Source organism: Diadema antillarum, unplaced genomic scaffold (assembly GCF_040938485.1).
Source record: "Diadema antillarum isolate AM-2024a unplaced genomic scaffold, OU_Dant_1.0 seq00001039_RagTag, whole genome shotgun sequence".
Classification (NCBI taxonomy): Eukaryota; Metazoa; Echinodermata; class Echinoidea; order Diadematoida; family Diadematidae; genus Diadema; species Diadema antillarum.
Window position 1 is genome coordinate 106,961 of NW_027271870.1, and position 72,089 is coordinate 179,049.

Below are 72,089 nucleotides of genomic sequence, written 5' to 3' on the forward strand. Positions count from 1 at the left end.
TTTCACAGGTTAACTTTTTTTTTTGGATGTTGTGAATATTTTTGCGCACTTGCCTTTGTCAGGGTTATGTCCTGATGTCGACGAGAACTTTACTCGTGAATGTTTCAAAGTTGATCCTTGAACTTTAAAGATTGTCTTCCCCATATGTAGGCTAAAATTTTGAAGTTGCTTTTTGATCAGTCACGAATAAGAGAAAAGTGATAAATTTCAAAGCTTCTTTAAGAAAAAATAGGTATAAGTGAGTTTTAATTGCGAAATTATAGTGATCTTTAAGTAAAATGGAATAAGATCCATTTATTATCCTCTGCCAAGAAGTGGTGCCTGAATTGTTATGGTTTTGAGTAGTCCATCCCTCCGTGTGTGTGATAGCTTGAAATCTGTTAAAATAATCATAAATGTGAATAAAATGTGTTAAGCCTATGTATGACTGAGTCTATCAAATTGCATTATGGAATCGAAATAAAGGTCACAGTCAAATTTGTCTAGTTTTTATTTGTAATAGATTCATACAATGTCTGTTTGTTTTTCATTGTTTCCTTACATTTTCAGCCTGATGCTAGTTTTGATCACCACTTGAAGAGGGAAAGCAGAAGATGATGCAGCTCTTGATGCAGCTTGCTTGCTTGAAGATCAGAAGATGCAGCTTGCTTGACAGAGGACGTCAGAAGGATAACATACATGTGTACCAATATTACTTCATTGTTGACCACTTGGTATTACCCTGCCCTGGTGATATCATTCAGAGTGCCTTCGACACATTGTTCAAAGCACATTAAATATGTGTTTTGTCTACGGTATGCAAAACCTCTCATCAACCTTTGGACATTTGGAATTACCCCGAGTTCGTGAACCGAGATCTAAACTTTCAAATAGATAATGAAGTGATGCATTCTTTAGGAGTTCCCACTGAAACTGCTTTTTGTTTTCACTGTTTGCCATACGAACATGGACTGAGTGATGAACAAACAATAAATTGCGCCCAGGGGGCCTGTGTACGGACATAATTTGATTCGTTCAATGGTTTTAGAAGACACTTGAAGAATCATCATTGTGACAATGAAACTAAAACAAGTCCAGTTCTATGGAGGAACCGAGATAGAGACTGATGATATACAGTTGATGAAGCAGTACTCTTCATTAGTCGAGGACAGTTTTTGATGAGAAGGTGATTACCTTTAGTCCAGGGGACATTGAACAACGACCTTGTAATATTTACATGTGCTAGTTTACATGTGTCAGTATGGAGTAATGCATTACCATGGTAACATCAAATTTTCATAAAGATTACAAATACAGAATGTGGATCAAGCTACTCAGTTTTAAATCAATTCTGTTGAAATTCGATTGTCCAGAAATCTGTTGCCATGGCAATTGCAGTTTTTAAACAAATCATACAAAATTGTGTGGATCACGCTGCTCTCTTAGTTTCTTTTTTTTTTAGCATTTAAATTTGAATTTGATACATATGGTCACTATGATAATATGTTATCGTGCAAGACACTTTTTGTGGGGGTCATAAATCCGTTTCCATGGCAACAGCATCTTCATACAAATCATCCACAAGTACGACGTGGATTCAGCTAACTTCCTCAGATTTTGAGCATTTGACTTTAAATTTGGCACATGTGACCACTGTATTATGTACCTGTGCAAATTTTATTTTTCGTCATTGTCAAATAGTATGTTGTCAAGTTAATGGTATTTTGTAATGAGAATCGTATAAACTACAAGTGGATTGAGCTTTCTCTCTCAATTTTTAGCAATAACCTTGAGATATGACACCTATATATTGTGACAAGATAAATTCTAGATGTGCAAAACACTTTTCTCGTCAATGTTAAACAATGCGTTGCCATGCTAACTTATTTTTTTTTTAATACAAAGCAATCAAAGATATTGTGATTGACTCATAACTCCCTCATGTTTTAGGCATTTGACTTGAAATTTGGCACGTGACCACTGTAGTGCGCTAATGTGCAAATGTCATCTTTTGTATCGGTCAAAGAAAGTGTTATCATGGCAGTGACATTTTCAAATTAAAATCTTACGCAACAGTTGATTATGCAATCTCCCTCAGTTTCTGAGCATCTGGCCTGAAATATTGCACAGAGTGCTAATGTAATGGCAACCATCTTTTAAAATGAAAATCAAACAAAAAATACTGTGAATTGGGTGAGCTCCCTCAGTTTTCTAGCATTTGACTTGAGGTTTCGCTCATGTAACCAGTGTAATCTTAAAATGAGTCGCACACTGATCTCACTGTTGAGTAATCTTGCTATGGTAACAACTTTTGTTACATTGTACTTTTTTTTCAACAAAAGGCATACAAGAATATCGTGAATTGAGCTAACTCTCTAAGTTTTAGGTGGGGGTATCAATTACATCCAGCTCGAGTTGAAAATATTGGCCCAAGAAGGCCTTATGTGTGTCATTTGAATATCTAAATGATCCGAATTTCACATGCTTGTATCGTCACTTGCAATAGCATTGATCAAAAGAAAGAGTATAATTTTTTTTTAATGTTAACATTTTACAACAAGACTGGATGATCTATGTTGAATATTTGAATTATACAGCTGAGTAGGCAATTCAATTTGAACATTTGAATGATAGAGCCAAGAAGATATAATACTAGTATCAATTTCATTTGAAAATTCAACTTGATAGTGCCAAGAAGGCCAAAGGTATTCAGAGTGAGTATTTAAATTTGATATTTTAGCCTACAATAGCCATAATGTATCTCATTTGCATAGATAATCAAACAACCAACTGAAAGGGTCAAAGGTATTCCATTTTGATACTTATATTGTAGAGATGAGGCTTTCATTACATGTAATAGAATTATTGTATTTTGTTGTGACAGACAGAATTTATTAAATATTTTGATCAACCTAGTAGCACGTGACTGTCTTTCACCTACTTACATTACTGTGTTATTTTGTGCGATTGAATGTGGAGAGTGTGAAATGATGTCGAGGTATCGACACTTCAAATTGTTAATAAGTTGGCATCACTTGGAATTTATTTCTCACTCTGAAGTGTTGAATCAACACTTCTATGGTGTCAAATAAACACCAAATAATGCAAACTTATAACACTTTGAAGTGTTAGAATAACACCATGACAGGTGTTGGGGTATAGATTCTAACAACAAATAGTGTTGAAGTTACACCGTCATTGGTGTTAAAGGGTGTCAAAAGAACACCAAAGTGGTGTCAACTTATCAATAATCTAAGCAACACCAAAGCTGGTGTTGGTATATTTTAACACCATGGGTGTTGAACTTACACCATAACTGGTGTTGGGATGTCAAATGAACACCATTATGGTGTCAACTTCTTAACACTCTCTTAAGTGTTGAAAAAACACCGAGGCTGGTGTTGGTATATTTTTACACCCTTTAACACCCATGGGTGTTGGATATTTTAACACCAGAGACGGTGTTACTTCAACACCAGATGGTGTGGTCCTTTATTGAAGTTTGGCCGGTGTTAGATTCAACACCAGTGGTGTTAAATCTAACACCACTGTTTTTGCAGTGCAGTAAAAAGACGCAAACGCAGAAATTTGATCTAGTCATTTATGTATCAATGGCTCGTTGGTTGTTTCTCAAGCGTTTAATTCGAAATCTACTTAATTTTTCTATTTTTCCCCAAATATGCTCTAGATCGCTGAATTTCAGTGCTAAAAATGGCAAAATCCCCATATTTCCATTTCCGTAGACCGAGTTATGACGCAGACGTGGAAAACGATGTGACAAATACCCTTCTAACTCTTAACGTTGTCTTGAATATTTCTTTTCTTACTTTTCGATTGATAATATTCAAAATGTTCCCCCAAAAGTGGGCAAAAATTGTTGAATTTCAGCTTTCAAAGTGCAAAAGCTCCACACTCTCCCCTTTGGACCACTTCCCATAGACTTTCATGAAAAAAAAAGACTCATACGCTGGTTGAGGATGCATGTACATGTACCACTAAGCCATGTCCTCAATTGAATATCAATTTTTCCTACTTTTTGATTAAAAGTTTTCCAAATCATCCTCCTAAAAGGATGCACCCGATCATTGAATTTCAAAGCTAAACGGGTTATTTCTATAAAATAGGGACCCACTTTGTGACATGCCTATTTTGCCGATAAAATCAGAAAATCAAATTTTTGTTCAACATAACTTTAAAAAAACATTCATATTGAGTAAGTCCCTTGAAAACTGACTGAAAATTAACATTCTAAACTGAAATTGAAGGAAGTCAGCATACCGAATTGCAGTATATGGGGGGGGGGGGGAAACTGGTTCACCATGTAAAGGGGACACCATTGGTGTCCCCCTTACACGGTGAACCATCCATTTTGGCATCTTACCACATATGTTTGTTTCAATAGAAGTGATTATTGAAGTAAGAAATTAACTATACTATTGAAAAAATGACACAACCCCTATTTTTGGCCAGGAAAAAGATTCTTCAATGTTTCTCGTGTAAGGGGGACACCAAGTATTATTTTTGTTTTGTTCTTTTTTTCAAATTAATAGAGTTGTCAATTTTTGATACCTGTTACAAAGAAACCACAGCTACATTGTAAAATATGCCAATGAGGAGCAATTATTGTTGTGATAAGACACAAAAAATTAGCTATCACTGTGCCCCGACGTAATATTTAGGGGGACACCAAGGCCACGTGTGTGAAAATTATAATTTGGTCTTTTTTCCAAATTTATTTATTTTACCCCAATTTTCTCTTGAAATCGTTTAAACTATGTGATTGCTACCAAAATAACAACGAACAGTTCAACACTGGTCCTTAATATGGATTCCACACTCATAAATTAAGGTTTCTCGTGTAAGCAATTATGGGGACACCAAAACTTACACGTGAAACGTCTTTCTTGGGATTTACGTGCGCAAATGAGTATCAATTAGTGCATGAATTATATTTATAGTGTTCAAAATTTGCTCGTCTTGTATCGTTTTTGACCTCTTAAAATAGAGTTTAATCCACAAACAAGCAGTAAATCTGTATAACTGGTGTTACAGTAAAATGTCACACAATTTTGCCCAAAAACGTTGTGATTTTGCACTTTTTGTCAAAATTCATGTGGAACTTTGAAGAAGCAATTTATATATTTTACTTTGAAAAGGAAGATACTTACCTGAATAAGAGTATTCAGAAGTAGATTGATTTAGGGTATGTAATTTTTAAGCAATGACAATATATAGAAGGGGCATTTAACTAGTGGGACCCTTTTTAATGGAATTACCCAAATATGAAAAATCTCCCTAGTCCGGGAGGGGGGATACACCCGCCTATCCCCGGCTCGGTCTTTTCGCTCCCTGGCTTGAGTGTTCCCCACATTTTGACCGTTAGATTATCCCCCCCCCCCCCCTCCCCAACTAGACCCTCACTTTTCCTATACATACGTATGGCCATTTGTGTGTGTGTCTGTTTGTGTGTGTTCGTGTGTGTCATGTCAAACATTCGAATAATTGGGCCGCAAATCACCCCCACCCCCCCCCCCCCCCCCACCCCCGGGCTGAGGACTTGTCTGCGCCGTTGACTTTATATCCACTGCGTCGCGCACACTGCCTTCTCTTCACCATTATGAGGAGAGTGAGAGGACGGGAGGCAGGAATCGTGGTCCAAATTGTGTCACTATCCTGACTATCGTTATTAGCCCTTCAAATACATGTATAGTAGGAGGAATTTAATGACAGAATTATCATTTCAATTTCCCTGAAATTGTCTTTTTTTTTTAAACCCAAGACCTGCTGGTTATGGTATATTGTTTTTTGTTTTTTTTTACGTTGACTTGGTGATTGGAGTAAGCCTGTACCAAAAAAAAAAAATAAAGACAAAGATCTATAGCATATCGGAGTTACCTATACGTCTTTACGGCACGGTGGTACAAGGTATTGATCGCAACTATATGCAATTTAGCGAATACACACACATACACACATACACACACACACACACACACACACACACACACACACACACACACACACACACACACACACAATGTAAAATACGTCGGGTTTAGGTGGTAATAAACAACTACATCCCTCTCAATCTGTCATTTTGACATCCCTGCGATAGGTTGATACAACTTTATCTCTTCTTCTTTTTTTTGACAAGGTAGAACATTGAGATTCATTTAACACAATGAAGTTTTTTATTTCTTATCTTTACATCATTTCTTTTGATGTCTGCATTTGCGGTTGGGACCACTATCGCTGTAATTTGAAAACCAGTAAAGATATGAAATCCCATATAATTTCCTAAAATACTTCCTATATTCTATGAAAGCTCCCATCGTTCTTTCTGTCTGCACGCATCTCTTTCGATCGCTGAAGTTATCAAACTCAGATATGGAGAGGAACTACGCTGCATGTGTCCATAATTTGCACAAGGAGTCCAATAAAAGTGAAGTGTGAATGCATCACCTTTGTGTACACTCTAAATATCTTCAAACCCGCAAACAAGCAAGTCGAGTATTCTGCTTCATGTGTATAATTACACAGTATTATTTCTTTCTTTGTGTTCAAGAGTCTACCCATCACTCGGAAAAGTAAACAATTCAAACCATGAGTCAACAACTCGATGGAGACCATGAAATGAACTTTGAGAACTCTTATGCCTTTATAAATTTGTTATATTATTATTACATTATCAACTGAGCAAAACACTTTGGAAAATTGTTTTAAATTTACTTTAATATTTTCTATAAGGAGAGGTATCCAACAAAGTTACTTTCAAGAAAACCGATACTTGAGATTCTGTCAAATGATTGATCCATGAAGCATAATGCAAAATATAACGGTGACACAATATCTGGTCATGTGAACAAAAAGGTTGGCTTAATGATTGACTAATGTCAAAATGTCAAACGCCCTCAAAAACGTTTGTACCATATAATAGTGCAATGTATGCTGAATAATAATAGGATTAAACGAGAACTTACCTGTTTGAAGTTTGATCCTTATTTTATGAATAAGAGGAGTGAGAGCTAATGTGAGATCCCATTCGCGCAGGCGCAGTCAGTCTTAATCGCCACATGCAGGACAGAGTGCACTTATACATCCAGTAGATGTACAATTTGTAGGCTTATTACCCTACGAGGCCATTGCCAATTGTTGTACTTCGAACGTTTTGTCTTCACAATTACCACAATTCACCCATATGTCCTAGTCTATGGGTGGGAGAGGAGGGCACATTAGCTCTCACTCCTCTTATTCATAAAATGGAGACTTTATTGCATCCGATGACTCGCTATTATCCGTTCCAGACTCATCACACCATTTTCTCACCGCGTATAAATATATTTCATGTAGTCACTGATAGTTGCATATGTTTCTTGTAACTATAGACACTCGAGAAGTGTCGTCCGGTTAAAGCTCTACAGCCTACAGGTCACTATTGAGAAATTACATCAAATTTAAAGAATATAAAAAAAAGAAATCATTAAAAAATTAACAAACTTAGTGTCTGTAAATGCTTTCAGTCATCCAGGTGTTCCTCGACGCTTCTTTCTGAAATTCCTCGACCCTTTCCGGTCAATAACCAATTGAGCCAGAAATCAGTAGGCCCGATGAAGCGTCCCCGAGTTCCAAAAATGCAAGTCAGTCCAGTTGACTAGATTTACTGATATAGTTCATGAACAAACTTGGTCTTAAATTTGCTCTCAAGCTAACAAGACTTTTTTTTTTCATAAGTTGGATATCAAGTGCAAGGAATAAACAAGAAGAAAGTGAATCTTTTTGCTCTTTCAGTCATGTAGTGTATTTATCTTGTATTTGACTGTGATTATTCTTACATAAGTTATGCAATGTTGTGAATATTCAATGTAGGCCTATCAACAATCAATGCATAGGGCCTAAGTGTGTACATTTCTATGCCTCCGGTACATGTACTGAATGGATTCAAGGCAGAATTTATGAATTCAATATTATGTACTTCATATTTACAGTATAAGATGAAAGTACGTGTAGAGAAAAGAAAGAAGTAGAAATGAGGTGAAACGCTGAGAGGTTTCTACATCTCATACCTCGAGATATACTCATTATGTTGTAGTGGTTTCATGATGTTCCAATGTCAGAGTATAATTCCACGTCACTGACTTTTTGACTTTCAGTGATATTAAAGGGATCGTATAGTTTTCATTGAGAGCTGACTTCAGGTTTCTAATATTTTGGGCGAGATAATGAGAAATTTTTAATGAAATATGAGAGTGGGTTATTCCAAGAGGAATTCAACGTTTGTTTCATGAAAATTGGTTTTGAAATGGCCGAGATATCCAAAACAGAGCAATCCTAATAAAAGGTGGGGCCCTCCTTTAATTACGATCGCTTTGTTTTACTTTTTTTTTCATGTCTCAGAAATCCCAAAACCGATTTTCATCAAATAAGCCATAAATTCCTCCCAGAATGGTATGCTCTGTACTATTTCATAAGTGGTTTCTTGATATCTTGCAACAAATAAAACAGCCTAATTCTCATCTCCACCAATACCATACATCTCTTTAACATCAACGGAATTGGAGAAGTTTATGTGAAATTTAACATGGACAAAGGGGTTGTGCAATCTTTAACTTCACGCTTTACCCAAATGCTGATGTCGCAAAAACATATCACACAATGAATACAATTGAAATGAGGTGTTGATGTTAACAAACACAGAGATATTGATGAAATTGGTTTTGAAGTGGCCAATATATCCTAAAACAAAGTACATGTAAAACAAAGTGGTCCTAATTAAAGACGGGTCTCACCTTTTATTAGGACCTCTTTGTTTTGGAATATCTCATACATTTCAAAACCAATTTTCATCAATAAACTTTGACTTCCTCTTTTAATAGAATTGTATGCTCCTCCATATCTCATAAGAGGTTTTTCATTATCTGACAAAAAGTTGGAAACCTGAAGCCCTAACTCAACCAAAACTATACTATCCCTTTAAGACTACGTTGATTCTAATCACCACCACCATCATCACCACAAAAATAAACTAGAAATGTCGCTATGGCGACTGGTATGCCTCCGCCATAAAGCATGATTCTCCTAATAGGTCTATAGTACATGTGGACAATGTGTGATTACATGTTCACAAAATTGGCAAAATATTAAAATGACATGTTTGTCACAAATGTATCGAATGTTCACCTTCCTTGACCTATGTTTAATTGGATGAATAGGAGAGCATGTATTTGGGGATTTAAGAACTTTGACTTTGACTTTGACCCTTTCATAAGTTTACGCACTTGAGTAATTTTCAAGGTATGGAGTAAAAGTGCAATTTCTGTATTGAACAGTAAATTGTTATCATCTTCATCTGGCCTTTGATTCATAAGAGAATCACTGTCAGGCAGAACATACATAAATATGTACTAAGTTTCAAGATAACTTGAGCCACTTCCGAGATATGGAGAAAGAAGTAAGTTCAGCACCTTCACTTGATCTTTGACCTTTTGACCTTTGACCTTCTTGGCAAAAAAAAAAAAAAAAAAAATCCCAGACAATATCTAGTGGGTTATACATGCATACATCAAGTTTAAAAAAATAATCCTGTTGGCATTGCATAAATATAAGGAAAATAGTAAAATTTTGAAGTATTGCCCTTGACCTTTGACCCCACGAACCCCAAATTCCCTAGATAACCACTGCCAGTCAGTACATGCATATATACTTTGTTCCATAAAGATACCTTGAACAATTTCCAAGATAGAGAGAAAAAAGTGAAATTCTAACATTTTACTTTGACCTTTGACCTTTTGACCTCATGACCCCAAACTTTTACCAGAGAATCTTAATTGGGTAATACATGTATACACTAAGTTTCAAGAAAATATCTTCAGGCATTGCATAGATATGGGGGAAATAGTGGAATTTTAAGCATTTGACCTTGACCTTTTGACCTTGAGCATGTGCACCCAAAAGTTGATAGGCGCAACTTCACCCCCTAATACACATACATGCCAAGTTCCATTAGGATACCTCAAAAGGTTTTGATAGTTACCCTGTCCACAAAATTCATTACGGACGGACGGAAGGACGGACGGAAGGACAGACGGACGGACAACCCGAAAACTTAATGCCTCCGGCACCACTTCGTGGCGGAGGCATAAAAAAATAATAAAAAATGAATGAATAAATAAAAATTATTTGAGACAAAATCATTGAGAAAAAAATGAGACGTTTTTGAGAATGAAGGCATATAAACACATTTTTTCCTTTGAGTAAGAACACAGGCCACATTTATTGTTCACATAAAGAACATAATGTTTTTAAAAACGTGCATGATTTTCCAGCAAATTTTGCAAGAGAAACTAATGGATTAAAATACATGTATTAATTACAACCATCACTCAACTCAATTTCATAAGGAAACCTGAGTCTTTTCACAGCTTTATACATAAGTGTGTATAAATGTAAAACTAAATAATAACTTGTATACACATTCTTAACACAACTGAACTTTTCACATGAATCTCTTATGTACAATCGCACAAATAATGGTGCTTCAGTACCTGAAAGGATCCAAGAGCACATAATTTATGGCGAGCAATGCATTCTTGTTTATAGATACATGTACTGATGTACAATGAACTCTAAATTTATACCATGCATAATTCTAGCGTTCGTTATCTTTCACACCTACATGTATTTCATTTCCACTCACTATTTGCAATCTCAAAATTTTGGCAGAGAAAATGGAAAAGTGACGTACAATGTACATGTATTATACTGTTGGAAACTCTAGACTCCCCTCCCATCCCCAACCCCCAAATGTTATCATGCTTTGAGAAATTTCCTTTCATATTTTATTACATTTTTCAATGGGTTAAGGCTCACAATCACTCAACAATTATACAGAATACACTTGTATTATGTACCAACAACAAATAATGGGGGAAAAAGAGAAGAAAACCCACTCTGCCCCTGTTGCCCATTTTTTTTTTTCTCACACCATAGGCACTACACTAGCCTGTCAGTGGTATAAAATTACACAGAAGGTGGATTCTCAGCTATCAGAATAAGCGTTAAGTTTGAAGTGCCCTAAGCAAGCTAGCATATGAGTAAAATCCAACTCATGTGGTATTAAAGACTGGCACGTGTATTGTAAAAAATGCAAGGATTAGAAAGACTACAAAAGAAACAAACACCCCTACCTGGAAACAGTAACAGACACTTGCATATGTTAACCCAACTTTTTCCACAAAATTAAAGCATTCTACTAAATCTGTCTTTCATTTATTGCCTAATATATACAAGTGTATACCAGGATGAAAATGAATAATATATTGGTAAATTGTAGTGTGCATTCTATCTAACTTCAGATTATAGTAAAATGTACAAGTGTTTGGGATATTATGTATCTTGGGGACACTGTTAATTCTTATACCATGTACAATGTATAGGGACACTAGTATATTTGTTAATACAAGTAATAGGTGTTTACATCCCACTCACCCGCAAGCTTTTTGTACAACGCACATGGACCAGACTGCTAATGCCATTATGCATACTCCTGCCCAAAGTAATAGACTTCATCTTTATCTTGAATGGCTACATGTAATCTTTGAAAGTCTTAGGTTATATTTGGTAGTATGTGTTCATAATTTGTATAAATTAGATTCAAACTTTTATGAGAGGTTAAAGATATTCTTGGTAATATGTTGTCATCAGTTAACCTGACAGAATGTTAGGCTCAATTTAACAACTAAAACTGATACTGTATTTGGTAAAACATAGGTTGTTTCACTATGAATGACTGTGTGCTCTACTGTAGATTTTATTAAAGAGCATACTCAATCCCAAAGCTGTAGCATCGGTCGGTACTGTTGCCTCAAGTTGTAACACATGTAACCGTAGGCCTCGATTTTGCTTTTCATCACTAAATTAAATTGAATGAAAATATTAGAACCTAAAGCGTAGTTTTGCAGTCTCATAAGTCCAGCTAACATTACCTAACATTAACTAGTGTACATGTGTAAGTATGATGTATTATTGTTAAAGCTAATGCTAATTTTAACATTACTGTCAGCTAACACTAACTTTACATAATGTTAGCCAAGAAAGTTTTCACATCACTAATGTTGGACGTTAGGTGAATTTTTTTTTTGTGACAGACACTGTATGTGTGAACAAAACAAATAAAATGCCAATGGACAACTTACTTGACATGAAAACGCACCACACATGGACAATTGGCGACAACAGGTTCACGCAGCCAGCTTTTTATGGATGGCAGCACAAGTCAGTACATGGTTGTATTTCCACAGTGATAGCGTATTCAACGAATGCTACCTTTCTAATGGGAATTTTGAAAGTGACCCTCCATATACAATGTACGGCAAATTCAATAAAGAAACCGCGAAATTCTGCTTCAGCTATTAAAAACAATAGAAGTAGCATAGGAAGCATTCATGTGAACTGAAGGACACTCAGGTCCCCTCTCAAGACCTTTCTGAACTAACAGAAAAAAAAAATTAATGAAAAATTTGATAGGGAGTAAGTTGTACATTACGGTTACCCAGCATCACTGCAAGCTTTATATAATATTTAACAATAATATACAAAATCAATTGTAACCTTTAAATACTGGGGTAGGTAACTGTTAAGTGGACATATCATTGTATAATTTTCTGACTAATTGCTGCAAAATGTAATACGTGTATACGAGATTAAAATAAACCCCAACAATACATTTAACCATTCCCCACAAGAACCTGGCAGCCTGTGTAGTAAATCTATGGGGATTTCAGACTTTAGTACAGAAGGGGTTAATAATATCACTAAGGCGTTGCATCAAAATTATGACCAGCAGGATCCTGGGGTATCATGCTGGTCATAATTTTGATGCAACATCTAAATATCTGTCTTTCAAAAGTAGATGACAGAAAGTGAGGGGAAAGAGAGGAAGAGATGGAGAGAAATTGTGAGAAAGAAAAAATGTAGGAAGGATATTAACCCATTGATGACAAGTCCAGAGTATACTCGAGAACTTGCCTACGAAAAATGTGTGTTGGAGCAAAATCAGCATGTCCTCAATGGGTTAAAGAAGGTTGATGAAAACCGGGTCTCTCACACTCTCACTTTGTTGGAACTCATTCCTAGATTAAGATTAGTTTGCGGCATTGGCTGAGCGTAGCGGCAATCGTGACTTGGGGGTCGAAGTGTTCTTGCTGCGATCACGGGCAGGTTTCTTGCCGCGGCTCATCGTGACTGACTTGGGCATCACAAAGTTCTCCTTGGTCTCCTCTCTCTCATTCTGCAAGGGGACAAACAAACAAACAAACAAACAAACTCAAAAAGGTTTGAAAAGGTTAATATGGGCTAATGAACAGAGAACTTTTCAGCTTTTGGACTGTTCTCTTGATCTTTTCTCTTGATGTACAAATATGTTTTTCAAATACTGTGTCTTCACAAAGCATTAACGATGCAAGTAACAGATTTATTGTGATTAAAATTCAAATTTTGCAATACATTTGTTGTCAAAGGATGTATAAACAAACAAAAATTTGATTCTAATAGAATAAATCCGACAAAAAAGTAAGTTTAACTTAAATTGAAGAACACTAAAAGTGTCATGGGAGATTGCAGTTTGAGGACATTGGGACATTGATTGGGATGAGGTGATGGGGTGGGTCACAGCCTGAGAAATTCAGCAATAAAGACTGGTGCATTGTGGGGTGATGACATCATGGTCTCATCAAATTTTCCATGCTTCATGATGCATCCATCATTTCATTTCTGTGATTTAATTGAGTAAATTTTTTTCAAATCAAAGGCCGGATGGAATTATTGACGAAGGCTTTTTCAAAAATGACATCAAATGTCTAATATATTTACATAACGTCAAAAGATTATTTATGTGTAAGACTACATGTATTTATAGTTTGTCTGTATTACCTTTTGTCACAAACTACTTTTATACAGCAGTTTAACCCTATTCTAACTAAGGGGGGGGTCAAATTGACCCCCCCTCCTCGACCTTTCGCGCCACGATTCCGCAACGCGCAAAGATTTTGCCGCGTCGTTTCATGACTTTTTTCATTGAAGTCTCCCGTATATTTTGAGACCAAATTTGCGACATCCGGGTACACCGCTCTGAAGTTACGCAATGTTTTGCATATGCATGTCAACCCGAAAACAGCTTAAATTCGTGATTTCGTGTGCAAATCCAATGTAGATTGTGTTCTTTTGTTTAATTGATATAAATTAGATTATTTAAACTTTTGAACGTCAAAATTAATCAATTCTAATGTAGATAAGCTTGAAATAGTGCCTGCACAAATTTTGGCCAAAAACAATAGAAAACAAAAGATCGATAAAACAATAAAAAACATAAGAAATTAACAAAACAATAAAAAACAAAAGAAACGGATTTTGATTGCGCTATTTTTTTACAAGAAAATTGTTTGATGTGTCTTGAGGAACTCTGACACAAAAATTTAGCAATCCTTCATTCTTTTAGATGGAGTTATAGGTGAAAATATGATTTCATGCATAAAATTGAATAATTAATTTATCAAAAAATATGAAATCAACATTTTTCTATTGTATGACCATTAAATCTTGTAGTTGACATCCGGCTCTATGTTCAGGCAAAATTTTGCGCGATCGCCGGCCGAGATCTGAAGGGGGGTCAAATTGACCCCCCCCCAGTAAACACTTGGTCTCAAATAGCCCAGTTAGAATAGGGTTAATAAAAAAAGAATTGCAAGTATTACTACATATAATGCAATTAATGCACATAAGCAGTTGTCTCACCTCCGATGTTATGGAGAGCTGGGACTGTGACCTTGACAGAGAGCTGTCCTCGGCACCTGTATCCACCTCGCTGGTGAAACCCTCCGACTGGTCAACTGCCTCGCTCTTCACAGAAGACCGTGAAATTTCTGCCTGATTCTGGAAAAAATCCAAAAGGTTGTAGGCGTATTGGTTAAGTACGTCCCTTGCAATTCCACAAGTGGTAGACAACTTTGACTTGCAGACCATAATTTGTCCACCAGTCTTTTGTATGTGCTTTTCTCATGGGTATGATGAACTTGCCCACAATGTGCTGATTAGTAAATAATTCTGTTGTTGTTGTCTTTTTAAAGTTACCCCTGTCATTGCCACATGCAAGAACACTTTGTAAATTGTGAATCAGACTTTGGAGTAATGACCATGTGTAAATTAATACAGTGGAGCCCCTTTATGAAGAGATTGGACATAATGCAATAGTAATGCCCATTACAGGGAAACCCTCATTATAAATGGCCCAGCATACTACAGGATACACTGCACAGTTTTCAACCAGGTGATTGCAGCTCTGATTTTCTGACTGTATTTAGGTGGTCTCTCTTTTAGTATGTTTACAACCAGGTATTACATGTACAGGGGAAACTCGGTATAACGAACACTGCTATAACGAGATATCGGTTATAACGAGGAAATTTTCCCGGTCCCAAATTTCCTTCCACACAAGTCTATGTAAAATGCTACTCTTATAGCGAGATCGGCTATAACGAAATAACTGCTATAACGAGATAAATTTTGTGACTTCCAAACAAAGAAAAACATAGTCAATCAAACCTGCTATAGCGAGGTAAAGCAAAATGCCTTCGGTAAAGCTTTACTTCGCCTGTGCTATCATCTTCCGAGATTGTAAAGCTTGATGCGCCAAAAACTGTCTTGTACACACATAATCATTTTCTTCAGTGCACTCCAGCTAGTGCGCGCGCACTGATACATGCAGAAAATGTGGTGGGACGGCCATATGTATACATGACATCATCATGACGTTTAGCAGGTGTGAGGCAATCTGATGCTGTGATTGGCCTTCTACGTAGGGAATTCCCCATCTTCACACACACGCAGTCATAATGTACACGTGGTATACAGAATGTGTCACATACACACACAGCATTGTGCAGACCATATTCAAGCTTTCCACGCAACACACACCCATACGATAACCACATACCAATCCACACAGACGATCTTGATACAATCGCAAGCTACAAATATAAATTTACAAATTCAAACATCTACAATTAATAAGAAACACATTCTTGATATTTGTATTGGATTTCCTTGGCGAAAAACATCTTCTTACCCATAAAGGTGAGTAATTCCCTCACACACAATATGAAGTTATCAGTATTGATTGAAATATGATGGGTAGTCCCACATGTGCAAATTAATGTCTTTATGTTATGCCTTCTTTTATGCCTACTGATATAACAAGATATCGGCTATAACGAGGATAATGACTCGGTCCCGACCATCTCGTTATATCGAGTTTCCACTGTACTACTTACAGCTTTAATGAGTTATAAATTGGCAGTCCATTAAACCTTGTTACAATGGTGTTTCCCCTGTATGACAAACTCATTATGCTGGACGAAACCCTGAATATTTTCATACTCATGTATCAAGGTAGTTGTCATGGTCAAGTAGTTCTTGGTATAATATGATTCTAGTGTAGCTACACTTTGTCTTGCTTACCACACTGCACAGGCTGTCATCTGGCAAAGGGAGGTCTGCCGCTTGGTTCAGCTCACAGTCCTGGCGGAACCGATGCAGAAGGATGTCATGGGGTTCTGTGCTGACCAGGTCACGAGGGTAGGTGAAAGGTCGCCGCTGGGGTGTGGTGCCTGTGTGAAAGTCATTTCGATATTGTGACTTTATAAGTTCTGTCTGAACTTTTCATTGCTATGAGAAACAAAACGGTGGCCCATCTTCAGCGTGACAAATAGGGAATGAGAACATACTTGTATTTCATTGTGGGTACTGTATCTGAAATCTGCCCCAGTTGTATCATAACAAGACGTGTTTTGCACATTCACCATTATCTAAAATGTTGCAGATCATGTAACATACATTGTAGTATTCATCGCTATCATAAGCTATCAAGCATTATCGATTTTGCACTCCCTAAAATGTTGACGTGAGCACACTTTTTGTAATCTTTCAGATTGTTTATTTGAACAGAGATTCATGCACCAACAGAGTGCATAACATGTGACATAATTTACATCATCACTAACTGTATACATTGCAAAATATCTCTGGTTCAATTATAATTTCCATATAATGAAAGAAGAATGCCAGTGTTAAGTACTCTATCATAATCGCAGTGCCCTGCACTCATATCGCATCACTTTGTGGTCGAGATACTCACCTGTGGGGACATCTTCTCGCAGATCCTCAGCCAGGAATTTTTCCACCCTCTGCAGTCCAGCGTTGGCCTGTCCCTCCATCTCAGCTGCCCAACTGCTCACGCCCTCGGCCCGAGTCTTGCTCTGGACGGTCCACTTGCTGACTGTTTGGTCAAATTCCTTCAGTTGGCGGTCAATGGTGGCACACACTGTTTCACTTGCCACTGCCTTCTCATCTATCATTGCCTGCATGAAGAGAACAGCAAAGAGAGATTCTAGTAAGTTGTGATTCCCCGCCCTTTCTTTCCTGTAAAACATAAGCCTTCTAATAACTGTTCAAGGTACTTAATCGTAATGGTCATTGTTGTTCAAACTAGTTCAGGACAAGCCAGAATTTGGAATAAGGGAAGATCTCAAAACGAAGCTTGATACAGGGAGAATCTACTCAAGACCTCAGTTATCAGGTTTATACATTTCTTCTATATTAGGCTGTGCTTTGTTGTTGGTTTTGTGATGAATGGTCACAGAATATATTGTTTAACTGATCCTCGCTAGTTTCTTTAGTGTCTATAAATGTTGCTCTTCAATACAGCATTGTCATTTGCATGATCCAAACATTGCCACTCGCCCATTTCCATACCCGAGTCTCATGAGAGGGTCATCATGGGTAAGACATCTCGTCAACGGATAATTATAAGAAGCGCTTGGCAAGTTAAGAGTTTACCCAGTTCGCCTTAGTGCCCCACATAATTGATGATGGGAAACAAAGGCTCCCTACATTTTTCTTCCCCATCACATGCCATCAACATCATTACCACCATCACCACATTATTCAGTAATAATGTGATGGTGATAATGATGATGGTACTAAATTACTACTATAAAGAATACTATATGTTATGTACCAGTGTCCTCTATTTTCCCGGAAGTCAAATGAATTTTAAGAATGCAAAATGTTAAATCATAACCGTGACTGGGCTGTTTGGACCTAAGTTTACCAGGTAATTCCAAGTTATCACTTTTAGAATCATGGGGAAGGTTTTCATTTGAATGCACTCAGTGCACAAGGCATCCACAAACTTTGGTATTTTATTTGAGCATGAAGAGTCAAATGCATTACTTTTATGCAAAGATTTGTACACTCCAAAGAATCATAATTTGGCAAACAAGTTGTGTAAGTATGGTACTCCATGAAACCTTATCAGTGTTTTCACTCCTTGAGATCAAGAGTGAGTTAGGCATGCAGGCAATTCACATGAAGAGTCCACACTTCACTGCAGCACAAGAAATGAACTTTGTGAACATTTAACGAGATCAGAAATTTGGTGTCTCTGCTCACGATACCCTAAACTTTTTTCCCCCCCTGGACAGAGAGAGGTTATCAAGTTTCTTGAGAACAACAGGGCATGGCTCTCTAATCCATGTAACCACCCTCCACCACCTTTAAATACGGATTGCCAATGGAAAGCAAAGTAAATCTTTGTCACAGAGAAATATCTTCACGCTGAAAAGGAAATAATGTGGAGAATTCCAAATCAATTTTCAGTTCACTTTTTTCTAATAAAATTGTCTTGTCATATCGGGATAAATGATCATCTCATCTCATCCAAACTTCAGTGCTCATCTTGCAAATTTATACCAAAAAGATATTTGATGGAATACTGGCCATTGACCAAAGCAAATGTGAGCACATGGAAGCAGACAACAGAGATAACCACATTAATATTGCCCAAAAATAAATAAATGAATAGATGAATAAATAAATAAATAAATAAATAAATAAAGAGATAAAAAAATAAATAAATAAATTGAGTCATCATGCAGTTGCCCTAAAGTAAATGCAATTGTCATTGTGATACTCTTATGTAGGAAGATTCAGTAGGACAAATACAAACTCTTCTTTTAACATCGATTGGGGAATAACTTTCTGATATTGGAAGATGTGAAGAGGCAAAGTAGCTATGAGACAGGATATCTTTTCCTGATTTTCCATCAATCTGTTGAATGGCCGTCGGCTCCAATTTGCGAAAATTTTATATCATGTTTTACAGTATACGAGGCAATACTGATGCTTTCCTCCTCACCTCAGTGTCGTCTTTCTGCTGAGATAGGTGTGTGTCGATGTCTCCCATGTGACCCCTGACGACCTCACATGCCTCCTGCTGGTAGCTGGCCAGTCTGTCCATCTGTTCGTTGGTGAAGGTGGTCACTGATTCCTCCAGCGAGGCATTGCGCTGCCTGATCTCAACAACTTGGGCAATGCTCTGCCGGGCAAGGCAGCAAAGGGGAGGAAAATGAGGCACTGATAATATACAGACCAGTACGTATTGTACCTTGAAACATAAAGCAAACCAATTACTGCAATACCTTCTCATCATCACACTCCAATGGATAACACATGCATGAACACATTTCTGCATATAAACCCTTTAAAGGACAAGTTCACCTTCATAGACATGAGGGTTGAGTGAATGCAGCATTATTAGTAGAACACATCTATGAGAGCTTGAGGAAAATCGGACAATCCGTTCAAAAGTTATGAATTTTTGAAGTTTCTGCTCAGTCACGGCTGGATGAGAAGACTACTATAGCTTGTGATGTCATATGAGTACAACTATATAAAGAAAGTATACAGAAAATTCAAGATATTCTCACTTTTCTCACATAATAAAAGAACACTCGACTTCTCTCTTTCCGAAGTCAGGGGGAATAATATTATCCCTAACATAAGTCAGTAACAAGTCGAGGAAATGTGCACTTTATTCAAAAAGTCAAGTTTTGTGAAATTCTCTTTTTATTTTCCTTATATCGTTGTACGCATGTGACATCATACACTGCAGTAGTCTGATCCTCCAGCAGTAATTGCACAGATACTTTAAAAATTCATAACTTTTAAACGGATTGTCCGATTTTCCCCAAACTTTCACTGATGTGTTTTACTAATATTGTTACCTTCACTCAATCCACATGTATATGAAGGTGAACTTGTCCTTTAAACAAATGACTTGTAACAGAACAAGGCATGGTTACCCTCTACTTCCTTTTGATAATTAAATTTCCATGGTCTCTTGGTGTAAAAGCAAATACTTTCCAATTTCTTTTCTGAAGTAATGAATGCAAATGATAAAGTATTCCGAGACAGTTGCATATCGTCGCTGGGGTGACAAGACCTTGTATCAGCAATTTTGGTGAAAATGACTTATTTGCATTTATGGTCAAATAATCGGTTAAGTGATGTCCTGTCCAAATCCTAGCTGTGTTACCCCAAAAATGAAGCCACCATGGCACGTCAAAGGAACAGCTGTCTCATTCAGTACAGTGCTTTGGCCGCCATGTTTTTTGGCTCTCCTGAGCATTTGACATTTTGTAGATATGAGGTCTTGTCGCCCCAGTGACGATATGATTTTAACCTGTTGAGGATGAGTCCGAGTATACTCTGGCAAGTTTCTATGGGATATGCATGTTGTAGCAGAATCAGCCTATCTTCAATGGGTCAACAAGTTCCATTTACACAAGCTTTTCAATCTGGACATCAAAGGGGCAAATAATGTAGAGCTATGCAAACCCTTAAAAAAAAAGAAAAATTAAAAGGTGTGGAGGACTAAATATATACTACATACATGGTAATTCCTCCTTTTGAAAGCCTTGTAAAACCATGACAACTATTCCAGTGATAAAAATAATACAAAAATGAAAACAGTTTCATCGAGGGAATGCACTTCTAGTGAAGACGTATCTAGGCTTGCCTTGAAAAAAAAAAATCAGAGACAATATTTCAAGGTCATGTCACCGCTTTACAAGCCCTGCTGCTTTGAAGACTTGTGTGCATCACTTACCTTTTCATGATGATTATAGCAGGAGGATGAGAGATTTTCCTTTGACTCTGTGTAGGTGGTGACAAACGCACCACTGGTTTCCTGCAATGTTGTGGCTTCCCTGCATTTATAAAACAATAACAAGAGTTGCAGACTTCACACTTGCCGCTCAACATCAGTAGATCTACCCTTTGCACAAACGGTGCTGAGACTTTTTGCATACTGTAAAAGTGGATATTTTCGCACGACTAATTTTTCGCGCTCGGCGGGGTTAGAAGAGTTTCGCGTGTTTTTATTAATACCACGGAATCAAAACGTCAACTACAGGAACATGACAAGCAAAAATATTTGCATGCTTTTATTTTCGCGCTATTCTGGTTGCGCGAAATGCGCGAAAATTTCAACACTGAAAATTTCCACTTTTACAGTAGTCATATAAACTATGAGCCTTGAGAATATAACAAAACATATTTTATTCTAAAGGAAAGTAGCTAATGTTATGAAAAAGATATAAAAGAATATCAAAAACTTCGCACATTGAATAAATGCAAACTTAGAATAGCTACAAAAACAAAATCTAACAAGTTTCTACTATTACCAGAAAATGTTTACTAGTGCTGTGAATGGTACATTATGAAAAAATATGATGTATTATACTAATTTATATTTGATTCTACACACTAGAGAAAAACTATTTGTGCTATAAAGACTCTGATGTGATTTGACACCAAAAATTAAGTAATTTAAAAAACATTGAAAGGGTTGAGAGAAAAGGGCACGTTTTATGTAATATGTACCTTTGTACGTCGCCTTGCATGGCTGTAGTCTTATTTGAGGCATCTTCCACCTGTCCACTGAGCTGTAAGCACACACATCGGGCAGACAGAGAGAAAAAAAAGATATTCATGGTCAAATTTTACAGAAAAATCATTTCATATTCACATCAAAACATAATTATTCACAACAACATGAAAGAAGAGAGGAAAAGGGAAAGTAAGGTATGTGTAAATGGTATTGAAAAGGAGATTTTTAAAAAAATTGTTGGTTTGAAGGTTGTATGAAGCATACAGGAGACTGTATGATAGTTTTATAACAGGAGTACACTGTAGTTATCCAATTTGTAATATTCTGGCCTTTGCGATGAAAAAAAAAATGAGACAGAAAAGGAGCAATAGAGGTCCGCATTTTGCACAGAAGTTAGAGAAAAAAAAGATTGCTTTGTGGATTATTCATCCTTATCAGGTTGGTAACTCCGTTTCTTTCCACTTTATTTTGCAGACCACTATCAGAAATGGCTTTCATCCTTCCGCTCTGCAGAAAGTGAAGAGGGACACATTCTAAATCTGAGTGGGTTAATGCTCATCCAGACGTGATGTCTATGTGAGCTGCCTCATCAAAAGGGCAAAATATTTGCATCTTTAGAGGAAGGCCTGGCACTTCGGCATCATAGACCAGTCTATTAGTTGAGGCAGGGGCAATGCCTGTTTCCCTAAATCAGACAAACGGCTGCTCAGTGCTGTATCAATATACTGTAAAACGAGGAATGTTCGCGTGCATTTTAATTTCGCGAATTTCGCGAGCGCCAAGATTCGCGAAATTAAAATGCACGCGAAATTTCTTGTCTACACTAAATGCATTGAACGCCAGTGGCAAATCGCGAAAATTTCATGCCACGAAAAAGGCTGTCGGCTCCATTTCGCGAAAATTTCGTGCCGCGAATATATCATGTTTTACAGTAATCAGTTGTACATTTATCCAGCTATTTCTGAACTTAGTCATCACATGCACTTTCTCATTTATAAATTTTTTATAGGTTTAGTTGAAGTCAGTTTAGATGTATTCTGAATAGATGTCTGATTAACTAAATGCAAACTTTGTAACTGCATTGCATGGTGCCCTTTGGTTTTCTGAGCTGATATTAGAAGTCATTGCACTCGCATGAAGATAATGCTCTTTCTGGTTACCACCACCGAGTTGATGATACTTACCCTACCCGTCTCAGAGGCAATATCCTGGTTTCTCTTGGTCACAAGGGTTTGGAGACACTGAAGCAGAGCCTCTTGCATTTCCTGCAAATATAGATACACAGGTATTATCATAAATTTCTCACCACGCAAAACACAAGGTGAATAATCATACCAAATGTACTGTGGTTGTCATTAATCAACTTCATCAAAAGACAGGCTGAAATGGTCTATGGATGTAGAGAAGTCAGTGATTGACATCTTTAATTTAGGTAGTTACTACATCCAAAATCACTTAATGGGTGCTGGAATTGGTACGATTACAAATATAGTGATACTCTGTTGCATACAGAAACATTTCTATCTCTTTTAATAAAAATGATGATTAAAAGCTACATTTCACACAATTGTGTGGCAGAGATCCCCACAAATCTCTGCACTTACAGCTATTAGGGAGCTTTAGATTTGTAACGCAGATGTTTAGATGACTGCGTTGGCCGTTCTCTCTCTCCCTGTGTTGTGTTGCAAAGTAGCTTTAAATTACGCCAAGACACAGCCTATACAAAGTAAAATGGTGCTCCCATAGGATCATTGCATCAAATAGCTCTCTGCGTCGTAAATTTGACTAGGCACAAGACACAAGACATCACATGCCCACTTCAATTGCTCTCTCTTTCTCTCTACCAATATATTCATGTCTATATTTTTTTTTTCTTCACTTGATCTTGATAAAAACAATGTAGAAAACATCTACGCCCCACATAGAATTTAAATCAATCTCAGCTGTTAGTAGTTTGAAATCATACCTGGTTCTTTCTCTGTTCATTTTGATTTAGCTCCACCAACTGCCTCTGCAGGGACTTGTTATCATTGAGCTGCTTGTTGGCAAATGCCTCCACTGTGGCTGCCATGTCTGAAACTTGCTGTGTGTGACTCTTGATATAAGAGTCTACCATTGCTGACTGAGACTGGATCTAGTTAGTGCAGACAGACAGAGACACATACATAAAATACATGCAAATAAAATGATAAATATCAAAGATGTATATAAATCATCTGCTATGTAACATGTACAATTCAAGCTACTTCCATTCAGAACCAGTTGATTATAAGAACACGCTGATTTTGTGAGTAGTGAGATCCTGTGGAAAAACAAGAGCTCAGGGCAAATGAGACAAAAACTTTCATATTTCAGAAATGCTCTTCCATTGACCAAACCTGTTTTTGCAACACATGACATCAATGGGGATAAATTGCATCCCTTGCATCAACTTTCTGTTGACTTCAAATAGTCTAGCACTAAGCAGATATAACTAGACCCACGGACGACAAGCTGATTTTGCTACAACACCCATTTCCTGTTGACACATGACTGAGAATACTTGGAACTACCAGTAGTCTTCAACGGGTTAAAGGTAAAGGAATTGTACTCGTAAAGTAAAGGCCAAGAATGCATGATTTTTTTTTAACGTGGGAGAGCTGTGAGAAAATGATATCACCACCACATCTGATTTACGTGTGTGGTTGCCATCAATACCACAATTCAGTGAAAACAGCACTATTGCAATATGACATTTTGGTTTCATTCTGAAATTTTACTCTTCTATTGTTGGTCCCATTTTACTAAGGAAAAATTACATTTGAGTTACAACATGGTCTAGAATTGGGTAGAGCTCAAGTCTGAAAACAGTAGATGGTTAAAAAAATTTAGGAAAATGTGAGAGAGAAAAAAAGTAATGTTAGAAGAGCGCCCTGAGGCAAACATACCTGGGACTGGATGTCCCGTCTGCACTCATTGAGAGCCTCTGTGTGAGCTGTGAGCTTCTCCTCCAGATCCTTCATTGCCACCAGGAAACGGTCGCCATGGAAATGTTTGATGGTGGCGATTTCCTCTTCCTGGAATAAACAAAAGCAGGACGACTTGGCTCCATCAATGGGATGTTATTCCGATCAACCAAAGGGATCAGTGGAAATAGCTGCAACATGACTGAAATTGAAGCATCACTTGTTTACCATACAATTATAACAAAGTCCTGACTGTTTTCTTTCGTTATATTGAAATTTCGTTATAAACGAACAAATTGACAATAAAAACATGATGGGATAATGTCGCAGCCTGAACTTTTATTTCGTTGTGCATGGAATTTCATTATAACTGTGTTCATTATAAAAGGAGTGCACTGTATAGCCTTACAATATACATATACATTTTTTTTTTGGGGGGGGGGGAAATAAGGGGGTACTCAGATTCAATAGCAGCAGTGTCACAGTCATTTTTTTCACAGGTTATCAACTTTGCCCACAATTTCATTAATCTCTTGACTGATTCCAAACTACTCTTTAAAATGAATAGCCCTTTAGGACTCATACACTGCAAGGGCATTCTTAAAGTCATTGCGACGACAATGCCTCTAGGTATGTAATCAATAGTAACAACACACAGATGGACTCAAAACATCCTTGTTACAAAAAAACAATTGTTATAGCAAAGCAGGGACGATACCTTTCCCAACTTATCATGACCTGTGTAACATAGATTCTGTCAATTTAGGTGCTTTTCTTTATCCTCACTTCTTCTGCCCGTTCTAAAATATTTCTGACCATGACGAAAGAAGGGACATTCGAGTGTGAACCTTTTTAGGCAGGTGAACCTAAAACCTGCTGCCTTTCCAATCAAGAGCGTGTAAAATGCATCATCAGTGTGATCCGGCTTACCTTGAACCTGCTGTGCTCTGCACAGGTCGTGTCTGACCAGATCTGCCACGCCTCCTGCTGCTTCTCACTGGAGGACAGTATGGCCCCCGTCCGACCCTGCAGTGACCTCACCATCTCGGCCAGGTCAGAGCGCAGGTCACTGACCTCCTTGGTCCGCTGGCTTATCATAAATTCTGCAGGGTGAGACACAGCAATATCAAAATACTAGTAATATCATTTTTTCTTTTTAAAATGAGTGAAGAAAAGGTAAAGAAGTCTAACGCTTTATCATGAAAAGCACAGAATCACAAGAAAATTTATGATTTTGAGGTGCATTCTTTAAGAGCAGGTTATTCAGTAAGCATATTGCATGGCTGATAAAGTGATGTTAATGCTACCAACACAAAAGAAGCAGTGGCCTTAGCTTTAACCAAGAAGACCTCCTTCACCATCATAGCTTTTGACATTGCTTTTAGTCAGAAATTTTGGACACCTTATACCGCCAAAATGTAGTGAGAGTCACAAATAGATGGCCATTGTGAAAACTCTACAATTTGTGCCTCAAATCTGATCAATTCAGTGCATTGTGTTTCACTCAATCTGTTCCACATTTGATGAAAAAACGTCAGACTCCTAGAGAAAACAACTGCATTTTGTATTTGACTTGACCTTGACCTGTGAAAATGTTAAAACCTTTAACCCTAATCAGGCTGGGCTTTTTTGGCTATGCTATATCTGGGGGGGGGGGGGGGGGGGGATTCCGCCCCCCCTTCAGATCTCGCCTATGGAACGCGTGATCGCGCCGAAAATCGGCACACGCGACGCCCGCGACGTATACTATCAAAATGTATGGTTGCTTTCTCTGAAAAATTTTTCTTATATTTTATATTAATTAATTATTGTAATTTATGCATAAAATCAGTTTTGGGCTCTAAATCACTTATTAATGCTCTAATTAAGCTAATTTCTTTTAAAAAATGTTTCTTGTATCATTCTCCTGAGACATAGGATAAAAAAAATCTGTATCGAAATTAATTTCTTATGTATTTGATTGTTTTTTGATTTTCTTATGTATTTCTTTGTTTTTCAAACTTTTGTTTTTGTTTGTTTTTTGGCCAAAATTTGTCACAGATATTTTTTGAAGCTTTATTATGCTAAAGTAAATTAATTTTGTCCATTCTAAGTCAAGATATGAATTTTTATGTGAATTAATTGAAAAAACACAATTTGCATTGGATTTGTACACAAAATCACGTTTTGGAGCAATTTTGGGGTTGACAAATTTTTTTCGAACGGGCGTCACGTCAAAACAGTACGCGCGGGCGCAACAATTTTGGTCTCAAAAGTTGCGCGATACTTGAAAGAAAAAAGTCATGAAACATCGCGGCGGGAGCTTATCGCGCTGCGAAGATATTGCGCGAAACGTCGAGGGGGGGGGCGGATTCCGCCCCCCCCCCAGCCTGATTAGGGTTAAATGTTATAATGGGTTAAAAAAATCATCCTGTCATACTTCAACATCCCCAAATTGATAAAACTTGAAATTGAACTCTATAATGCTGCATTATTGAAATTCGATATCCAGACAAACACCTGGACATTTTGAAAGCATGACGCCTCTGATAACCTTCATGGATATAAGGAAGACCAACGCCAGTATATATTGTGTGTTGTTTAGACGCCCTCTAGAGGCGACTGTATTGTAACCATGTTTCAGCCTGGATCTCCAATAAAGTGGAGTGTTCTTTTCGCATCCTAAATCCGATGTGTTATGTTTGTCTGTTTTACGGTAATGGCGTGGTGGCAGCGCTCGGATCGTTTTCCACCCATCAACCAAGGCTTGCAGGCCACAGATGGCCGACACATCAACAGTTAGATACAGTAGCTGTCGTGATTTTTGCGATTTGAACTGGCTGTTCATCACCTCCATCAGCGTTAGCGACACACAGGTAACGCTTTGATAGCCCCACGTATACATACGATACGATGGCGCGGTCAGCTGCGAATGCGCCCGCACAATGGCGCTTATGTCGGGACGAGACTCCCGAGTCCTTCCTAGCGTGGAAGAGTAGTCTCATGAGCACACTTCGTGCATACCCGGAATTCTCTCCATTCCTAGCGGAGGGGGTTTCTTGGAAAAGGAAGTCGAAGGCAAATCGTTTGCGCGGTTTCGTCGATGATTCCTCTGACTTGTCTGGCGGCAAGACAGCCGCGCAGAAAGTTCAATTGCTAGAATTGATGCTAGGTCAAATTTCAGCTTTCTGCCCAATCATTTCTCGAGGTTCGATTGTCAATAATTCAACTTCCCTGGCAGACATTTGGCACCTGGTTTGCATCCACTATGGGTTTGATAGACAGGTAGTTGATCATGACATACCGGTACGTAACTGTGATTTTGTTGATGGTGAATCTGTTGCCAGTGATGATGAACCAGTTAATGATGTTGGGCCATTAGAGGATTATAATGATAGTGAACTGAGAATCATTGATGAGTCTGAATACGAGATTGGGCCCAGAGCAAATAAAGAAAGCAATCATGATTGGTTGAATGTGAGAAGGGTAGATAATGGGATAAGTTATGCCAGATCTAGTCACAATTTGGATGAGTCACAAAGTGAACTGACTAGCAGTACCAGTTGGGATATGTCTGTTGGACGCGTTGTACGTGTAGCTCTACCCATTGGTTGCACAGGATCTAGATCTGTTGCAGACTGTGATCATGATCATACCGCTGTTCCCCCTTATGGTCTAGGCCAACATGGCACGTACACTGACAAGAAGTTGGTAGTAGATAAAGTCGAGCTCCCTGATGACATTCCCAATATTCCTGGTGATCATAAGCATGTGGAGAGTGTGTCAGTGTTAGATGAGGGTATTCTCGGATATTCTCATGGTCTTGAACTCGCTCTTGGATACGACTGCCCTTGTCACATGTTGGCACATTTTGGTTTGTCAGAAATCAGTAATGTTGAGTTTACTGCCAATGTTGACAACTGTTTTAGTTGTGTTGGGCCAGTAGAGAAGGGTGAAACTGTCAAAGAAGCAGAGTTTTGTGGTAGCGTCCCTGTATAGTGCAGGCTCAGTTCTCTTCTTCTTGTGTCGATGAGTCCCAGTGTTCTGTAATGCTGCACTCTAGGCGTACACACACTCAGCATTCACACTCACGCAACATGCACGCTGTATTTGGTAGCGAACATCACGATTTCGCCATCACGCAGAACACCGGTCCAGCCAATGCCTTGAGCACACATCATCCGGATCTGTACGTGGACCAGCCTGAGCCATTTCCACGTCAGCCATCACCGCTCGATAGTCCACCCCCCACACTGGGTGCTACTCACAAGCACGTTACGGCAGACGGCCAGCTCTATCCGTGTGTTGATGCTCCCCAGCCCCACACAGACCAGGTCCAGCTCATTGCAGTTCCTGATCATCCTTGTCTCTGGGATACACGTCCACAACATCTCTGGCGCAAAGCAGCGCAGTCTATCCTTGATGACGCTCACATCTTCATGTACCAGCCAACCAGTCCCGTCCACCCCACCCCCATTATGGTCGATGTCGAGGGAACTCCACTTCAGCTTGATATGAATCAGGCTCCTCCAGGCCGCCCTCCTGACACCCCCGCTGATGGGATCCACCTTCAGCTCAATGTGAATCGGGCCCCTACAAACTGTCCTGATTACCCTGCTGATGGGACCCACCTTCGGCTCGATGTGAATCGGTCTCCTCTAGGCCGCCCTCCTGACACCCCCGCTGATGGGACCCACCTTCAGCTCGATGTGAATCGGGCCCCTACAAACTGTCCTGATTACCCTGCTGATGGGACCCACCTTCGGCTCGATGTGAATCGGTCTCCTCTAGGCCGCCCTCCTGACACCCCCGCTGATGGGACCCACCTTCAACTCGATGTGAATCGGGCTCCTACAAACCCTCCTCCTGATACCCCTGCTGATGGGACCCACCTTCAGCTTGATGTGAATCGGGCTCCTTCAGACCGCCCTCCTGATATTCCTGCTGATGGGACCCTCCGTCAGCTCGATGTGAATCGGGCTCCTACAAACCCTCCTCCTGATACCCCTGCTGATGGGACCCACCTTCAGCTCGATGTGAATCGGGCTCCTTCAGGCTGCCCTCCTGATACCCCTGCTGATGGGACCCACCTTCAGCTCGATGTGAATCGGGCTCCTACAGGCCGCCCTCCCGATACCCCCGGCTGCCAGCAGACAAGCGGTTCTTACTCCACCCCTCCTGTTCCTGACACCATTGCGACCCTTTCTCCAGGCCGCCCCCCTGATGTCCTTGACTATCACCCTGCCTGTGGTGCTACCTTTGTTGCTGTCAAGGGTAGCTGTTGTGGAACCTACCTCCTGTGTGACAACATGTCATCTCCTCCAGGTCGTCCTCCGGACATTCTGCAAAATGACATCACCACCACTGCAGCACTAGGGTTGCTGTTACTGTATCTTTGCATACCAATGAAGATGCCTGAGATCATCTGCACTATCTTGCCACAATATCTCGTAAGTGTCTCGGTGCTAACTCAATCCATGTTTGCTGCCTTGCACTGATCATTGTACAGCATGTTTCTGGCACTGGACTGTTAAAACATGTTTTAGTTGCAGGCTTTGCCTTTTTGCTTTGAAATGTTAACGCATTTATCAGAAACGATGATGTATTTTTGCATATTTTTGATAGTTATGGTAGCCTGCCGGCTGTTTTGTATGTTGATTCATTTCTTCATACCACTTATGACTGAGCAGACAGTTTTGTTGAAATCCTTCTTGCTTGTTTAATACACATGCATATGGTGCTCGGATTTATATATTATGTGTATGTAGGTTCTACATATTTACCAATCATTTCCTGTTTGTACTGAGTGTTGGTAAAGTATGACTTTATCATTTGTGCAGGTTGTCGGAATTTTTGTGTGTACTTTGTTTTATTGTCTCTTACGCTCATACTCGTACACTTGAAAAGAACTTTCTGTGAATTTGTTGATGTTTTGTTTAGAATATTACAGCACTACTGTAATGTTGTTAATGGGATTTTTTTTTCTCCATTGGGAGGTATTTTATTGACCACTGTATTTTTGAAGGCTTTAGTGATATAAGTATTTTGGTGTACTCTTATCGTTTATGTACATGTCGTATGCTGTGATGATACAGTTTTGATTAGTTTTATGTCTGTGGTTATTTTTTCTAATTCACAGTCCTGAATAGTTCAGGGGAAGGGATATGGAACGTGGTAAAAGAAGGGAAGAGCGTATAGCTAACAATGCACTTATACAGTGTACTTGTTTTATGGGGGCAAATATGTATAGAAGTTCGGGTAGTGAAAGAACAGATGAGATAAGGGAAGTAGTGTGTGTGGATAGGACCAATGAAGATATTATGACAGAAGAATAAAGAGAAGTTATGATGTGTATACAGAAGCCACAGTGTTTTGATAGGACAGAAGATTATAGAGAAGTTATGTTGTATTGATAGGATAAAATGATTAAGTTATATGTTATTAGAGGGAAAGAATGATGTTATGATTTAATGGATAGTATACAGTAATTGACTACTGTCATAGGACAAAAGAATGTCAGATGTGGTGAGGTACAATGTAATGACAGGACAGAGTAATGTACAGAAATTTTAGTGTAATGAAAGAAAATGCTGAAAGTTGTATGGATGAGAAGAAGGGAGATAATTTTATGAGTTATTCGCAGTTTTTTGATGCATTCTGAATATGTTAAAGTGTAGTATACAGCACTTACAATACATAAGTGTATGTTGTATTATATTTTGGAGATATACAATGGTTCGGTGAATGTAGGGTTTTTTTATTTAGGGGTTCCAGTTTGGGCTTACTGGATTGATAAAAACAGTTCGCATACTATCCCCTCTCCTTTTATGGAATACGGTGTTAGATGTTGTGTGATGGTACATGTGTATTGTGATGTTAGCGCTACACTCGTACTACGGTCAATCCTTGTTTTTTTGGTTTGATTGGCTAATTATATAAATTGTCAGAAGATAGTAGATATTGGATGCATACAAGTACTGCTTGAGTTATTTTTGAACGTGTTTGTATAATATGTATGGCAGTACACCTGTAGTTCAGAATATAGTACCTCACAAGTTTTTTAGTATTTTTATAGTTTATACAATAGGCCTGTATATACGTGAAAGGTAAAAGATGACATATTAAAGAAAGTTTGGTGAAGTAAAAGGTTGCTTTGATGCTAACATCATACACGTGTGATTTTACACGTCTTATGTGGGGTTGTGTAACACGTGACATTATATTTATTGTTAGTTATTTCTAATAGAAAGTTCTGTCTCAAAAGCAACACATGTTTGCACTACGTACAATACATATTGCTTTTAGTTTGTTGGAGTACGGTACAAAGTGTTCCCATACTTGTGATACATTATTCCGCACTACGTACAGTACATATTGCTTTTAGTTTGTTGGAGTACAAAGTGTTCCCATATGTATTCATTATTCATGGTATGCACATGTTTGCACCATTCCCAAGAGAGGAAGGAAAAACAGAAAGAAAGAAAGTCGTCACGCCAGTATATATTGTGTGTTGTTTAGACGCCCTCTAGAGGCGACTGTATTGTAACCATGTTTCAGCCTGGATCTCCAATAAAGTGGAGTGTTCTTTTCGCATCCTAAATCCGATGTGTTATGTTTGTCTGTTTTACGGTAATGGGGCAATAAAAAGGACTGGCATACCAAACTGCTGTTCCATGTCTCTGCATTTCCCCTGCTGCTCTCCTTGGAACTGCTGAAGGGCCTTCTTGATGCCCTGGGTGTGCGACTGAAAGTCCTGTCGGAAAACGTCCTTCACCGAGATGTTGTGGGACTCGACGTTCCTCTTCCGGTCGAGTTTGGCGTGAAGGCCGCCGACATCGGCCACACTGCTGTCTGCCGTGGACAGGAGCTGGGGAAATACGAATGAAAGACAAATGAAGTGCGGGAGAGTTTGCAAAATATACTTTATCTGGGAAGGACCAATTACAGTGAGAGTGTGCATGAATTTACTGAACAAGGTCCATGGAGGGTCAATGCACATGGGTCAACTTACTTTCATCGGCAGATGAGTAGACATTAGACACTGCAAAGAAATTAGAATCATGCAAGGTCTGAGCTAAATGCTCTTGGTGTTTCCTGGAAGTATTAGTTTGAGCTGTGATATGATAAAGTTGAATATGAAAGTGTTGTTTTCCTAGCTTTGCCTACGTGTATGGTGGGCATTTAAATAACCCTGTCAACATTTGGAAAGATGCAATGATTTAATGACATAATGGTAAATACAAACATGCATACACACATACACACACACACACACACACACACACACACAAAATATACATATTGAACATGACATTCAGTACAGAACAAAAATGCTCATACAGTTATCAACCTCACCTCCTTGGCCTGGCTCATGAGCTGCACTTCAGATGCGACATGCTTGGATACCAAGTGGCACTGTTCATCGCGATCTTGGGTTGTGACCTCCAAGTCCTGCCAAGGAAAGTGAACATCAGTGATATACAGTGCACTCCCATTATACCGAACATGCTTACATGTATAACAAATTTCTGGTTACAACTAAGTAAAAATTCAGGCTGCAACATTATTCACGCTAAGTATTTTTATTGTTTATCTGTTTGGTTAAAACGAAATCTTTATAAAATGAAAGAAATCTGCTGGTCTCGAGGACTTCATTATAACGGGAATCCGCTGCATCAAAAATGGAAACTCCTGCATTAACAAATGTTGAGGATTGCTAAATAATATTTCCATTGAAAGTAATAAACACTTTGATCCTTCATTCACTGAATGTGATAGAGCAAAAAGAAAAAAAAAAATGAATGGTAAATTCTTGAAAAGAGAACAGGAGGGGCTAGATGTACAGTTGTGTCTTTGAAGCATTACCTTTTCTGTTTTATGGAGGGTGTCTGTTGTTTCTTCAAGGTTCTTGGTGGTGACCTCAAGTTCTTCTGTTCGCTCTTCAAGCTCCTTCCTGGTGAACTCAAAGAGTTCATTGATCTTCAAACACAATGAGGCATGTTAAGTTTGGAGTTAATAGTGCAAGTTATGAACAAAATGCTGACGGTCTAATTAAAATAAAGCAAGGTATTTTGGGGAAAAAGGAATGTATGGGGCATGGCCACACCCTGAGAGGGTATCAGGGCAACTACCCCCCGAGGGCAATTACCTCCTGGCTAAATACTTGTTAGTGATAAGGTTAGAGTAAAAATTACGGTTAGGGTTAGGTTTAGAGCATATAGAGTTTGGGTTAGGGTTGGGTTTAGGTTCAGGATTAGGTTTAGGGTGAGGGTATCGAAGGGTTCAGATTATTACCCACGAGGTGATTGCCGTAGACTCCCTGAGACCTATGAGAAAGCCCATGTTGGAAGCTATTTGCCGAATAATTTGACATCGCACCTTACCCCCGTAAAGGTTTGAAGCACCACCATTGCTCCAGATTAACATACAATATTTCAATGGAACATATCATTCTGGAAAAAAGAAGTTGCTATGACAATTGCTCAGCTGTGACATGTGACAGCACTGAGTGGAGACCAGGGTCCCATTTCATAAAATTTGCTATCAGTGATAACTGCCAGATTTCTATAACAAATTTGCTCTCAGTCAATCAGCTGCAAGGATTTCAGTAGCCTATAACAACTACGACAACTTGTCACTGATAACAAGTTTTATGAAACGGGGCTCTGGCCTCCACCTTTACCACATTGCTGATTGCATTAGTTGGGTCGTGAATCTCGTGGCTCTGGAATAGGACGGGCCTTCTTACCTTGGCCATCTCTGCTGTCAGCCCTTCAATCTTCTCCTCCAAGTCCTTGATGAGGGCTTTCTGAGAAACGATGGACGTCTCCATGGACCTGTGACATCACGACAGATAGCCAATCGCCAAAGAAATGCAACACAGAGAATACATCACTCACTCAAACTGAGAAATGGACTAAAGAAGTTTCACATTCAGATCTAGGAAAACACAATGATGGATGTTAAACATCAACATTTACTGGTTTCACAACAAGAAGCTTCTTTGGTTTGGCTTGTGCAATTTTATGAAATACACAACATGGCCTTGTCTCATCCACAACAATCCTAGATAGAAATGACATATGGGAAGGCTAAAGGAAGGACAAGAAGAAAATGAAAAAGAAAAAGGAGATGAAAATAAAAGAGGAGAAAAAAAGAAGACAAAGAAGACATATTACATGTACCACATACCTGTAGTTTTCCTCTGAAAGGAAAATTCCATTCTTTTCTCTGGCTGCAAATAGGTCTCTCCGCAGCCGTTCAATCTCTTCTGTGTATTCCTGGTTTATGATAGAGAGAGAGAGAGAGATAAAACACATAACTTTTATTTAAGATCTTGATCAAAAGCTTCCTTAATGAAACCTTAGTCCTACTGGATTAATAACATAAAAGAATATTAGAAAGGTCCTGAATGTGCTTAGCAACAATTTCAGGATAACATCAAAAAAGGGAAAGTTTCTGCCACTGTTTGTCACACATACACAGAGACTGCTGGCAGTACATAATATCACAAATATGCTTGGATATCACTGAAAAACACCATTTTGGCACTGATACAAAAAATGTTCGAGGGTCATATGCACATGGAATATAGCTTCATATGAAAGTCTAAAGTTTATCCCTAAGCAAACTGAAATATCTATCAGTATCAATGACAGTGCCATATGATAAAATTGCTATGTTTACCACATTTTGGACTGATGTAATATGACTTTCATTTAAAGCATGTTGTAGGCATTTTGTGGCTCATCTCCTGTGCAATAAACTGTGTTAGAAAGACAACTATCAGCTCCTTCCTTTGGAAGTGTAAGATACATCATAATCGTCATGTTCTAGGATCATTTTCTTTATTTAAAGGCAGGAATATGCATGCATGCAGTACACACCTTAATGAGGGATTTCTTGGTAAGCTTCTGGTTGACTTCGGGTCTATTTGTGATGTGCTTGGCTCTGTGTGCATAGTCCAAGGTGCTGAGTGTTTCCTGTACGATACATACGTGAACATGGAAAACACAAAAATATGGTCAATGGACAATAGGCACTATCAGTAACTCAGCTGTTACAATGGAAAATACAAGAATGTCTTGCTAAGTCCTGCAGTTCTATTTTAGTCTGGTTGTTTTGTTTTCTTATGCTACCACAACATATTTTTTCATAGACAAGACTTTCTTGCAAAAGCAAATTTCATATCCTAATGATGAAACACAGGTTTCTGCACCAATCAAAGATGTGAGATGCTGTGTGTCAAATCTGGGACAAACACACCAACATAATGATCTGTGTGTATTTCTTTCTTTCTTTAAAGAATACATGTACTTGCAGAAAGGTGTGACCTTGGGCAATACATATCTTCAGAAAACATTAACATCTTGTTCTCTTCAATTGATTATAAATGCGCATATAAGTACAGCTATTGGCAATACCTCAACTCTATAAACATGAAGCAAAGGATCATGGATATCCTCACGTTGTCTAAATGTCACTTGCAACAGAAATGGAAATGAGTCAGTTTAAATGTCACTAGCAATAAAACTGGGAATGAGTGTGGAAATACCTCTACGTTGATGGAAGCTGGAGACACAGTGGCAATGATCGATGTCTTGGTCCTGCCTCCAAGAGAGTCCTGCAAGATCCTGGTCAATTTGCTTTCCCTGTGCAGTGAGGGGAATGGCAGGGGATAAAAGGTGTGTAAAAGTTACCGAGATACAAATGAATCAATACTTTCCAGTACTGGAACATATGTCCTCCAACTACCTGTCAGTGAACAGGGTTACATAATCCCTGTCACCCATAATAGGGAGCTTTAGATTTTAGACGCGCGGACGTTCAAAGGAAAAAAATATGTTCTGAGCTTGCGCAGTAGCGCGCGTAAAGTCAATCTATTTTTAGCTTGCGTCGCCCGAGTTGTTTACTACGCGTACTGGGTTGTTTTCACGTCCGCACAGTTTGCGACGTAGAGAGCTTCTTGATGCACTGATCATATGGGGGCGCGATTTTATTTTTTATACGTTGCGTCCCAGCGTAATCTAAAGCTACTTTTCCACACGACGCAGGGAGAGGAGAACGTCCAGCGCAAGCGTTGGCTCAAACGTCCGCGCGTCAAAATCTAAAGCTCCCTAATGTCTTTTTCTTGGTTTCATTTGGGATTTAGGCATCATTCTGCTCGAACTGATGGTCTAATCTTATATCAAGGCCTAATAAAGGGGGGGGGGTGGGAGAGAATTCAGCAAATCATCAATGCTAATCAAATACCATAGAAATTCATAACCACATGCTTGGGAGATATAGGGTAAAGAGGAGTAGCAATAAATACACTTAAAGGACAAGTTCACCTTCATAAACATAAGGATTGAAAAAATGCAACAATATTAGTAGAACACATCAGTGAAAGTTTGAGGAAAATTGCACAATCGATGCAAAAGTTATGAATTTTTTTTTATTTTTGTGTTGGAACCGCTGGATGAGGAGACTACTACAGCTTGTGAGTCATATGCGTACAACAGTATAAAGAAAATGTAAAAGAAAATTCAACATATTTTCACTTTTTTGGCATAATAAAAGTGCACTTGACTTGCCTCTTTCTAAAGGCAGGGGGAATAATATTACCCATAACATTTGTCGGTAACGAGTCAGGGGAATGTGTACTTTTTTCAAAAGATGGAATTTTGTGAAATTCTCTTTATATTTTCCTTATATTGTTGTACGCATGTGACATCTAAGTTATTCATACACTGCAGTAGTCTTCTCATCCAGCGGGTACTGCACAAAAACTTCAAAAATTCATAACTCTTGAACGGATTGTCTGATTTTCCTCAAACTTTCAATGATGTGTTCTACTAATATTGCTACATTCTCTCAATCCTTATGTTTATGAAGGTGAACTTGTCCTTTAAGGGGATTACAATAATATCGGATGAGAATAAGCTTTAGGAACATGATGGAAAGTAACATCCATGTTAGTCAGCTTTGGGTATGTGGTACAAACTGGCTTAACCCTAACTGCACTGGGGGGGGGCCTCGGAGGCCCCCCCTCGACATTTCGCACGATTACTCTGCAACACGCAATGCTCTCGCCGCGATGCTCCATGACTTTTTTCTTTTGAGTTTCCCGCACATTTTGACACCAAATTTGTGACGCCTGGGGGTACGGTTCTGAAGTTACATGACTTTTTGAACATGCACGTGAGGCCAAAAATGGCTAAAAAATGTGATTTTGTGTACAAAGTCAATGCAAATTTAGTTTTTTTCACATGGTTCATATAAATATGCTTATTTTTACTCTCAATGGCTAAAATTAGTTTGTTTTAGGAGTATTATGCCTCAAAAAGTGTCTGTGACAAATTTTGTTACAAAAAACAACAAAAACAAAAGGTCGAAAAAACAAGGAAATACATAAGAAATTCATGAAACAATAAAATAAATTAAAATACCGAATTTTTTTTCAAGTACATTTGCTAAGAATGCCACAAAGAATATCTATACCAAAAATGAGCACTTTTGGAGCTTTATTTACTGATTTAGATGAAAGATTCTGATTTCTCGCATAAATTATCATAATCAATCAAAATAAAATAAAAGAAGACTATTTTCTAAAATTTAAAAACACGATCTGGTAGATTACATCGCACACTACCATTGTGCAAAGTTCCGCGGCGATCACGCTATCCACGGCCGAGATCTTAGGGGGGCCCTTGAGGCCCTCCCCCCCAGTCTTTCGAGCCACCAAAATAGCCCAGTCTTTTTAGGGTTAAGGAGAGAAAAAAAAAAACAATTATACACACACAAATAATTTTCCTTAGATGCCATGTGCCATTTGTCAAACTGAAAACATGGTCAAAGGGATTTAAGAAATTTCAAAGTGCTGAAGCGTGACCTGGTACAAATTTGGCTGATTCTAGATGTAAAACAAATGAAGATCAGCCCACAAAAGGTACAAAGTCTGGGAAGGAGAAACAAATGCTTGTACCTATATGGGACGTGAGGTGCATGCTCCACAAGTGCAGTGATCACTCTGCCCAGGGTCAGCAAACTCTGGTTGATGTTGCCTGTGAACACATTAAAAAATGAATAAAAGTGAAATAGAGTTGGGGTCATCCCATCAGTGGCCCTAGCTGATGCATGGAAATCCTGAACTACGCAAGAGTATGAGCATGATTCTACGAGGGTATGATGACAACTTGATGCTAATTTATCATGGATTATAACAGGATTTTGAAAGGGGCAGGGTCAGAAATTTCAATAACTGTGGACTTTGAGGTTCAATAGGTGTCAATAACCCTGCGTTCACATTAGACCCCACATAGAAGGGACAGTCACTACTACTAGACTATCTTATCTTTTCTTTTTTTTTAAACGACCGACTTTCCACACTGCTATCTCGATTGTCCCCGAACTGCGGGGCCAATGGGGACTTGGGGCGAGCCCTGCCATTTGAAACTAGACTTTGTGCATGCACACATTTGATGATCGCAGCTTGGCATTATCAATTACGGCCAAAGGTCACTCTCCTCTCCAAATTTTGCCCACAGACCCGACTTGCTTCGCAGGGATGGGGGGACAATTTCCAGTGAGCATCAACCCTATGGTTTTGGAAGGGAAAGTCCTGCAGTGTGGGACTTCCCCTTCGATTCAGGGACTAATGGTAACGAAGGGTAAGTACCATTATGTGATGGAAAATAAACATCAAAATACAAATACATGATCACATCTTAACATTACAGTCTGCAGCTAGGTAAATGTGCTACATGCTATCATAATGTGTAAAAGTATTGTAGGGGTGTAAATTATGAAGTTACAAGCATTACAATCTCCTCACTATCTAAAACAGAGAATCAAGAACGCAGGATTCCGTCATTCAACACTGAACAGCAAGAGAATGTGATGGTCTTACCAGCTTCCCTGGCTCGCTTGTCCACGGCCCCTGAGCGGCCAATGTTCTCACTCCCAGCTAGATCCACCAGGTGAAGCTTGCCTGTCTTCAGCAACTCTTCCCCATCGATGGAGTTCTCTTTGATGTGGATGGTGACTGAAAACACCGAGTGTGAACGACTGGAAGACACAACAGCAATACATGAGTCAAATGAATTTGAGGTTTCCCATCCTGTTTGTTGTTGTTTTTTCTTTTCTTTTTTTTTTCAATGAATGATAACTGCTAATTCTTCCAAAAATTCAGAATTCTTCCAAATCTCCCTGGAGACTTCTGTCATGTGGAATGCAGTATTTTGTGAGCAGATAATGTGTTGCAGCAGATATGCCTCAGGTCAATGACACAATTCAGGGGTCGCACTTAACTTAGAACTACTACTTAGAATCAATTTTGACACTGAAGCAATATTTTGGCTAGCCAGACGGACTAGTAACTTCAGAATTTTTCGATTTTTAGCTAGTCCGACGTGATTTCGGGTGGCCAATGGCCAGCGGACCATCGCCAATTTCGAACCCTGCAATTGTATTCAAAGAGAGTCATTGCTGGAGGCAGTCATTGTGTTTTTCAAATGTTGTTTGAATTTTCTGTTACTTAACCCTTTTTTATAAAGACTGGGGGTCCTAAAGGGCCCCCCCCCTTAAGATCTCAGCCGTGGATCGCACGATCGCCGCGGAAATTTGCACAATGGTAGTGTGCGATGTAATGTACAAGATCGTATATTTAAATTTTACAAAATGGTCATTTATTTTATTTTGATTAATTATGCTAATTTATGCTAGAAATCAGACTCTTTGATCTACATCAGTAAATAAAGCTCCAAAGTGTTCATTTTTGGTCTAATTATTCTTTGTGACATTTTTTGCAAATGTACTTTAAAAAAATTCGATATCAAAATCAATTTCCTATTCATTTTATTGTTTTATAATAATAACAATAATACAGTGCACTCCCGTTACAACGAACACGGTTATAACGAAATTTCGTTATAACGAAGTAAATCTTCTTGTCCCAAAATTATCACCATTAAAGTCTATGGTACAAAATTCGCTTATAACGAACACGGTTATAGCGAAATTTCCGTTATAACGAAGTCTTTTTTGAGCGCCACAGACAAAGAAAAACAAAAGAAATGTGCTCCGTTATAACGAAATGCGAATTGCTTTCGAAAATACGAGGCGGAACAAGCATATATAGCGTCTCTGCATGGGTAAACGCTTCTCACCACTGTGTGTTCGCTCCTTGTGTGTCACGCACAGTTTCTGAGGGGAACTTGCGTTTATCATTGAAATACAGTTATCCCATCACATTTCACATAGCTTTCCAGTGTATGATGAGTATTCAGCATGTGGTTTCCTTGTTTTCGTTATATATTGTATTTGTTCGGTTATAACGAAATTTCGTTATAACGAAAGAAAACTGCCGGCCCCGAGCATTTCGTTATAACGGGAGTGCACTGTAATTAGACAAATTTGTATAGCGCAGCTACTATGTAAATATACTCTACTGCGCTGTGATGTAACAGAGCGCCTGACATTGTCACTGATTAGAGACACGAAAAATGGATAACAAATTAATCAAAGGCTTCTGAAAAAAGATAAGTCTTCAATAAAGATTTGAAGACAACAACTGATGATGCCTTCCTCAGTTTCTCAGGTAATTTATTCCAAAGTTTTGGAGCAGCACAGCTGAAGGCACAATCCCCCAAAGTTACTTTCGTTTTTAAGTGAGATTGCTTTAGAAGCAACTTATCCTGTGTACTTCGTAAATTATGAGAATATGAGTGTGATTTCATTGATATCAATTCTGATAAATAACCAGGTGCTTGACCATGCAATACTTTATAAACAAATATCAAAATTTTAAATACAATTCTCTGTCTTACTGGCAACCAATGTAATTTCATCAAAACAGGTGTAATATGTGAAAATTTTGACGAACTGGACACAAGTCTCGCACATGCATTCTGCACACACTGAAGCTTGCTTATCTGTGAATCTGTGAATCTTATGAATTTCTTGTGTATTTCTTTGTTTTTCCGACCTTTTGTTTTTGTTGTTTTAACAAAATTTGTGGCAGACACTTTTTGAACCATAATACTCCTAAAACAAATTGATTTTAGCCATTGAGAGTAAAAATAAGCATATTTATGTGAACCATGAGAAAAAACTCAATTTGCATTGACTTTGTACACAAAACACACAAAAGTGGAAAGCGGCCTACCTGGAATGAGCGTTCATGAGTGTTGCTGCAGTCTGCCTCTTGGCGGCGCCCTTTCCAAGAATAGCGTAAACCTCATCTTTGCTGTGGACTGTCACTTCTTCCAGTCCTTGGATGACAACGGAACCCTGAATCAGATATTGATAGATAGATAGATTGATATGAGAATTAGCTGAGCATCAACAACATAAACATCACTCAATTTATACCATAATTTGACTGAAACTAGAAATATATCAAACCATATCCACTTAGGACCATTGCCCAGGTCCATCGTAGTGAAGTATTGCATATGTCTGCAAGTACAGCTGCAAATGATAGACATAGATCTGCCTCATCTTGCATTATCATCAGTTGTACTGGCTACTTTTGAATAATTGGTAGGATTACTGAAACATGAAAGAATCATATGTAAGTAGGGTCTAGTGTGATGCAAAAATGTCTTAACATTTAACGTGAAGTTCAAACAGTGTACCAAAAATAAAAAATGAATACAACAAATTTGCAGAATCCATCGCATTACCACTTGACCAAACTACAAGCACTACCCCTGAATGCTTCCACACAGAGCAGTCAGACCACAGCACCCGATAATTCGCTCATATTTATTCAACTCGCATGCAAGCCCGCTCTAGGCTTGCATTCGTAATGAGCTGCGGAAGGGGATTTTGTCCATGGGCTTTCGGCAACAAAAATACACCTTATATTCACAAATTTGGTATCAAATCCAAGGAAAATATCTAAGCTACACTATCGTCACATGTTGCTCAAATTATTGTAAATGAAAAATATCATAGCGTAATTTGAGCTCAAAAGAATACCAAATTCACCTTGCGTCTCAATGAAAATGCATTTTTGGTAGCCCATCTCCTCATCTTTGTATCCATGTAAATATCTTGACAATTTGTTGCTTACTCCGGTTAGGAACCAGTAAAATATACATCGATGCCAGTGCTGGTCAGCTTGAAACCGTGCAATCTCAAGAGTAAGCTCTCTCGTTGGACAGCGCTTGCATTACATCATTACACTGCTATGGTTTCATGCAACGTGCGTGCAGAGTGCATGCTTGCATAGGCATGCGTGTAGATTTCTGAGCTTCGGACAGAAGCTAGAAGCTAGAAGCTTGGTACAGCGCGCTCAAATGCAAGCGCTGTCCAATGACAGAGCTCTTTTGTGCCTCTGTACACTTTGTGTGGAGCATACTTCCAGCTCAGGAGTGAATTTTACAAACATTTCAAAACAGAAAAACTAGTATAAATCATGCTTGCATCTCCTTGACTCCAATATATGGTGAGCATCTAAGTTTCCTCTCTACGAAAAAGCCAAAATCAGAAACAACAGTTTCTTAATCCGTTCAGGAACCAAAAAAGAACTTCAGATAACAAAATCTTCCGTGAAAAGCAGGTGAAATTTACCTATATTCAACTGATGATAACGTCATGACAAGAACCGATATTACACGCAAATTTGGTATTAAAATAAAAATCAAAGTTTGGGGAACAACTTAATGTGACTTGTAACCATAATGAAATCATGTAAAAGTCGCTGCACTGTGAAAACCATAGCCCTGTCAAACTCTCGCAAAATCTCGCACTCAAGAGACACCTTCAGAACGCAAAGATCGTCAACGAGAGTGCTGAATAAATCTTGTCGGATCAGCTCATTAGCATACGTGCTGCGGACTGACTGAGAGAGCATTCTGCAACCCTTGGTTAACTCCAGGTAATCCTACTCCCTACAGTGAGTGCACTCCTGTTATAATGAACATGAGTAAAACAAAATTTCGGATTCAATGAAGTTAGAATTCAGGTGTCAAAATCATCATCATCTATATTCTTATAAACTCGACAATGTATTTGTCTGGCTTGTTAGAAAAGATAAAATTGCCGCTCCTGTGAAACTGTGTTTTAAATTTCCCCTTAACAGGAGTGGCATGCACATTGCATGATGTGCGGGTCAACGTGATCAAGGTTTGCGTCCCAACCTTTCTGGCCGAGTCTTCAAAGATACGCAGCCTCATGGCATCCTCCTGAGACGACAGAAGATCGAAGAGCTCCTCATTATACAGCTCAAGGTAGGACACCCGCACGGAGAACTCCGCCTCCGACCCGCGCAGCTTCTCAAAGATCTGGTGCATGGCACGGGGGATGATGCCAGCCAGTGGATCCTAGGTGTCAAGAAAAGTAACGGTGCCTTAAAATCCACGTAAATTCAAATACAAGTTTCTATTGTCCTTATTCTATCAAATGATGGTGTGAATAAATAATCCATGGAAGCATGTTCCACTTGAATATGCTGGCAAATTCGTGGGCAAAATCAGTAATTTTTTCTTCTTTTTTTCTTAGAATCTGAAGCCAACAAAATAGAGGCAAAGCAGCAAGTATAGTGCCAATCAGTTTGCTTCCTTTTTTTTTAAGCAACAGATAGTTGAAATCACCTCTAGTACAGAATGAGATGCTTCGAAAACAATTACCCCACAGCTACATGTATCTTTGTCACACAAAACAGTAAATTCTGATATTCTTGAGATGTTTTTGGCATATATACGCGTGAGTTTGTGTGTGTGTTAGTGGGGGAAGGGGGGTGTGTAGACAAAGAAACAGGTGTGGTTTCCTGATAGTTGATCAATGAAATACGAACCGCTTCCCAAGATAAATCAGGATCTGGGGTCCTCTCTCCTTCCATTGTGAAAGTCTTGCCTGTGCCAGTCTGCCCGTAGCTGGGGAAAAAAAAAAGGAACAAATTGATGAATGGATTCAAATAATCATTCTGTGGCTGTTCAGAAAACTCACTTTTTGACACATAGTTCGATACAAGAGCACTCCTGACCCCAACCTCAAGAGTCAGGGGCATACCTTCACAGCTCTTCAGGGCCCAGTTGTCTGTTCATACAGGACCTTGCAGCGCTTCATGTGACTCATCATGCAACAATTTGATACTGAGCTCACTAAATGACATGGAGCATCAAAAAAGGATGCTTGACATGATGTAAAGTTGTGGTCACTAATGTTAAACAGCAACCTTGCACTGACATCTTGAAACTGGGCAACAACATGATTGTGTGTGTGTGTGTGTGTGTGTGTGGCACATGAGAAAAACTGCAATTGTTGAACTGCCATGAATTTGTTGGAAAATGGTGGCTCAATTTTACAAATCTTTCCATAAAGACTGTGAACAAAATTAAATACATCTGAAATTCCATGAACACAGAAAATGAAAATAGTATGGCGATTTGCAAAGAGGCCTATTGCAACTTTACACTGGAATTATTCAGAACTAGTCCCAATTTGCATGCTATCAAAGCATCTAAACATAACAAAAATTGGACAAGTAGGTACTCACGCAAAGACTGTACAGTTGTATCCTGTGAGCACTTCATCCAGAATGGGTACAACCACTGACTTGTAGACCTCAATCTGAGTTGACTTGGGCCCAAACACCTGCAGTTCAAGAGTACATTGTAGATGTAGTACTTTTAGTTGAATGATAGCATTTACCAATGTTGTATTTGACATCTCTAAACTAGCATTCTGATGAAGGCCAATATTCGTAATAATGTACCAAGGGTTGAATCAGTCTACTTGGCCAACTGTGGCTTTAGTTGCATCAATTGGGCAATAGGACAATTGAGCTTGTACGGCAGTGACTTGGTGTGAATACACACCTCACATGAATTTTCTACTTTTTTATCGGCGGTGCCTAGTGCTGAGATAGCAGCTGCACTGAACTTAAAATCACCCACTGTAGCTCAACCACATAAATTTACCCAACCATTGTCTTCAGTTCGTATGTCTGCTGCCATATGCCATTCACATTACAAAGTTACACATGTATGTCTATTGACATATAACCAGCCAAATTTGTTATAGATCTTTACTGGATTTTCACTTTCATCTTTAAATGAATTCAGAATCAGATTGCAAATCAAGATACAGTGTACATGCAAGGATAAAAAATAATGCATCTGCCTGCTGCAAAAAACATGCAGGATATTTTTTTTGTTAAAACAGAAAATTTTGCACAATTCATCAATAACTCTTGAGCTTGGCCCTAAAATAAATATGACTATAAAATAAAATAAAACCTTCATAGAATCAACACTTATCAATCAGATCAGAACAAAAACTACCACACTGCAAAGTATGAGCACTCTACCATATCACAACTAGACAACAGTTATAGCTGGTACAACTGCAAGTAGGCCCTACTACATTGTACAAGCAAGCACGTTTATTAAATAGACTTGTAGAAATCTTCTGACTACCAGTACTTTACCTTGTCAAATGTGTACGTCTTGGAAGAAATCTTCTCTGCAACCTCTGTGCTGACAGAAATCTCCTTCTTCACTGGTTTGACATCTAGGACGGAGTAGGAGCCTTGCTTCCTCTCACCTGAATTTATGGGCCTGACAGAGTTGTAAGAAACAAAGTTGATGCTCATCATACTCATTTGTCTGTCAACTCCAGATGTCATCTTTGTATTTAATACAGATCCATCAAGTCACGAGTACACAAAATTTTCTGTAAATTGGTGGACGCAGGGAAAAAACAATCAACAACAACACAACAATCACAGACTGTAATCAGGCTTCACATTTCACAGAGGAGAGTGATAACATCAAAAAAGTAAAAGACTCCTCGGGACAGACGCACAGATCTTCTGTCTACCCGAATGCGAACTGTACACAAGGGAGCACTCCAGCCTGGGGCTACAACAGTCTGTAGCTTACAATTTGTAGGTAGAATCTAGTCAGTGGTGGTAGAAAACTTGACCAAAAGATCAGTCTGGACAGTACAGTGTAGTTACATGTAGAATAGAAGGATTAGAAGTAACATCTTACATGTATCTTGTCATCGGGAGATCAACAGAGACTCAAAAACATAACTTTAGTTCACGGATTCCCCTCCTTTTAATACTTCTTCGGAGGCCTGAGGAGAGTCGTATGTAAATTTATTTTTTTTAAAGTTCTCCGAACAGACGTCAAATGAATTTTCTGTCTAACGCATGGGGGTAGAGAACTAGACAAAAAAAATGTTATATTGTTAAACATAGCATCGCCTACCAATTATAAATCAGTACAGTAGCCTATGTGAGTAGGGCCTGGTCCCTGGATGATCTAACATCAGTTGTGGTTATTCAGACATTGACTTACATAATACAATACATAAGACTAGATAGGGGCCTAAACAGGGCCGGCGCAGCCGTGGGGGCCGTGGGGGCCGTGGGGGCTCGGGCCCCCACACTTTTTGTGCACCATACAAAGGAATACATAAGGTGTCATCACTTTGGGCCCCCACACTTTTTTCAACCCGGAAGTACGTAAGCGGCACTAAAATAGAAATAGTAGAGATCTTGAAGTATGGCAGCGGTAAGGTTATGTGTTTTTTTCTCTGAAGACCTTTGTTCTATAACACCTGGAAATGGGAGGGGAGAGAATGAGGTGAGGACCTTTTTTTTTTTTTTTTGCTTGTCAGCTGAAGAAACCCGAAGTGGACGGGGAGAGATGAGCTGAGGACCTTTTTTTTTTTTTTTTGCTTCTTAGCTCATGAAACCCGGAAGTGGGCCCCCACACTTTTGAAAACACTGCGCCGGCCCTGTAAATGAACGGCAAATGAATAGGGCCCCAATCCCCTCCCTACTCTAACATTTACAAAGGATGGTTATTTAAATTAAAAATCGCCTAAAAGTAGACCCCCGATGAATACAGTAGATTCTAACCTTTATCGTTAGTCAACTGTTTGTTGGATATATTATGATTGATGGAAAGGGTCGTCCATCGATTAAATTCAAATCAACAATGTTGACGAGTGACGAACAGTTTCTTATCTTGTTTGTATGAAAATAAGTTGACCGAAACTTCTAAGATCGGTCTGTATCTGTCCGTCGGGGAATGTTCCGCGGAGACTGCGTCTGGCTTCACGGATCCCCTCCGTATCGAGGACAGCGTTAATGGCAAAATATAAAGGCAATAAAAGAGTCGGGAAGAGTCCTCCGGACAGACGGATCATTCTGTCTAGAAAATAAGCATCTCTACCGACAGTCAACCGAGTCTCGGAGCCCTGCACGAAGGCAGATGCACACAGTTTAAAGCAGTTACGTTACTGAGTAAATAACCCAACCCAAAGTGTCAAGTGTCACGGAGAGGTCAAGTGTCACGCGTAGCAGCAGCATCAAATTTTTTGAGCTCTCGTTCTTTAGGATTTTTAGCTTATTTTTCTGTTTTTTTGTGCTCAAACAATGTAGAGAAATTCACCCACAAAGGAAATTATCATACTCGTCGACTTCATGGAGAATTTTCCTATGAGAGGCCTAAATTCAGTAAGGATTGTCTTAAGTATTCCCTCTACGCTCGCACTATTCCAGAGTGGAACCTACTACCAGATAGTGTGAAAACGGCCCACAACCTTGACAAAGTTTAAAGCAGATCTATCAAATATAGATGTGTTTAGCATAACCCAAAAAGCACACTTTAAGATTTAATTGTTGCTGCTGCAAATGACCTCGACCACTGTACCGTGATAGCCCACCAGGGCGTTGTGTGCAGTATACAACCAGAACCAGAACCAGAAATCCAGCGACAGAGCTGCGTATTGCAAAACCATTTATGGTAAGCCCTCTGTACACAACACCAGTTATACTGTAGCAGTAGGACGAATGTGGCTGGCAACAATGCCTGAGCCGACATCACACCGTCACTCATTCGTTACAACTAACGTTACAAGAAACCAGTGTACGATACACAAAATGGAATACAACTGTACGTTACCTGCATCTCACAACCACTTGGATATTCTTTTCCTGCGGCGCTTTGATATTTCCTTTCACCATATTGAAAACTGCCGAGAAATTTAGCCTGAGAGATTATGATAAAATCACGACGTGGGGACCTCTGTCGCATCAGCAGCTAACTAGCGCTCGCTCGCTAGCGATGGTAAACACAAAACGTGCGAGAATTAAAACGTCCGCTTCAAAAAATGAATAGCCAATCACCAATCGTGGATACGTACGTACGTCACATCGAAGGAGGAGCTTAGCGGTGCGCGACCGACCGCTCGTAGTCACAGTGTGAGTGTAGTACGTATGTAGTATGTGCACAAACTAAAAGAGCGTGCGCTAAGACTAAGAGGGTCTACTCTCCAGATTTTTCGTAGTACGCTCACAGGCTGGTTCCGGCGCCATTTTAGGAAGCAAATCTAGCGACAGCGGGCGGATGTTTACGTGACGTGTTACCTACCTTCAGCTTCAGAACCCTCTCTCTCTCTCTCCCTCTCTCTCTCCCCCCCTCTCTCTTTCTCCCTCAACTCTATATAATTATTTTCCCAAGTACAACCAACAGAAGTCATTGTAGGCGGTCAATAAAATTATCATTTCGGTAGTGATCTTCTACAGAAAAGCTGCAGAATACTTCTTTATTCTTTTGGAGTTATCTTTATTTTTAACTATCTATTTATATTTTGTTTATTCATTATTTTTTTCTTTCTTTCTTTTTTGGGTAGGGGAGTAGGCCTACCGTGGATCGGGTAATGTAGATTTCGTGATACACTTTGTGAGCTTTTCTCTGTGTTGACACTTTTGAAATTTATGAATTGCATGTCTCTTTTTTGTGTGTGTGTGTACTGATCATATAGACATGAACGTGTTAATTGTTATCCTTGGATGGCTGTGTCTTATTATCAATTACACGCATGTCAAATTTCACATTTTTTGTTTACGTTCTGTTAGAAAAAATGAAAATAAATTTGAATTTGAATTGGCATGACCAAACGGATGAGTGGTATTATTTGTAGTATGTAGTCTAATATGATGGGCGGACACCATCGGGGCAGAACAGCCCTTGTGACTGAATCATTAATACTATATTTGTAATGCTGTCCTGAAGTAAATGAAATGAAATGAAATGAAATGAAATGAAATGAAAGTGTATTATTATCAACCTGATGAGTATTATCATTATCTCATCTATCACAATCATGATTTTGTCGCTGATCCACGCCTAAAAACAACGTATCTTGTTTATTATCAAAATGTTGATTATTCTTGCCCTAATAGAAAAATTTAAGTGTCCATGACTGTGTGTGTGTGTGGGGGGGGGGGGTACTGTGAACGTGCATTATTGATTAATCGCCTTTCTTGGCCGCAATGTCAGATCATCTCTCTTGGCCAGAAATTTTAATACCTCCAGGTCTGATCTGAGGACTTGTCTACTCCACTGCCCCATCCATCCCGTCGGATCTTTTTCACAAAATTCTTGGTTTTTTTTTTTTTCATGTAGAAATTCAAAAATTTGTGCTCCCACTTTGGTGGAATGATATAGTTGAAATGTTTATAATCAAAGAGAAATATTCTGGGACAATGCGTGATTGGCTAGATCGTGGTCTGTCACCTCTTGATCCACGTTGTCGGTCTTCACGGTGCGCTCTGTATTGGACGTCGCGTGGGTTAGATGATGTCTCCCTCCCACACGAGGGAGCTTTTGTATTCTCAGACTTGACGATTTGGTGCACACTTTGGTGGAATGTTTGTAATTTTTGATAAAATAAGAGGAAATGTAAGGAAAATGTGAACGGCTGATAAATTCATATTCGTGACCTCTTTATCCATGCGTGCCAGTGGATGGACATTATGCGCGTCTTCAATGTGTAAGTTAATGAGAGGTGGACCGAAGGGACCGGGGAAGGGAACCTATGCATTTTCAGAATTACAATTCAACGATTTGATGTACACCTTTCATGGAATATTTGAGAATTTTCAATCCAAAATTTGTAATCTTTTGAACATGATCGCATTTCAAATACACAAGCGCTATAGTGTTAAAAAAAGAAAAATAAGAATACTAAATTTGAAAACCAAGGGGGAATGATCCGCTGAAAAATTCCAGGGGAACACGTACCCCCCCCCCTCCAAAGGTGTGATATAAGACCAAAAGATCAGGAGCAAAAGAGAGAAAGAGAGGGAAGGAGGGAGGGGTGGAGTGTGAAGGCCGCTTAGTGTTATAACTCGTTTTAGGGACTACAGATTCGAAAATAGGCATTTTTTCGTATATCTCTTATATTTTCAGGCATAAATGATGTTTTTTGATGGAATTTTGAGGTTTTAAACAATGCTATATCTCCTTTTGCCCCCTTAAAATGGAGAAAATTAAAGGGAGACAGAATCATTATAGGTCAGGTATACTATGCTCGCGATAATCCAGCGGTTTGCTTCCTGGAATGGCCGTCGTTGGGCTCCACGGCGTATTACAACTGTGTACGTGTAAAATCGCTAGAGTAGTCCCTCTTTGCGCACTGCGTGCGCTTCTATACTCTTTGCTACTGAGTGTGTGCGTACGTATTTGCACGCACGAACACAAACTCACTTCACTCCACAAGGTGTATTTAAAAAAAAAACACCGAGTGTTTTTAGGACGATTTTGCAATGACGGCTCTGGGTGAATGGAAACAGGGTTAAGGAGTGAAAGATATAGGCCTATAGTACAGCTGTATACGGAAAGCTGAATATACAGTCTCCAGTAACTAATTAATCATGTTAGATACCGGTCGGTGATACTTACATCACTAAAAGTAAATCTTATTGCTAAAGCTTGTCAGTTAATACAACAAATGAATGTAATCTAGAAGAATCCGAAGGAAGACAAAAGGAAACGATTTTGAATAACATTGAAGCCCCTTGCTCTCATCCCCCCACAGACATCCACAACACAACCCGAGGAACATACACGTCTGCCTAGCAGGCTACTTCACTATGGAGTTTAGTTATGATATGTTTATTTCTGTTTTGTTATTTTTCATTGTACGATATTTCTGTATGTTCATTATGTTTATTTACAGTATATTGTGTAATGCTTGGCTTTTGCCTTATAATTATTTTGCCGAGTATGTCCCGAAGTCGTTAACTCGATGTGCTGCAACTCCGTGCACTCAGTTTCAATATTTTAATTGCTCAAAACTTGTATTTCCTTTTGTGAAAACAGACAATGAAGCTGACGAAGACCCAAGGTCGAAAGCTTCTACACCATCCGGCATCGTGCTATATCTTCTGTTTTCATTTGTCTCAATTATAAATGTATACATGTATATGTATATATATATATATATATATATATATATATATATGCATATTCTAATATTCTGAGAACAGCGTAGAAATATTCACTATCTGTACTATCTTCCTCCTTGCCTTGAGCAATGGCATAATACATATCATATTGCATATAATAGCGCCATAATTACACTGCAGGCCTATCAATTTTGATATATAGATGCGATATACGGACATAGTATTCAGTGAAGGAACAGAGAACTCTTCGATTTTCACCACTTTCTAATGTGCCTAAAGTTTATGAATCCCGGAAAAAAAAAAATCTTTGTCGTTTGGATTTACTCGGATGCTATAAAGAGTGTTCGGTTGGCAACATTAGATCGAGGCCGAGATGTTCTGTAGAAAATACAAAGCGTTTCTCTATTGTGTAATTCCAATATTCACCTTTTGCAAAAACAACAACAAACAAAACAAAACAAAAAACTCATATATATATATATATATATATATATATATATATAACGAAGAATAAACCGGTAATGCAATATTTCGCCAATATAGAGTTTATTGAGCAACTCAAATTTTCGGTGGCTTCCATCCACCTTCTTCAGGAGTCTCGACGCAACATGTTTGGATATATATATATATATATATATATAAGTTCCATAATACTTTATGTATGTATACATACATATATACATACATACATACATACATACATACATACATACATGTACATAGTATTATGGAACATGGCCTCGTCGGTTTTTTCCCCGACTTTCCGGTATCAGCGCAGTGGACCTTAGTCAAACGTAAGTGCTTGTCCGATGGTAAACTGAGTGCACATGTTGCGTTGTTCTCGACTAGACTAATTACTCAACTTGGGGTGGGGATGTGTATACATTGTACAATGTATTTGCATTCATCCAACCCAAGAACACTCATGTCAAGAACTTAACAAAAGAAAGCAAAGCAATATGCATCCTATAAATGTATTTGAAGTGCATTTACGGTATTAAACATGCAATACAATTAACGAAACGAAGTGCTTGTTCGATGGTACAATGTTGCTAAATACATACATTTACTGAGTATCATGTTGTTCATGACCATTCTACAATGAAGTGATATACTCAACTTTGGAATGGAGACGTATACATTCATTCCCACGAGAACAATCACGCCAAGAACGCAACAAGAGAAAGCAAAGGGATAACATCCCAAAAGTGCACATAATGAAGCGCATTCAGGAGTATATACTAAAGCAATACAAAATTACTTAATAAACAAAGGAACGAAGTGCTTCTCCGATTGTGTAGTTTTGCTATGGGCTATAATACAAACATAATATACTGAGTATTACGTCATCCATGACCATACTAGGCCTATAAATTGATTTACCCAACTTGGAGTAAGGATATATTGTGCATTCATCCAAGCCTAGAACATTCACGCCAAAAGAAAGTAAAACAAAATAATACCGTATAATGTCCAAAAAAATTACAATAAGCAACGACAACTTTAAAAGTAGTGAATCAATCCAAATGCAATTTCAAGGCATGACATTGTAACTTATTACCTACATCTTACAGAAAATCCCATCCGATTTGCCTCAGTGGTCAAACTGAAAAAAAGGGATCTTTGTCAGCGTTTGCAGAGCGTGTCAGGAATCCCTTCCGTCCGAGTTTTGTCCATTGTCTGATTGTGTTCACAGTTCCAAGTGCGGAACTTGGAAGAAACGGTCCCATAACATACTTTGATAGAACGATCCACATTTCTCTGTGATCATTAACCAAACTGAATGGGGTTTTCTGCAATATGTAGGCAAGAAGTTATAGTTTCAGTCCCTGAAATAGCATTCACATTGTTTAATCATTTTGAAAATTATCAATGCGGAAATCCGATTGTAATTCCTTGGGTATACCGTATACATCCCATCAGTGAATTCGAAGCGCATTAAGTGCTTGTCGATGGTATCCACTAATGCTAAATGTACTGAGTACTATGTCCTTCATGACCATTCTCTACATTATGAAGTGATTAACTCAACCTTGGATGAGGATATATACATTCATCCCATCCGAAAACACTCACGACAAGAATGCAATAAAATAAAAAAAGTAAAACAAATGGACAAACACGTACATTTAGTGTTGAAAGCATGAAAACAGTAATTTAGTTCGAGTAGGTATAACAATTGTTTAAATGGACAAACACGTACATTTAGTGTTGTAAGCATGACAACAGTAATTTAGTTCGAGTAGGTATAACAATTTATTGTTTTAACACTTTGGCCTCTTTCAAAAGTAATTTTTATGTATCATCCAGGTTAGAGTCATCTCTATTTTTGTGTGTAACTACAGTCATCGTCACATGTACTTCAAGACACAAGTATCAACAAGGGCTGCAAACACATCAAGCTTTTCTTAAATTCTGTTTCTCTATTACTCGTTGTCATTTATCGCTTCTTTGCATTATTATAGTACAGAAAAGCGTTGCATTTCATGCGACCATGATTGATAAGTTTGTATCTATTTCATGCAAAATTTACATAAATTTGTGTTCATGTATGATGAAACAAAACACCAATAAATTAAAACAATAATGAATAACAAAAAAAATCAAAATCAAGAGTATGCTTTCAATGTAGTTACTTGAAAATCACGCAAAGAATTCTCGAATAAGGTATCCATACTCACGCCTCATTACAGTTTAACAAAGTGTAATGGTGCATGCATGCTCTGTCATTGCATGATGTAATATCATAATGATTATTATGCACTTCAAAATACAATGCACATACAGTTACGAGAACTTCGAGAAACACCATTTCCATCAGGGCGAAGTCCTCAAATGAAATGAATTTGCACTGACTAAAATTGTAATCTATATAGTGCAAATGGAACAAGATTGATAATCCTTTGTTTCCGTAGACACGATAGATGGGATGTCAGATTTACTTAGAATGATTATCACTTTGTCAGATCAACATAAGAATTACATGAAATTAACATTGAATCATTTTCATGATGCATATTGCTTTTCCAGTCTCCCACCCCCCCCAAAAAAATAAATAAAAATATATATATATATCTAAATTGATATTCCGTTCACGAAATAAAGACAGTTGAATTACATTGAATTCAACTTTTGTGACTGACGTTTAATACTTCTGTTTTTCTCTTTGATTTTTTTTTATTATGAAATGACATCCCCCGCAGAATACAAAACTACTCGCACTTTCAGTTTCATCTGAGATGAAGTGCAATTAAAGCTTCTTAATGATAATTTGTCAGGGGATGGGTATGATAGACGGAACGTTAGTCCTCGCTGTCTTCATTGACGTTAATGCGACGATATCCGCGGTGATCGCGTCGTCTAAAGGTTCGTAGGAAGATGACTCCAATTGCCATGACAACTGCCAGACAGGCGAAAACAACTACCGCACCAACAGCCACGCCCACCGCCAGTCCAATTGGTTGGATTTCTGTGAATAGAATGCGCACAATTTTATCAAAACTACAGTGTTAACGTACACAGCTTTTCATAAACATAGGGCCTTTTTACACGTACCTAGTTGCTAGTTTCAAGATGACAATAATTTTATTATTGTTTGCAATTAAGTTTCAAATCACTGCCCGCAGGAAGAAGCTTCGATTCTGTTATTTTGAATTTCAGGAGGGGAGGTTTGACTTCTTGCTAAGTTCCCGTCAATCAGTCTTTAACTTCTTTCTGTATGATAGGAGTGATTGGAAGGTTACCGCAATCTTCGCCCCCTGACAGTTAACAAGTTATTTTCACACTCTAGTTTCGTTGCTTAATACTGGCGAAACGTGATTGAAAAACGCCTCCGGACCGCGTGATTTGAAATTTAATTGTAATTAAGTTTCAAATCACCCCCGCGATTCTAATTTCCATTCACACGGCAAATTTGCTTAATTACAAAATTGATTGGTCAGGAGTATTTTGAGTTGCAAAATTGATTCAAATTACAGCAATTTCTGTACGTGTGAATGCCCGGATAATGACGTACAGAATTACTCCATCCAGACAGTTTGTCGCTATTATACTCAACATTCTTCTGATTATTTTTCTCTATATTTTTCTGTCTTTTTTTTGAGGGGGGGGGGGGGTGTCTGGAAGTGACAAGTCCTATGCGTACCCAAAAACATACCCACTTAACATTTATTGCCGTCTTTTGAACTTAAATTCTGGATTACCATTTTATATTTCATTAATTTCTGTATTTTGCTTTTGAGAAAAAAGTAGAATTAAATCAAAGCAAAAATATCTCAATTAGACAATAACAAAAGAATTATCTGAAAGCAAGGAGAAACTAGATGCCGCACTTCATATCTATATATATTTAAGACTTCGGGATCGAAAATGCTTAATTCTATTTTTGTATTGAGGTACACGTAGTAATTAAGAATGGTCAGCAAGATCATGTAGTTTATTTAAAGTACAAGTTTCATGCTCTGCCAGGTCATGAGGTAATGATACCACTTGTCATTGTTTTGACTAGATGGATATTCACTTCAAACGTTGTCAAAATATTAATTTTCATCATTACAGTTATTTTGCCCTGAACTGAACCTGATTGAGTGTGATAATATCATGCATTTTTAACATGAGGCTGGACTTATTAAACATCCACAAAATACACAACTTTGACTGACACAACTAACGTAAAACATCACATTCGTTTTCCACGAACAATAAAAAGTTTACACATTTTATATTTCGTGCATTGACCTACCAAAGGAAGATGATGATGTTTGCTCATCATCCTCTGAAGAACGTGCGCTCTTGAGGGAGAGGGGTCCGTTTGAGATGAGATGCGGAGCGGACCTCGTACCGCGGCGCTGCCGCCCGCTGCGACGAACACGTGACTGACATCCCTGAACGCAGCGCGAGGTTGGATCATCGCTGTCGCACACCAGCACCTCACAGTGAACGAAGACCTGGTTAAGGAAGACGTGAGGTAATCATGTCAATCAAAGTCTCAGGTAATCACAGAATCAAACCCGGTTCCTGAAACGGTTATCTCCTCTTCGAACTTATACAGTAGTTATGGTAGTAACGTCCATTTTCTCATACACAATTACGATGATAGTCATGGTACTCAAATCGATGTACTGTGCCACTCAATCCTCGTCAATTCAACTGCAACACCCCATCATCAGTGTTTTCCGCTTTCTTAGGGAACATTCAGGACATTCTATCGATTTCAGACGCATAGAATGGTAACCACAGTCAACATCTCCGCATTCAGTGTCCTAAATTGTCATTAAGGTTTGTACAAAGTTATTAAGCTCGTCCTTTATCGTGTTTGTTAACAGTTACTGACCTCAGGATTTTCCTCAATGAAAGTGAATGCATCAATGATGAACGGCTGGAATGATGGGTCGCTGTGATATAGAATCTGCAGTGTAGGATCCTCTGCACATCTAAAATATACACAAAAAGATTATATAAACGCAATAATGTGCAAGTGGATTGTATGTGAGTTCTCAGTCAAAAACTTAAAAAAAAAAGAACCCGACTGATTGTTAGAGATTAAAATGCCGGTCACGATATGTACTATATAACAGTATCAAAGATTACAATGTTAAAAGCCGGGCTGATTAAATGCTTGATTGAATTGTCATTAAATTGGTGTTCGACTGAAGTATCAAAAATCTGTCCTTTCTCTACATCTTTCAATCTTATTTTGTCTTCAAAAATTCTCTGGTTTCTGGAAGAGGGATAATGGATATAAAACGGTAATATCTACTAATACATTTATAAAATACGTGTTTTCGATTTTATTTGATCTAGAGCCAGTGTCAAAAAGCAAAAAGTTTTTCAATGATAAACGTGAAGACGACCCTAACACTGTTTGATGCAATGTAGTCTCCTATATAGCATTGTTAACTTCACAGACATGGAAAAAAGAGTCACATCGGGTATCTTGTTTCCTTTCTCATTGTATCAAATTGTGTCTTATTTTGTGTTTATTTCATGTCATTTAATGTTTTCCTTAGAGAAGCAGGGTAGTCCCATTCAAGCCGCAAGGTCTGTGACAGGAAGAATACATGTACATATGCAACTTTCAAAGAAACAAGAAATCAACTGACCAGTGGGACGTTGCTGACATGACATTATGTTAAAAAAAGGGCAGTGATGTGGAGGACTTTGATAGATACAGACAGTGAGTTAAATAGCTTCGTTGCTGTATGAAAATGATTGCTTTTTGTACTCGGTCTTGGATTACCTAGGTACAGTTGTTGCGTGGAAACTGATCTTGTAGAACATGGATTAGCTTGCTGGGGCTCGTATTTAGGAGCTAGACAATTTAAAATGTTATACATGAATAGATGATGATTATATTCTAGTCTGTTTTTAACGGTGTGTCACTTCGAAGAATATAGCATAACGTAAACTGGGGAATAGTAAGCTCCATCTGATACTAAGCTTCTTAACCTATGCTATTCTTACCCATCAGAGAGAAAGGTATAGCTTTTCCGATTATTCGGATACGGGGTCGGAGTGGCCCAACACTTTTCGATGAAGACGGCTAGACCACCGACAGACATCAGATTGACGGCGAAATAGAGTGGATCACCAAGTCCGACCTCTGTCTGATCATCGACGACGACCTCGTTGAAAGTTTGGTCCGTGTAGCGATCGAGACTGAGCGAAAAATTGCCGTAGCCGACTTCCCACAGTGAAATCTTGCCCGTGATCGGAAGGAAGCTCTCGCCAAGAACTTGGCGGCGATCGAGTTCGCAACGAACTGAGATCTGTAAGGCGTGCTCTCGAGTGATATTCGTGCCGGGTATAGGTTGCTGCGAGTTGTATGTCACCACATTAGAGAAAACGACATAGCGACTGTTCACCTGAAATTGGACAGAACCAATAAACCATAGTGGAGCTTTAATGAGAAACGGCTGACATTGATCAACAGCAAACCCCTGTTGTCTGTTATGTGCAGACTTGGGCTTAAATTGAAACTTAAGTGGGCCTATACTGCTCTAGTCAGTAATTATGTCATTTACGGCGAGGAACATTATGAATCGTTGCATCCCGTATTTTCATCTTGCCTTACAGATTTGAAATTCACTTCTACAGAAAACACTTGACAGTATATTTGTCTAGAAATGAGCCTTTCTATATCAGAGGATTAGTCTGTGATCAAGGCTCTCAAGCCACATCCCTCATTGGAAGTTCTATGTCTCTTCTCTGACCTACAAGTTTCCTGCCAAGGTCGAGTAAAAGACAAAAGCTTTGACAGAATGCTACCTATTGCTGATCCTCTTTAGTGAAAAATCTACCAAAATAGGTAAGTGTTTGACATTTGACAAGGCTATAATCATGATGATATTTTAAGTTTTCATGGGTTGTTTTTAACCAATAATTATTTTCAAATGGAGCTTAGGTGACTGACTATGAAATAAGAATGTACGTTGAGGCTATTGTTCAGTATACTAAATGGACAAAACGCCTCATACTGCTAGATTACTGCATAATCTGCCAGCAACCTAAACAGAATCTCCGGAGACGACCAAAATTTAAGCCCACATTGAATTTTGACATTGAATGACAATAGCTCTTCGAATGTCGTCATTTGTTCATTAAATGGCTTCACTTAAAATGGATTAGAAGTGAATCTTAGTAATGAACGTCAATTTCATGGATATGACTGATGAACGTACATGTATTAGGGTAAATTTGTCTACCAATAAACCATACGCGTATTGAATATGACAACCAATAATACTTAAACCTGGACTATTGTGAGATTACTTGCATAATTCAAAACTCTCAAAATTCTGATTAAAAATATCTTCATCAGTAACTACAAGAACGATTATTTTTCTTTTGTTTGTCTGGAAAATCGTACTTTGTCTTCTTTCTCCCAATAGATGCGAGTGAACAGTGAGATTTTCCATTTTCCACCCAATAATTTACCTCCATTTCAGTCTGACACGCATCGTATGTGGTAGAGAGCGCATAGTTGTGACTGTCGTGATCGTACGCGACGCAAGATTCGTCCTCAAAGTGAATGTCGCCCTCATCGGTCCCATCGCGTAGAAGGTTCTTATCGAAGAGAACAGTCATTGTGGTACTGTCACACAGAATATGTGCATCTAAAAAGTAAATAAATAAAAAGAAGATTTGCGAGAGAGATGAATCACAGAATTCAAACCATCAAACACGCAATTATTTCACTTAATCACAAAAACATGTAACAACATATTATGTGACACATTGCATCATGTGTTAATTTCTACTGTATAGGTATCATTTGCTTGCTCTTTCATTCTTTCAGAAATAAAGCACATTCATTCATTCATGTCATACTGGAGTTTAGTGACCATCAACTAGTGTTACGCTCTTTAACAGTAAACGGTCATTCTGATCCAACGACACATTATTGTGAACAATAAGTTGTAACACGATGAGCATTTAAGGTATCCTGCGGTATTCACTGACACTAACACGAACAAATCTCTCTCTAGTAATGGGTCTGGTGAAATCAACAGAGACAAAGCAGTAGACATTTGATAGAATCGACACTTGAAGCACCACAAAGTAAATATGGGCTGCAGTGTGTGCTTGTTTGTGCATGTGTGTGTGTTTGCAAGGTGTTCTTTTTTGTTTTGTTTTTGTTTTGTTTTGTGTTTTACATACCTTTGATAAGTACGCGCACGTTGAACTTGGCACCAATACCTGTAGTACTCCAACTGTTGTAATAGTAAATTGTCAACGTGTTGCCTGTAGAGCTGACAGAATCGGGCAAGCTTGATCCCGTGGCATACAGTAACTGCGTAGACCCTGTGCTTGGACCGTCATGGACTCTCAAGTAGGCCGAACTTCCCAACCAGAAATCTTCAAACTCGAGAATCATGGTTGAATCTGCCGTCAGGTACCAGGTACATCGAAAGTTTGATCCACCGTAATCATTGTAGTCGGGAGTGGTCATTGTGATGCTACGTTGTTGACTGGTAAGCGAAATTACTCCACCGCAGGACGGCATGGGGTCATATGAATCCCATACTGGCAAATCTAAAAACCGTGAAAGAATTTGCAGGTTAAAGTGTCTACATCTTCTCCACAATAATGTATTTTTCGATACGTGAGGATGGTACATACATTCTCTCAGCATGGATTTACATTTTTTTTTGTGGTACTAGCCTAAAATTGCATTGAAAAACTACCGTATGATGCATCGTGTCCTGAAGGTACACTTCTTTTCACGGAAAGGGTACTGATTAAGATATCTCAGTGAAATTCATGTAACACTACTCTTTTAAATCGTGCTTTTTGTGTCAAAGATCGTCAATCTGTGTATATACGTATAATATGTGTGTGTTTCTGTGTCTGTGTGTATGTGTGTGTTTGTATGAGGTCTATCAATGATCAATGTATACAGACAGAGCGAGGCAGAGCCAACAAACAAGAGAACGTTTTGAATAAGCCCTTGAAGGAACGCTTGATCAAATTTTAGTCCTCCCTGTTAAATCTTACACGGTTTGACTAAGTGAAGGCAATCAACAATGTCGTGGCTCTTTACTCTCTTACTTTTTGACACCATCGACACGGTGGCCAACACCCCGCGCTGGTTGGCGGAATCGCTCCAGTCTGCATCATAAAAGTACGCAGTCAGGTAGTTGTTTGAAGAGTGTATGGCCGTTGAGTAAGCTACAGATCCAGAAGACATGTACGCAAGTTGCTTGGAGCTTTGGTAGTACTGGTAGTTGTGAACCTCAAACCTTGAGTTTGAATACGTATCAAAATCCAGGAACTCCATAACCAGTCTATATCCGGAGGGACAGGTGAAATACCAGTAGCATTGGAAGTAGTCATTGATCACCTCGGTTGGGTACGTAGGAGTGCTGAAGGTGATGGATGGAGAAGCATGTTCTAGATGGATGGCCTGGCCACAAGACTCAAAGACATTATTATTCCACGAAAGTCCATCTGATGATAGAATTGAAAGGTGAGAGATCGCATTCAGGTAGATATCATCTGAGATTTACTATCCTGTAATAACATGCAATTATCAACTTAAATGTATCTGTAGTATCAAAGTCGAGAGATGTGGGCACATGTTAACAATGTTGAGTATTCCAGACTCGCGATTATCAACACAAGCCCTGCACTGCAAACGATATCTTACAACATAGAATGATAAAAAAGATATGGCGGTCCACGCATCATTGGTAGTCAAAGCCAAGATAGTGCCCTTTTTTTCGGGGGGGGGGGGGGAGGGGAGGAGGGCAAATGACATTGTTTCATCGATCATCAATATTTTGCAACCTTTCCTGAACACCAAACCAGGAATGGATTTTGGTGTTGTAATCGATAAAGCCTGCTACAAAGGGGAAGGGCAGTGTAGATTTTTCCCAAGGAATTGTTGATTCAGGTTACGATTAAGATTGAAGACAGTTTGGAGCAAGGTTTTGTACCATGCCAAAGGAAGAAGAGAATATTGTTTGTTTGTTTTTTTCACCTGTCAGACTGACGTCTAGAAGAAAGCCGCGTCCGTTTCTTCCAGATGAATAATCGTCAAGAAAGAGCGAGAAACCTCCATTGGTTGAAACAACAGTGGACTCATTGATGTTGCCACGAAGAATCGAGAGTTGTTGGCTGGAGGTACGGGAAGACGGATTGTCATAGATCTTCAAGTATTCGTTGTTGGTTTCCATGTCCTGCACACTCATCTCAATTTCTTTACCCGCCTGACTGACGAGATACCACCAGCACTCAATGTAAGCATTGGCGTAGGATGGATGGAAATACTGTGGGGAATGCAGTCTGGTTCTTGGAGAGTTGTCGCTGAGGTAAAACGTTCCACCACACGATCCCTCCAATGAGCTGGGTATAGTCGCTGCATCTGAAAAAAAACAACAACCAAAAACAAAGGTGAACTTGAAAGCGCGAAAGGTTTTGGCTGCATCATGATCGTGTAAGACTGGATATCGTAAAAGAACTCTGAAATAAGACATTCAATTTTCAAGTCCAAGCAAATTATGAAAGTCTGATCCCCTTTCTTTAAAAAAGACCATTCGTGATTCGGATATTCTGTTATAGTATTTTTTGGTTCTGTGTCATTTGGTATTTTAGTTTTCCACTAAACGATTGTAATTCGATATGAGTACGTCAATTCGACATCACTAGCGACGGTCAATACCATTTCGACTTGCATGTCTACAGAAATACTTTGTGCTATTTTAGAAAGTTTGGTGTTGTTTCTTTATAGACAAACATTTACCTAATTCATGAAATTCTTTCGTCGAGATGTTTTCATTGCAACTGATTGACAAATTGCCCTACATACACGTAAATAAGCACTGAATTGTTCAGTGTTTTAGTAGTAGCTATGATTAAAAAAATAATACGTCGATGTAGGGCAATTTGTCAATCAGTTGCAATGAAAACATCTCGACGGAAGAATTTCATGAATTTGAATAACTACGAAGTACCAACAGCATGCTATAAGAATTAGAACCAACACTTGCTGTCGGGCTAAAGCTCCGGGGTCTAGTGGGGATGACGCCTGTCCAGTGATCAGGAGGTCGTAGATTCGAATCCTGCTCGAGAATGTACGCCCATGATTTCTTACCATGGCTACTACTAAAACATTGATCAATTCAGTGCTTATTTACGTCGATGTAGGGCAATTTGTCAATCTGTTGCAATGAAAACATTTACCTGTTGTTGTCATTTCAGCTATCAGTCCAGGCCCGTTCGGACTTGAGCTACCGTCAGAATACCGAATGGAAAGACCCCCTCGTGAAGATATGATAGATGTTTTGGATTCGACGCGGCCGGACAAACTTGAAATCTGGTAAGAATGCGAAGACGGGTAATCGTAGATGTATACGGATTCGGATGATGTGGTGTCCAGGTCCAGCAAAGTAAAGAAAAGCTCCTGTCCGGAGGGGCTGCTGAGATACCACCAACAATCCACATCAGCGTTGGATTCCGAGAAGACAGGAGTAGACATAGGGATAGGTGAAGTGGTATAGGGTATGGAAATAGTTCCTCCGCAGGATGTAGCGAGAGAGGTGATGGGATCATCTGTAGTCGTTGCAAAATGGAATGTTGCCTGTCATCATTTCAACAGTACATTTACCTTGGAATAAGAAGGAGGTTTGAGAAATGGAGTTCCAACTGGCTGTAACTGCTGTCAGTTTTCTTTTGACGTACAAAAGAATTCCACAGGTGCATTTGTAACTTTGATGATCGGGGTTCAATGCCGTCATCTTTCCGAGCAAAGAGATGATTCATTTGGAACGCTAACATAATGTACGCTATATTTTGTTTGTTTTTGTATTAAAGGAAATTAAATTTTAGCTAATGATAAGGCATATGAAAGAGAAAGTAACTCCTGTCCAGGATTATGTCAAAAAGTGTAAATCTAAGCTGTACCTTGTGAAAATATTTGAACTGCACCCTTAATGGAAAGTCGATTTTATCATCTTTCTGATCACTTTCGACAAATGAAACTGATATGGTATAATCTTCAAGTGTAGTTCGTTATTCATTGATATGTTAAATTAGTTTAAAAACATGTAAAGTCGAGTAATTTCAATTCTTATTCCATCATTTTTTGTGGATTTTTTTTTCGCTCATCCCTGTGTCTGTACCTTTATGTACCGTTCATGTTTCATAAGAAGGGACAGCGAAAAGTAATACTATCATAAAGACATATCTTCCAATGAGAGTGACGAGTCATGACGCAATGCCACATGAATCAATTGTCTTCCTATCTGTGAGGCAGCTCCAGTTTAGCACATACTTCAAATATTTCTTATTGGCGGCATCACACATGGGATCGAAGGGAATAACACACTGTTGTTACTCCATCTCTTGAACCTCCTTGGAATAAGCAACATTACCAAGCTAGTATACTTTCGCAACATGTTACACAGGTCTATCCTGCAAGATTCCGGGTACTGCAATTCGGAATAGCGATGACAAAGGGAGCTTCAGTTACATAATTGGGAACATCTGCAAAATTCCCTACCTTGTTCTATAATGAACCTCTCTGGGTACTCTCTCTATATAATTGACATCTACCAAAAAGGAGAGAAACATATCACAATCGAAACGGAGATTACGCATATTTAACTTCGCCTATACTACAGATATTTTGATGTCAGACATCATTTCCAAACTTGATTTGATACTCGTCTCTTGTCATATGTTTTAAGCGTAGAGTTTGCTCTCTTCTCACTTCGATTACTGTTGGTATATAATCGGGTTTTCTGTGTACATTCAGTACTGAAGTATAGTAAGTGAGAAATTATCCTTAATCGAGTACGAACTGATACATACGGCACAATTTAATGCCATAATTTATTTAGTTAAAAGTTCAATTTTCATGAATTTGTAGATTCCTTTGGCAGTTTTACATAATACTAGTAACAGCTTACGGCAGGCCTCAAGTATCTTAAAAACAAAGGTCAATATTCGGAAACAGTCTTCAGCGGTCAAACACATTCTTTTTTTCTTGGATAATGAGGGGATGGCAATGAGGACGAATCTGATGACCTGTGTATCTTTAATTTAGGCATTAAAGGCTCACAGGTAATTTATACTTTCAACTATAGGTTTTCCCGGCCAATTTCGTAAAAACGTCATTTATTTTCATTTTATGTGCATTCAAATTCGAATGTTTGAAGCGGTGCAGTGACTTTGGTCAAACTATTTCACGTTTAATGCTTTTAAATTCGTTTTTTAGGCACCCAAATTAGTGGTCACAAGTAGAAATTCGGATGTGAGCATTCATTTTCGTATTTGGGTATGGATTTCGAAGTGTGTGCATTCAAATTCGTGCGATGGGCTCGATAAGCACTGAAAAGCACTTTCAATTTCGTTTTTAAGCAAGCAATTTTCACAGTTGTGTATTCGATTACGTAATGCACGTATACTTATGAATAGGCAAAATTGATTATGTCCAGCTTGTCATTGAATTTGACTTTTACTTTTTTATCTTACGTTTCATCAGCAGGATCAGCATTACTTTGTTTGTTAACGTTGTTTTTTGAAAATCCAGATTGTTTTCTTTTGCGAAACAGGTTATGTAAACAGAACTTCAATATAAAATGCTCATTTTGTCATGTCATCTCATAGCTGTCTTTCTCTCTAATTTAATTATATTTTCATTAAGATCATCAAATTGTGTTTACAATCTTCTTTTGACATCTTTGATCATCATACAGCTTTCTGATCTTCATCTTATATACATTTATTTGCATCATCATGTGTGATCCACACGTAGACGTGTTTACCATTCAATTTAAAACTATGTACAAATAAATGTACTTTTTTCAATGGACATTGTACAGGTTAAACTTGAACACTCCTTTTATGAACTTGTTTGTCCATATCCGAATTTGAATTCTTCGAAAGACCTGGCGACAGGTGGAGACGAAGTTGAATAACCATTGTCGAAAATGTATGTCCATTCAATGAATTAGAATGCGCAATTGCGAAATCGGTTGCCAAATTAGTCAATTTGAAAGAAGAAAAGCGATTTTAAGTGACCGTATTTTCATGCCTAAGCAAATTAGAAGAAAATGAATGCTTCTGATATGAAAGTGAATGACAAAACAATGAAACTGGCCGGGACAACCTATATTGATTCTTCGGAATTTATAAATGACCATTCATCAGTATCGATTCGAAGTTTGTTCAACTACATTGCACAAAATAGCATGTCGTAGATAAGTTTGTGAGCACATCAGTTTGTAGTTTTAGAGAGGATGTGGAATTCAAAAGTTAGTAACATCTGGTGTTTATTGTTTCATAGGATTTGTTTGAACAAAAAAAAAATGAACCTATGAACCGTTTTTTGTGATCTCTTTCTGTAAGATTATTTGATAAACATTAACATTTCGTTCTTCGCAAAGAAAGCAAATTATGATTGTCAAACAGCAGACGCCATTCCTGAAGTGCTCTATATCTCTAGGCCTACTCTTTTTTTTAATGGCCCTCACCTGTGAATCGAATTTCAGCCGAAAACCCAGGCCCATTTTGACTGCTGCTCACATCAATGTATCTTATTGTGAGATCTCCTCCTGAAGATATCACGTTGGTCGTGTTGTTCAGCTGTCCCGATAGATGGGATATTTGATAGGACGAACTATATGAAGATTGATGTTCGTAGATATCGACATATTCGTATGTATTTGTACTGAAGTCAAGCATCGTTAGGTGAACGTACTGGCCTGCTGGCCCAATGATGTGCCACCAGCAGTCCACGTCAGTGGTGCCCGAGGTGAAACGGGGAGTCGACATTGGTATGACTGCTGATGGGCTAGTCACGTATATCGTTCCTCCACAGGACTCTGCCAGCGAGGTGGGCGCCATATCTACATAGAAATCACAGCAAACAGCAAACCTTCCTTTCAACTCTCACGATCATTCATGAGTTTTGCGTATTATTGAGAAGAGATGGTGTGCATGTGTAAGTTCGCCTCTGTTTCAATGTTTACTTTGGGTTGGTACTACGATTGAACTTTAACCTTTAGGAATGTGGGCTAAAAAAATCAATATTTATTTGTAAGTCAATGACAGGACAGTCCAATCACAACGGATTTTACATCATGAAACAAGAAATTACTATTTCCACTGCTAATGTGATAGTAAAATCTACCCTTCTCCAAATCGTCCTGATCAGGAATAATTTAAATCTTTGTAATTTAAAGAGAATCCAAATGTTTGACAATTCTCCAAGGCATGAATTCTGGTGCACAAGACTGACCTAACTGCATATCCTGGCCTAATTTACACCTGTTATATGAAGTACCCATACCTGTGGAACGTAATTCAACCTGGAATCCTCGGCCATTGGCACTGCTTGAAAAATCATCGTAACGTATGGTTAGTCCGTTACGTGTGGAGGTAATCGGTGATATATTCAGGTCGATGTGAGTTCGTATGTAAGACGCCTGGTAGCTCATTGAATAAGGGTAATCATAGACAGAGACAGCTGAATTGACGGTTTCCACGTCAAGCCATGTGAGCTTCACTTGTTCTCCTGATGAAGCAGATATATACCACCAACAATCCACATAGCCACTGGACGTCGGTAGGTCGTAGTAAGGAGAGTTGAGAGTCAAATTTGGCATGGCGCTGCTCAAACTGATTGAACCACCACAGGACCTTGGTCCTTGGTAAGAAATGTGATCTGTAATCAAAGATTAGAAAGGGTAAATTTTGAGAAGAGCCACGTCACGTGGGCACAAGATAAAGGTGATTAGCATCAGCATCACCATGTTTGGATTGTTTGCAAGCCAAGTTTTCATGTCTCAGATATAGATTATTTTCTTTACTCTGTGGTGCTTCGATAAACAGGATTTACTTCATAATCCACATCAATTTTGGAGATTGTCTGATTCAAATCCAATGCCAAACTGCCGTACACAGACAAGAAAAAATAACGTTTCTATTTCATGTGAATTATGCTAACAATAATTTCCCAAGTGGTAAATGATGGAGATGTACATGTGGAAATGTCTCTAGTTGGAAAGAAATGCGTCCTAAACCACAAACACGGAGAAAGATACGCCAAAAAAAAAAAATGTGACAATCAAAACCTGCAATTGTTGTTCAATATTTTGTTCTTCGTAAAACCAAAAAATGTAAAAGAGATGCGATATGAGCTGCTGATTGCCAGTCCCAGATGTTGGTATTGTTGTGAGCATGCAGTTTTGTGGTGTGTCATCTGCAGTATTGTATCCATTAGTTTTATCTGTCGTTCCTGATTTCATCAACGATGGAAAAAAAAAATCATTGCTTTCTTTGCTTACTAGTTAAACATCATAACACATACCACAGGACAGGCAATCATGATACAGAGGCAGCTAATAGGCAATGATGTCGTTTGCAGCGCAATCCCATTTGGCGATTTCAATCAATTTATTCATAATAATAGTAGTGGTCTTTAAAACCTGAACATCGGTTTGACAAAAGTAAAGAACGTCGCTCTGTCACTGTCTGTAAGATCTCTTATAAGACATTTTAGACACACCTGTTATCGCTATGTCTGCAAGAAAGCCTTTGCCGTTGCTACCCGTGCTATAGTCATCAAGCCACAGCGTTAGTCCGCCTCGACTGGACACTAGGGGTGAGATATCCTCATGGCTGATGTCACCCTGGAGAGATGATACCTGATATGATGTTGATGTTGACGTCGGATAGTCGTAGAGTTTTATATATTCTGAATATGTCTCTATATCTCTCCATGTCAACTCAACCTCCTTACCGCTGGGTGCAGACACATACCAACGACAATCCACTTGTCCGCTAGAAGTCGGTAGATTGTAGTAGGGTGAGTGGAAAGTCAAATTTGGCATGGAGCTGCTCAAACTAATAGAACCACCACAAGACCTTGGTCCAGGATACGGTTTAGGATCTAGAATACAATGAGATGAACAAAATTCCTTACGATGTAGGATTAAGAAAGAGTTTGATTAATTCAGCATGGTTAAATCTGCATATTGAGGTGTCAGTTTTATCGTTTATGAGTTATTGATTGATTATTATACTGCACAGTTTGTATAGACATGACGAGATCCAAGATCTTGTCATATAATCGTTTGTTCCACAAACTAAGAAGGAGGGGGGTAATTTTCAGTCCACAGAGGTGATCACAATGTATTTTCAAATGACCCAAGCTCATTCGCACACGCACATACACACATCAAACACACATTTTGAGTTGAGTTGAGTTGAGTTTATTAACAACATACATATGAATATGATAACATGAAATTCCACAGTGTAAGATATAATAACATGAAATTTTTATGAGAATACAATGATTTTGTACAAGGTTCTTACAGCTTTGCAAGTATATATTTTACATACTTATATCTACCTTACATAAGAATACATGTGTTATAATAGATTTAGTTTCGTTGTGATACATTTATCACTGAAAAGGCAAAGAGAATGAATAAGTATGTAATGTAGACATATATGCATAGACAGAGGTTCTGAAAAAAAAATAATCGAAAAAAAATAATAGAAAAACAGAAGATAATGTTGTTAAATGGGGAACCAAAAGTTAGCACAAGTGCTAGTCGAGAATGGTTCTCCCATTATAGCTACATGTATATTTAAGCTGCATATTGCAAGGTCTACTCTTTTAAAGTAACTGTACTATAGAAGTACATTAAACTGAACACTGAAATTTCTTTTCATCACTAAACTTCTTCTAACAAGTGATTTTTTAGGTTTCTTCGAAATGAAGATCTTGTTCTTTCCTCTTGAACATTTTTGGGCAAACTATTCCAAAACTTTGATGCGACAAAAGATATAGAAAATGTACCATGTGTCGTTTTACATTTCGGGAGTCTAAGCATGGAATGATCTTTGCCTCTAGTCCTGTATGCATGATTCATTGGCTCGTAATATTGCGTTACAGAATGTGGTAAATGTCCCTTGTGTAGATCATATACAAAGGCTGACACTGCAAGCTTATGCAGGTCAAAAACATCTAACACTCCTAGACTGGTGAATAATGGCCTAGAACCTGTTCTTAAGGGGGAAAATGTAATTGCTCTCACGGCCATTTTTTGCGCTAAAAATATACAATTGAAGTGGCTTTTGTAGGTACTTCCCCATACTTCAATTCCATAAAGTATATGTGATTGTATAAAGAATTTATATAAAAGCATGAGAACATGCCTTGGAACAAAGTATCTTAACTTGAAGACTAAGCCAATTTTGCGCCAAATGCATTTGTTGATACATTTAATCTGATCCTTCCACATCAAGGTCTCATCAATTTGGATACCTACAAAAGATGCTACATTTACTCTTTCTATAACCGTTTCAGAGACTGTTAACAGACCTTTAACTGCAATTGGTTGTCTTGGTCCTTTAATAATCATATAATTTGTTTTCTTCAAGTTAATAGTTAATTTATTCACAATACACCATTTCTGTACCTCATTCAATTTTCCATTTACATCATTCATATCAATTTCTTTTGTACCTTTGGGAAATGTATGAAAAATATTTGAATCGTCAGCGATTCTTGTAGCACAATACCTGCGATCGGTTTGAGAGGTAATTTTGGAACCACTGCAACACAATGCCTCTTATGCCATAATATTCTAATTTCGCTGAAAGGATGCGATGATTAATTGTGTCAAACGCTTTTTTTTAATCTATAAATATACCAAGGGTTATTTCACCTGTATCATTTGAATGTATTAATGTATTAACCAAACTGATTAATGATAGTTTTGTACTGTATTTCTTACGAAATCCATACTGGTGTCTGTACAAAATTTTGGTGCAAGTCCATTAGACGACCATTGACTAATTTCTCATAATTTTTTGCAATTACTGGCAGAACCGAAATAGGTCTGTAATTACCTGGGTCATCTTTCGAATCTTTCTTGAACAAAGGCGTCACTTTTGCAATCTTAAGTGCATCTGGGAATTGGCCCATTTCCAATGACAAATTAAAGATATAAGTCAATGGGGAAACAATATATGGTGCTGCGTCCTTGATCAATCTTATTGACAGATTATCATAACCATGAGACTTTGTAGCATCAAGAGCATACACAATATCCATAATTTCTTCTTCTCTTATAGGTTTCCAAGCCAAAGACTTTGTGTTTCTGGCACCCAAATAATCTTGAAAACAACTATTAGGAGGCCCATTTGGTATTTGTTCTGCCAAATTTGACCCAACAGTGACAAAGTAGTTATTGAGTTCTTGGGCTATTTCATTTTCAGAAGATACAACTTTATCAATTCCACCTTGATTAATAGTTAACTTTTCTATATCAAAATGCTTATTCTTACCCTTTCTACCAACTAACTCATTAATAGTATCCCAGGTCTTTGTCATGTTACTTTTATTACGATTAAAAGAATTGCAATAATATAATCTCTTTGCATTTTTAATGACTGTTACCAAAGTGTTTCGATACCTTTTATACTTGTTTCCGTATTCGTCACTAAAATCTGAAGACCTGTATTTTTGTATAAGTTGTGCTTCTTCTTGATGGATTTAAGAATCGCTGATGAGATCCAAGGTTTCTTTGGGCTGTTCTTTTTCTGGGATACATTATATTCTATTGTAGGTGCATGCTTATCACATATTTTCTCAAACATATCATGAAAAACTTTATAAGCTGTGTTTACATTGTCGTATCTAGATACATGTGCCCATTCAGTTTTCCCTAGATCCTCGTGAAATGAC

At 38.5% G+C, this 72,089-nt stretch overlaps 1 protein-coding gene across 1 annotated transcript; it reads right to left on the reverse strand.

Annotated features, from left to right (window-relative positions):
- Positions 1–12,861: 12,861 nt before the first annotated feature.
- Positions 12,862–48,703, reverse strand: LOC139742942 (kinesin-like protein KIF11). The gene is made up of 27 exons (XM_071653450.1): positions 48,594–48,703; positions 46,103–46,232; positions 45,170–45,267; positions 44,468–44,546; positions 43,812–43,994; positions 41,831–41,955; positions 39,575–39,732; positions 38,651–38,729; positions 36,239–36,335; positions 35,571–35,666; positions 34,876–34,964; positions 34,433–34,520; positions 33,550–33,663; positions 33,040–33,135; positions 32,344–32,551; positions 25,636–25,808; positions 24,688–24,816; positions 23,727–23,894; positions 22,945–23,025; positions 21,754–21,815; positions 20,978–21,077; positions 19,226–19,405; positions 17,165–17,387; positions 16,489–16,637; positions 14,767–14,904; positions 13,824–13,832; positions 12,862–13,258 (listed from the first exon to the last, which is right to left on the reverse strand). Exons 1-27 carry the CDS (start codon positions 48,653–48,655, stop codon positions 13,118–13,120), a joined length of 3,255 nt encoding a protein of 1,084 aa, XP_071509551.1. The 5' UTR covers positions 48,656–48,703; the 3' UTR covers positions 12,862–13,117.
- Positions 48,704–72,089: the final 23,386 nt, after the last annotated feature.

What these genes read in the sequence shown, in the direction of transcription:
- LOC139742942 (XM_071653450.1), bottom strand. Translation starts at nt 48,655, where the DNA reads ATGGTGAAAGGAAATATCAAAGCGCCGCAGGAAAAGAATATCCAAGTG. An exon ending in CAAGCGAGCCAGGGAAGCTG is followed by an intron (nt 38,730 to 39,574) that starts GTAAGACCATCA and finishes ATGTGTTCACAG; the next exon opens with GCAACATCAACCAGAGTTTG. An exon ending in ATGAACAGAGAAAGAACCAG is followed by an intron (nt 23,026 to 23,726) that starts GTATGATTTCAA and finishes CTATATTTGCAG; the next exon opens with GAAATGCAAGAGGCTCTGCT.